The sequence below is a fragment of the Vicia villosa genome, linkage group LG4, assembly GCF_029867415.1.
Source record: "Vicia villosa cultivar HV-30 ecotype Madison, WI linkage group LG4, Vvil1.0, whole genome shotgun sequence".
In the NCBI taxonomy this organism is placed as follows: Eukaryota; Viridiplantae; Streptophyta; class Magnoliopsida; order Fabales; family Fabaceae; genus Vicia; species Vicia villosa.
Window position 1 is genome coordinate 191,777,674 of NC_081183.1, and position 60,948 is coordinate 191,838,621.

A 60,948-nucleotide genomic window follows, 5' to 3' on the forward strand; every position below is an offset into this window, starting at 1 on the left:
AAAATATTTCAGATAGTTCTTCCCTTTTAACATGCTTCTCACCTTGTTCATAATCAATTGATTCTTCCTCTCGACAACACCATTTTTCTGCGGTGTATAGGGTGGTACTACCTCGTGCAATATCCCCTCTTCATCATAAAACTTCCCTAAGTCATTTGAGACATACTCGCCTCAACCATTCATTTTGAGAACTTTAAGCTTGTGACTGCTTTGCCGGTAAACCATGGACTTGAACTTCTTAAGCAGTTCAAACACCTCACCGTTTCTTTTGATTAGGTATATCCATAGCTTCCTACTAAAATCATCGATAAAAGTGACAAAATACATATTGCTACCACACAAGTTAACTTGCATCGACCCACATACATCAGAATACACCATCACATGGTGATGCTTGATTCTATAACCTGCATCCTTGCTGAATTTACTCTTGTGTTACCTCCATTTCACACACTCTTCACAAATCTTAGCTAGAATGTTGATGGATGACAACCCGGTTACCATTCTGTTCATTTGCAACACGTTGAGATCTCGAAAATTGAGATGCCTAAGACGCTAGTGCCACAACCATTTATCTCGACTTGCCGATATAGCAAGACACCTATGCTCCATCACCCTCAACTCAATCTTGAAAGTTCTACTGACAACTATAGGAGCTTTAAGGACCAAAACCCCATTTGCATCTCTAATACGCAAAGTCTTCTCTTCCATGCGAATCTTGTAACTCTTCTCAAGCAATTGACCAATACTTAGAAGGTTATATTTGATTCCAGGAATATAAAATACATATTTGATCAAGGAATGTCTATCATCTCTTCTCATGAACAAAACATCACTGATCCCATCGACTCCTAAAGTGGTGTCATCCGCGAATTACACTTTATTCTTCGTGGCATTGATTGATTTTGACAAACCAATCCTTTATACTTGTCATATACGTGGAACAACCAAAATCCAAGTACCATTCTTCGCTGCATTAGACTCCTCGCACAGTCACCATAAAATTTTCTTCCGCAAACGTTTCTGCTGCTTTCTCTGAACTGTTGAAACTACTACCCGGCAGCCTACTATTGTTGCATTTTCCTTGTGTGATTATGTCTAATAGTGTATTCTCATGATCCACCTTTTGTCTAGCAACCTTAGGTTTATCTCCTTGAGATTCCCTCTATTTCGCATTGCAATCTCTTGCAAAATGACCAAGAATTTGACAATTAAAACATTGTACCTTACTCTTGTTAAACTTCTTGTCATCTCTAAAGTTACTTTTACCACCATTTTTTATTGCAGCTGCGATCACCCCTTTGACATGTCAAACTCTTTGAATTTTGGGACTTTTTTCCACCAAAATTCTTAAAATTCCCCTTACTCTTCATGGGCCATTTTCCTTTTAACTTTTTGCTCTTCTCATTGGATCGTGCTTGCAAAGCAATCTCTTCCTTCGCGTTATCGTTACTCCTCTCATCCATCCTTCTCTCATGAGCCTCAAGAGAGATTTGAAGCTCATCTTTGTTTAACGTTGGAAGATCCTTCGACTCTTCAATTGCCACTATGATGTTGTCAAATCTTGTTGTTAAAGAATGCAAGATCTTCGACACAACATTCTGCTCATAAACAATCTCTCCACCATACTTGATTTGGTTCACCAATTGCATAATTTATGTTACGTGATAGTTTATTGCCTCCTTTACCTCCATTTGAATCAATTCAAATTGTCGTTTGTGAGTTTTTAACCTCACAACCTTTGCCTTATCAATCCTTGCATAAGCCTTTTCCAAGATTTCCCACGCTTTCTTTGTTGACCCGCAATCGCCAACTTTCTCAAAGTTGTCACCATCAACACATTGATGGATAAAAAACATTATTTTGTAATCTTTCTTCTTTTCTTCCTTGAGCGCAGCCTTTTGTGCATCTGTTGCACTTTCTACAAGGAGATTCACCCCATTATTGATCAATTCAAAAACATCTTGGTATCCAAAGAACACATTCATTTGCTTCCATCATTTGTCATAATTCTTCGCTTTAAGGAGAGGTAGGTTTGTAGGAACTTTATCATTGGAGACAGTATTCATGTTTGCATAACAGATTATGGATAAGAACCAAGGTTCTTGATGCCAAATGTTAGAATATACAATCACACAATTGGTGAACAATGGAGGTTTATGGTATGGGGAGAAGAAGATAGTGAGAGAGAAAAAAAAAGAATTAGGGTGAGAGAGAGAATTGAGGGTGAGAATCATAAATTTTATTAACTTTGAGATGAGACGTCTCCAAGACATTTATACAAATGATGTACAAAACAAAACCTTAAAGCACAAGAAAAAGTCAAAATTTGAGCACGTAACCGATTAACACAACTTGTTAACCGGTTACCACTAAACAACAGAAAACTATAGAAAACAGCTATAACCCGTTAATGCGTTTGCATAACCGGTTATCATAACTCAAAACAATTTTTAAAAATCTTTCGAAGTGTTTTTTCTCTCGCTGTAACCGAATCTTGTCCATTATCATTTATAATATCATCAAATAATCATAAGAAAATATTTTAAAAATTTCAATTTAAATTTTAAAAATTATTTATTTCATAGATTAATTAAACAATAATTAATCAATTTAAGTTATTGTTTTAATATGGAACGGTATATCACGATATTTAAAACATATTACATTATCACTCTTTCTTTAACAAATACACGTGGGGATCAAAATTAGAATGGAAGATCAATTTTATCATGAACGGTGAAAATAGATGATCAAAAGTATAATTAAGAGTGAAAGTCCATTTTACATCCTTACAAAAATCGCAGAGGTCAGATTAGTTCTTGAGAAAAAAAATTTCTATTAATCTCTTACAAAATTTAACCGAGACATGTTAATTCTTCTACTAATATTTTTTTTTCAAACTGGTTTTTTCTTTCTTTTGAACAGTGACAGAACTGTCACTGAAGACCCATTTTAGTCCCTCGCAAAAAAGGGAGAGTGCAAATTAGTCCCTGAGAAAAAAGTTCTTATTTAATCCCTTACAAAATTTAACTGAGTTATGTTAGTTCCTCTTTTAATATTTTTTTCAAACGTTTTTTTTCCTATTTTCAAACCATGTCTGAACTTAACAAGATAGATCTGCTTTCAGAAATTAAGTATGAGTCAAAGGTTGAGTTCCTTTGCACATGGTCTTCAGAGTCTGAGTTTCCACCAAAAGGTGAGTTACCTAGTTATGAGACATCATAATCTTATCATTCAACATTTGAGTCGTCAGATTCTGATCTTTCATAATCTGAAGCTTCTCTTCATATGTTCATCAGAGCCAGAACCTAGTAAATTCTTTGACTAATGATTCTGCACACTTGAACATATGTTAGTATACCTAATTGTTCGTTAAATACATTGTTATCATCACAACCTAAGGGAAATAGTATAAACCAATTTTCTTCCAATATACCATGTGTATTATTTTCGCCACAAGTATTATTTACAAAAGTAAAGAATTATCCTAAACCACTTTAGTAGCATAACTAAACATTCCTAAAAGATCATTAACAACTGAAATAATAACAACACCTAATACACAAGAATACATAACAAGAAAAACCATAGTCACCCACCCATAAGCCTACTAATAAACCCAACAAATAAAAAACATTGTGATATCGCAATGATTTATCTACAATCCCCCTTCATAAATAATTTCAAATCAACCGTCATAAAATAAAATAAGAATCCATTCACAATTTAAAAGTAAGAAAAAAATATTAAAAGAGGGCCTAACATGGCTTGATTAAATTTTGTAAGATCTCCCTTTTTTGTGAAGGACTAAAATGAGTCTTCACTGGCAGTCCAGTCATGGTTCAAATTAAAAAAAAGTTAACAAAATATTAGTATAGGGACTAACACGACTCGGTTAAATTTTATAAGAAATCTAATAGAGAGTTTTTTTCAGGACTAATCTGATCTCTGCAGTTTTTGTGAGGGACTAAATGGGCCTTCACTCTATAATTAAATTTAAAATTTAAATGTTATTAAATATGTCTCACAAAAGCTCGAAAAAATGGAAGGAAACAAGGCATATATATAGTTAAGGTAGGAGTCTAAAACTTTGTTTCATCCTGCAAAAAGATGTAGAAAGGATAGAGAATGCCTGCGGATTTTGCACCTTTTAAATTTAAAATGTAAAATTTTATGTAAATGTCCGTGGTTGCGGAAACCCAAAAATAATGAGATGAGACGGAATAAACATATTAGAGATTGCAAGTTTAAAATCTTGGGTCACCTTGAAAAAAATACAGACAAAACGAACATAAATGTAGTTGATTTTGATTAATATTCTCTTAATTAATACAATATTTATTGACATTATTAATTTTAGATAAAATTTTATTAAATCTTAAAAATAGAAGAAATTGAGATATTTTTATAAAAAAAATATTTTTAAAATTTTATAAGGCATAAGTTAATTGATAGTCTTCGCGGTCTTAAAGTTCGACGGTGGACCAAATTAATTTGACTTTTTAGTAAGTAAATTGAATTGATATTATGAAAATTATTTTAAAAAATTATGGATATTGTTTTTTTACTAAAAATTATATTGTGAAAAATTTGTTGAACCCTATCTCATACAAGAGTTGAGGGAAATTAAAAGTAAAAATACAAAAGAAAGAAAGGGGTCACATGAATATAAAAATGTGAAGTGGATGGTAAAGAAAATGGTGCTTGGCGTGAAGGCAATGGAAACACAATATTAGAGAAGTGAGGTTGGTTCTCTTTTTTATGCAATGAGACTCTTACGCTACCTTTAAAAAAAATTATAATAATAAAAATGTAACTTTTATTTTAGTGACACTTTAATATTATTTACACTAATAATTAAAACATGACTTGTGACATTATATAATAATAATCATACAATTTTTGAACCAAAAAAACTAACATATAATCATACAATTTTTTTACTCATATAATCATACATTTAAAATTTAAAATAACATAATTGAATTCAATATCTTCATCAAAGAATAATTATAATTGATTCAATACAATTAACTATTTTTACTAAGTTCATATATTTTTTGACCAAGAGTTAAGAATGATATATATTTTTTAAAAATAATACAATTCATTAAGAAATTGATACATCACAAAAATTGCACACACCAATACATAATTTGAAATATTAGACCATTAATATCTTTAAAATGAATCTGACCAAATATTTAAAGTATCATTTTTGATATTATGTTGGCCAAAATATATAAACACTCAATGCTACCATAACATTTTTCTCTTTATAAAAAAAATATAAAATCGCAATTTTACTCAATATTAAATTGCCTTAAATAATAATAATAATACAAGGCCATTTTCTAAATACAAAATACTAGGCTAGAATATATATTTTTTATTTGACTAGAATACTAGGCCAGCTATATTTTTGTTTACTTAGAGATATACATCAAAGAAAATTCAATTTTTATTTTATTTTAATTTAATAAAAGAAGAACCTACCATATAAAATAAATAAATAATTTTAAAAAAAGAAAAAGAAAGAACCATACAAAATACAAACATCACATATTTGGTAAGCTGCCAAACAAGGGCACAGAGCAGGCACCCTTTATGCCTTTAGTCAGATTACCAATTTCAAAGCAATAAATATTAATAATAATATTTTTCCTAATACTGATAATAAATAAAAAGTTCTAGTACTATGAACTAAATTATTAAAAAGAATTTATTAAATTTTGGTATAAATAAATATTAATTAATATGTTCACATGTAATATTATTATTTTAAGAATATTAAATTAATTTTTTAGTAATTTGATAAATGACCACTAAATTTCTTATAAAAAAGAGAAAATAGAAAAGAGAAATGGCCATTATATTTAGAAGAAAAATAAACACCTAACTTTGTCCTTATAAAGTGTAAAAATAATCCTTTTTTCTTAATACAAATGAATCTAGAAGAAGTATTATAATATATTACTTTTTATAAAAAGAAGAAATCCTATAATTTAATTCACATAATCAATTTATAATGAAAATAAATAAAAGGCCCCTAAAGTTTTATCTAGATGGTCTATAGATAAAATACATTTGATTTTCAAAATTTCTATTTTCACATAAATTAAAAAATATATAAATAACTAAGAATAATAAATTTACTAATCCACCCTTATTATATATTACTTTATTTTTCTTTATCATAAATACAAAGTATAATATATTAAATCAAAAGTTATATAAATAATAAATAATATTAATTAAATTATATATTTTAATTCTTTATATCATAAAATATCTTAATAAAATATAAATATTCTAAACATATCAAATTTTAAATACATAAATATTATTTTTAATATTTCAAATTCAATAATTTATAATAAAAATTAGATATTTTTTGCGCATATCTTTAAAAGGTTAATTTCGCAAAATAGATAAAATCATAAGAAATAGTATATTGTATAATATTTTAGTAAAAATAATTATTCAAAATGCATCTAGTCTTAATCACAAATATATATATTATATTTGTAAATTTGATTAAAATATTATTACTTTCAAATTAGGGTAAATATATATCATTCACATCTTTTGTTGCAAGGGAAGCTGCTTGTGTTGTGTCTTGTGTGTGTCCACCTCCCTCCCTCTAAAGCTATGACTTTTGAACACACTTTCTCTCTCTAACCTCTCTCTCTCTCTCTCTCTCTCTCTCTCTCTCTCTACAATTGGGTTGTTTTTATAAATTGAAAATTACTACCCTCTTTAATTTCTCCTAATATTTTTCATTTTTCATATCTCAATTTTATTTTTGAGATATATCATTCTTCCTCCACCAACACCATCATCAACAACACCTCCACCACCACCCTCTCTTTTTCCTCTTCATGTTTGGAAAAGGAACAACACAAGAAACCATCCTCAAAACCAACATGGCTTTGCCTTCTTTCCTTGTTTTTTCAGTTACTCATCCCATGATTTTCTCATAGATCTACCATCTTTCATTTTCATCTGGTCAGTTTCCTATACTTTTTCTTCCTTTATCTCTTTCTTCTGATCACTCTGTGCTTTGCTTAGATTCAAAACCTTTCAAAGTTTTGATTTTTACATGTTTTTTATTTTCATTTTTCATTTTTCATTTCTGGGTTTGGTTGAAAAAAAAAACATTCACCTTTTTTTCTCCCAAAAAACAATTTAGGGATTTTATTTGTTTTTGCAATTATTTCAACATGATTGTTGATGATGAAGTATGGTTTTTTTTGTTGGGTCTAGAAATGTTTAATCCTGCCTGGTTTATACCCAATTTGGGGTTGCTATAGAACTTCTGGTTTTGGCAAAAATCCTGGTTTTTGTCTTTGTTTTGTTCATTACTGTAAAAAGGAGTTGACTTTATGTTTTATTCTTTGTTGGTACTTTTTATTCTTGTGGTTTTTGAGCAAATTGTTTTTGATACTTATGGATTGGCATTGCTGCATAAGTGGGTTTTTGTAAAGGATTCTATTTGATTGACTGGTAATGGTGATTGAGGTTTCGAAATTCTTTCGTATTTGATATCATGATGAACTTTGTGCCTATGATGAAGCTTAGCTACATTGATTTTTTTTTTTGTATCACTATGCTAATATTGAATTGAAGTATGTTGATTTTGTTATCTCGTGTCGTGTTGTCGAAGTAGAATTTGTGCTGACAATGCAAGCTACTTTGTTCTTGATTACTTTGGCATTCTCATGTTGTTTTGACTTTCATTTTTACTATCAAAATGTGTCTTGAGTTGAGAAAAGTATTGTATGTTATTGTATAATGGTTCCTTACTTTTGATTGTTGCCTTTGTAACTCGTTCTTGAAAGGATTATTATGAATCGTGTTTCTCCGATGATAACAATTTTATGTGACATGAAGTGTTTTAGATGATGGTGAATTGAATTCTTTAATTTGTGTCGAGTTTCAATCTTACTGATCATTGTTGTGTTTTTTGTTGGACAGATCAACTAAGCTCAGCATTGTTTTATTGAGGGAATCGTTTTCGGATATTTAACTGTATTTATATTTATACATTTCTCAATGCAAGGGCAGAGAGGCACAATTGGTTCCTCGTCTGAAACCTTCGAGTTTGATTGTGGGTCGACATCAAGTAATGCTGCAGTTGATCAGCATATTTTCTGGAATAATATGCGGACTCCGGCTGAGAATCGGATACCTGAATTTATACTTTCTCCAAGTGATATGAACCCGTCTCACGGGAATGTTGTAAACCATGAATGGCAGAACTTGAGTGGTTGGAGCTTAGGCGAGCCGAGTTCCAGTAATACACAAAACGAAGTTAACAACAATGAGCTGAAGAGGGAATTGCGGTTATCACCTCCGATAAACAGTGGTGCTGTAGTTGGTCCAAGACTCGAAGAGAGGCACTTCGAACCATCCAATACCTTTTCGTTGGATAATGTCAATGCAGGTCCTATGTATATGTGTGGCTCTAATCCTCATTTGGTGCCGCAAAATCTCAACTTAAATGCTGCTTTAGCAGATAATGTCGGAGATAATAGCTATCATGTGGAAGTCGGTCATTCTAACGCGGCCAAATCGAGTGGTCAGCTGAACGAGCACATTCCACCGACTATTGGTTCTGGTTCTTTTTTGCTTCCTTCTGGTGGACGCAACAGCGTTTTTGTCGGGGAGACTGATGGTAGGCAAGGTTGTTCTCTAGACCCAAACCGTCGTGTATCTTGTAAAAGAAAGGCGGGTGAAGGAATTGGCGGACAATCTTCTGACGGTGGAAGTTCTAGCTATAGTCAGCATACCGATGGCAGTGCTTGGAATACTCTTCCTACTCAGGATTATGCAATGAACAACTTCAACCGATCATCACCGGCAGAACAGGTGAATGCAAGACTTGGCCTAAGTGTTGGAGACGGATCTTCTGAAACAATACCAGAGTCAACTGTTGCTGGAAGCTCAGAAGGCTTCCACAGAAATTTTCGCTTGAGGGTAAACCCTGCAAGCCAACAAATTTCTCTCCCTCAACCCACATTCTCAAATGGGAGTGTGATCAGGAATTCTACTGTTCCTTCATCTTCTCCAATGTTGCCGAGGTTTCACCCTATTGATAATTCTCTGGACTTGAGGTCAGTACCACCGGTAGATGCCCTGCTTCCTCAAAGCCATCCGCATTTAAGTCATGTTCCTGCTTTACCGAGGAGTTTACAATCCGTCAGGTGGAATGGTGGTTCTAGCTCAACCAATAACCATTCGTCAAGTTCAGTTTTGGATCATCCGGTGTTTGTACCTGCAAATTTAAGAAATGCTGTTCGAAATGCATCTCGACCTTCGAGTACTGCAAATTTAAGTGTTCCTGGAAATGTTGCTTCCTCATCACGGACTGCTCCAAATCCTCCTGCTTTGAATCCGTCATCTGCCTCGGCGTGGGTTTCTCGTCCCAATCCTCAGCAGTATCCACGCAGGTTATCTGAATATGTTCGCCGGTCCTTGTTTACTCCTGGTTCTGAAGGTGGAAGTTCAAGCAATACCTATTCTACATTGCGCGGTCCTTCTACTCCATCAGAATCAAGAGGACCACCATCGGCGACGAACCCTGGATCATCTCCATGGTTGGAGAGGTCAGCTGATACTGAATTTGGAATTCCCTATTCCTTACGATCCTTGGCTGCTTCTTCTGGTGAAGGAAGTAGTAGACTTGTATCTGAGGTATGTATTCAATTCTCTATTCCCTTTTATGATAATACTATTGTAACACTAACTTTTAATTTTCATTATGTTATCTGTTATGAATAACTGTGCTCTTGGAGTTGACATTCTTTATATTTTGTGCAGCTGCGCAATGTGTTGGGACTTATGCGTAGGGGTGGGAACCTGCGGTTTGAGGTTAGTTTTCTTTCATATTAATGGTGTATGTTGACCGATGCACTGGTATCTAGTAAAACTTTCTTGGAAATTTTGTTTTTAGTTTGTCTAAATGCTAGAGTGTCTTAGGAATGGTTCAATTCTTATTCAGTTATAAAGTAATCAATATGTTTACTTGACATGTTTAGCTGTTAGTGTAAAATTGTTAAGTTGGCCATACCTGTCCTCCATTGTTAGTTAGAGGTAAGCCCTAAATAGAGCTTACAGTCTTACAGAGCCGAGACACACTTCATCTTATAAGCCAAAATATGTTCTTTCTTTTTTCTTTGTTCGCTATGGCTCTTCCCTTTTTGATGCAACTGTGATGTACCATTTTACTTGTATTTTGTATTGTTTTTATTTTTGGAATGGAAAATGTTAGTAGGTTAGTATATGTTAGTATTATGTTGTGAGTGGTGATAGAAGTCTAAACCATTTGTTTACTCCCCCACCCTAACCACCAAGCCAATGTTATATCCTTTTTTGTTATCTTCCATAGTTTTGTTCTGTTCTCATCTAACCTGTTGATCAAATGTTACCTAAGACTATTGTTGAGAGTTCCACATTGAATGTGGTATGGCTTACATGTGTGTTTATGCGAGGGAGTTAGTCCTCTCTTTACAAGTCTGTTTTGTAGGGGTGAGTAAGTCCTCCTCTTTACAAGTCTGTTTTGTAGGGGTGAGTTAGTCCTAACCCAAATTTAAGATGTTGTCATAGTTTTCCAAAATCCTTTGGGTCATCTGCTACCAAACCTCCAGGGTCATGTTCTATATGTCTAGTCCCAACCTGGGTGTTAAAGTTGTGTGTTGAGCTTGAGAGTCCCACGTTAGATGAGATATGACCTAAACGTTTTTATAAGGGGACATTCCTTTCCTTACAAGCCAGTTTTGTAGGGGTGAGTTAGTCCTAACCCAAAATTTAGATGTTATCAAAGTTTATTCAAGATCTGTTGGGTCATCTGCTACTTGACCACTTGGGTCATGCTCTATATGTCTAGTCCCAACCTGGGTTTGAAAGTGGTGTGTTGAGAGTCCCACACCAAATTTGTGTTCAAAAGGTCATGGTTATATAGGAATTCTAACTAATATAAAAAATAGATTCTTGAATAGAATCAAGAAATTTATTAGTCTTTTGATGAGATGTCAAATCTCATTGATCATTGTATATGGGATGTGGGTATTGTTCATCTTTATATTTTTTTAACGCACTTGTGTTAGCATGCTTCTTGGAGTCCATGAAATGTTTGGATATTAAACTAATATTTTGAGGGAATTCAAGACCCCTTACCGACCATTTCTTTGCATGCTTTGCCTTTATCTGCTTTTCTCGACCCCATTTGTCAGTTTGAGTGTCAGGGTATTAGCTTGGAGCCATAGGCGTTCGATTACCGTGGCTGGGAGCATATTGTTCTTACAATTTCTGCTACTATCATTATTTATAGTTTGTAATATTACATTTTCCCTTGTTTTAAAGCGTTCGGACGATTAGCTTTTCCGTGGTTGAAAACTCAATGAATTGTTGTGTTTATCATCTCATTGAGGCTGTGTGAGCTATTTGACTTGTTATATTTGTACAAACTCTTGTTTTAAGACTTGTGTTTTGATTGTGTAGGATGTTATGATTCTTGACCATTCAATGTTTTCTGGAATTGCTGATATTCATGACCGACACAGGGATATGCGGCTTGATGTCGATAACATGTCTTATGAGGTAAAAAAACTAGTTTCTACATTTCAAAATGTTTAACACTCCTCTTGTTTTGTATTTAAAAGCCCCTTATTTTGCTACACTTGTGAATCAAATAGGAGTTACTGGCCCTTGAAGAACGCATTGGTAACGTGAGTACTGGATTGAACGAGGAAACCATCATGAGGCATTTGAAACAGAAGAAATATTCAGTTGATGAATCAGGTTCTCAGAGTGATGCAGAACCCTGCTCTGTTTGTCAGGTAAAACATAATTTTACTGTTTTCTTTGTCATTTGCATGCATGTGATTTCCTATTGCTATGCACATGGTTTTGTTGTACTTAGTACTTACCATATGAATTCTGTGATATGTATAGGAGGAGTATAAAAATGAAGATGATATCGGATCGTTGGACTGCGGGCATGATTACCATATCGACTGTATCAAACAGTGGCTAATGCACAAGAATCTGTGTCCCATTTGTAAGACAACAGGCTTAGCAACATGAAAGAGATATTCGTGTCTCGAATATTTTATTTTATCTTATAAGATAAGATGAATGAACACATAGGGGTCAAGAAAACCGGCACAATTAGTCAGGAAAATTCTGCTTAATTGAAGTTGAAGTTTCTGGTGCCATTGTTACTTATTAAATGGCCATTTAAGAATTTAGCCAAAATTTCTTTATTATCATTTTTTGTTTATTTTCGGGAAACCGATTATCTCCCGGTTAAGGTGAAACATGAGATGATTGGTGTTGGATGGATGAATATTTTTCTTAAACTCTAGCTGATAAAGGTTGTTATACATTTGGTTAATTATTTTTGCATTGCTCATATTGGATTCATGCTTGATATGATTGATGATATGTATATTATTGGATAACCAGGATGATTCTTCCTGCAGTGTATTTTGATGGGTTAGATTATATAGGAGGTGAATTGAGAATTGTTTTTTGTTTGAAGAGAAACTCTCTTAAGAATGGCTAAATGTGGCTTGAAAATTTAAACGGGCCTAAGGATTTAAGCCTGCAGTATATCATATTGATAAGGAGTTGGTTTGTTGGTGAAATGTTTGAATTCTGAGAGTGTTCCGCGGGTGTGTTCCTCGCGGGTGTGTTCCTCTCTAGGTCTTATATTTAAATTTTGTTGAGAGTATTCTGTGGGTGTGTTCCTCTCAAGTTCTTAGTTTTAAATTTGCTAAAATTGTTAGTGTACTGGACCAAGTTTATAGAGTTTTGTTGTGACTCTAAATTGAGCTCTTGCAAGTAGGTGGTGCAATTGTGGTGGAATTGGTCTCCTTTAGATTAGTTGGTTAGATTAGTTGGATATTTAACTTTAAAAAAATATATTGATTGAACTATGGGAGCGGAAAATAGAGAGAGAAATGGGAGGGAGGAAGAGAGGGAGAGAGAGAGAGAGGGACTTTGAAGTACACATAACAATTCTTAGAGAAAAAAGAACATGATTTAGGAAATGAAGAATTGGAGAGGGTGAAGGAAATTTGATAGTGGTGTGTTTGAACTCATTGTGAATACATGATCGACATACAACCATAATTGAGTTAGTCATATGATGTGGAAGTGAGGCATGGTCACATTTGGCTCTTGGAAAGTCCTTGAAGTGCATGGTTTTTACAATTTTATGATTGAGGTAAATATAACAACATTTTGTTGGTTATTGTTGGAAATTTTATGTTGATTACTTAGAGATATGAGGGAGCATATAAGGGAGCATATATGTTGAGTGCTTTCCTCCTGACTCATTAGTGATATTAGAGCTGATGGTTTGAATGAGGGAGTATATAAGCGTGTGAATGAAAGAATTTTTGCTTGATGAGAGCATAAAAGTGAGGGATGAACTCTGACTTGAGAGGAAGATTGTTGAGATACAAGTGTGGGTTGGAAATTCTACATTTCTTGAAAAAGTGGAGGTTAAACATTTTATAAATGAGATGATTCATATACTCAATGCTTTAATATTTTGGTGAATATGTGATGTCTCTCTCACTTGTATGATTACACTCTTAATCTAACGCGGATGTTCCTTTTACGACCCATCACTTATAAGTTGGTTTCATATGATTGAGTTAAGTCCAATTCATATTTTATGATGATATTAAGGTCTATTCAAGATATGTTGTTGAGTTTTTTGAACAGTGCACAATTTAGGTTTATTGCAATTTGCTGCCAGTTGCCTAATTGCGGCTTTTGACTTGTCTTTATTGCATCCTACAATATCTTCATTTTGTTGGGTTTGAAGAGGTGGATTTATTCTGTCAACAACATTTTCATCGTGTTAGGTTTGAATGGATGAATTTAGTCGGCCTCTAACACCTTCATTATATTGAGTTTGAATGAACGAAATAAGAGATTTCACTTGAATTGAGTTATGTCTAGTACAAATTATTATTAGTCTAACCAAATTACAAGTTTTACCATAAGGTGCACCTCCCATAGGGATGTCAACGAAGTAGAAAATGTTCGAAGGATGCTTCTCCGCTCTTTGTTTCATTCTCAAATTTTTTCCTATCCCCAATCTTTGTGACAGGAGAATATTTTCCTCCATCCCCATTTCCACGGAGATCCATGGAGATAGAATTTAAAGAAAATTTATTTACTTTTTGATCAAAACTATGACACTAGTATTTTGTTATTTTATCCTTTAAAAAAAACACATATTTTGCATTTTTGGTCCAACGCAAGTAGGGGTGCTCGCGGTGCGGTTTTGACGGTTTTGACGAAAAAAATCATCCGAACCGCAAGAGAAAAAATAGTGCGGTTTGGTTTGGTTCGGTTGGCTTTTAAAAAAATCCGAACCAAACCAAACCAAACTAATGCGGTTTGGTTCGGTTCGGTCTGTTCGGTTTTTTACAAATATTTTATTGAGCCATACATACACATATAGATGATAACATAATTTTGTATTTATACATTCATACACTATCAAATAACAACAAAACTCGTTATATTTTGACAACAATTTTCCATTTAATATGTAAAAATTAAATTAGACAAAAGTGGAATATTAAACATAAAATAATAGCATAAAACAATATAAAAATTATTATAACGAAACAAAAAAAATAGAAGAGACGAAAGATTAGTGAAAGTGAATAAGAAAAAAAGTGTTGAGAGATTAGAGAAGAAGATATGCGATAAAAACGAAACTGAAATACGATACATTTACATAAAAATAAGAAGGTGAAAAAGAAAGAATATAAGAGAGTAGAGATTATAGAAGAGGGAAGATATATGTGGCAAAGAAGGTGCGATAATGTTATTAGAGATTTTAGAAGATCGGGACTGAAATTATATGTGTAAGGATGAGAAAATTGTTCGTAATCATAATGCTAATGTATAATAAGTTTAAGTTTGGGTTGGATATGAGTTAGTAAAATTTAGGTTGTAACATAGTGCGGTTTGATTCGGTTTGGTTCGGTTTACAAAATACAAACCGCAAACCGAACCGAACCGTGCGATTTTGTAAAAACTGACTCAAACTAATCCGAACCAAATGCGGTTTTTTGCGGTTTCGGTTTGGTTTGGTTTGCGGTTTTCTATTGGGTTGGTTTGGTTTTGATCACCCCTAAACGCAAGTGGTTGATTATGTGTGAGTGTGACAAATTCATACTACTAATTTATTAATTAAATAAAAAACATGTTACTAATAGAAGTAAAGTGAATTCAAAGAGTAGTTACCATAAGCACAATGAATAAAAGAGAGTGATTATTGTGATGATGAAGAGAACGAAGAAGATGATGAATGACGGAAAAAAATATAATTGAGAAAAAAAAGGAGGAGACGGTGAGTACATTCTATGTATTAGGTGCACTTTCAAGGGTTGGATACTTGGGTAGTGAAATAATACATTATACAATAAATCAAAAAAAATAAAATGATCCACTAATTACTCTTCATGCTCTAATACATTAATATTGAGTCGGAGAATGCACGAGGCGGAGGGTACTTTTCCACAAGATCTCCATTAACAGACGCAATTGATAATCATAATCTCGTATCTCATAGCATTTCCCTGCCATATAGTGCGGAGGATATATACCATAATATTTTTCAAATAACTATTTTTATATTTAACATAGTAGCCGGAAGAGAAACTTTTTTTTTTCAAATTATAAATTTAATAGAGTTTTTGTTTTAAAGCCATTATATCCAAGCACAAAATTTAAAGAAAATCTTATATTAAACTACTATAAATTTGGAAAATAAATGTTATATAATTAGAGAATAATTGACGTTCTCATGAATTCAAGTAAATCAAGCTCACAATCTTAATGGAAAACATTTAATATCAATCATTTAAAGAAGTATTGTAGTTCTCATAAATTGTTATACTAACATCAGATTTTTTGGTTGAAATTCTAACATGATATGTGGATTTAATCATGAAATGAAAAAGATTCTTTTCACTCTCAATGAATATGGAAAAATACTAAAGTATTTTTTTAATCAATTAAGTAAAAAAAGTTCATTCAATAAAATTTTCAACTCTTCTCCCTGTGTGACAAAAATTTCAAAACTTCTACAAGAGAGCAGGTGAATGAGGAGACCCATGGTAAGAGGGGTGGGAATAGGCCAGGCCGGCCTACAGGGGCCTATGGCCTAGCCTACTTAAGGCCAGGTCAGGTCAGACCTATTTAATAAAAAGGTCAGACTTGGGCTTTTTTAAAAGCCTATTTAATAAAATAGGTCAGGCCTAGGCTATTAAAAAAGTCTATAAAGCTTTGTAGGCCGGCCTATATTTTCATATATATTAAAATTAGTCTAAATAGGTTGACCTATATATGCATATATATTAGAAAAAGTGTTAAATAAATTGGTCTATATATGCATATATATTAGAAAAAATGCTAAATAGGTTGGTCTAAATGTTCATTTATATGTGACTTATAAGGCTTCTTAAGTAATATGAATGGATTGAAAACATTAACAAGAAAGAGACTTTTAAATAGGCTTTCAGGCCAGGCCAGGCTTTTAAAAAGGGTAGGCCAGACTGAAAAAATGAGCCTATAGTAGGCCATAGGCCAGGCTCAGGCCTTGAAAGTTTATCGTAGGCCAGACCCAGGCCTTATAAAGCTTAGCCTAATCTAGCCTATTCCCATCCCTACCCATGGTCATGTGTATGTGAGCATACACACATTAGGGTATTGGTATGATCCTAGAAGTCCAACCTAAAATATGTCATTCATTTTTTATTTCCAATTTACATTCGAATATGTTACTTTGGATTTACCTGCAGAATTTTTAATGTTTTGACTGCAGATAAATCTACAAATAACAATAATTCCGCAGGTGAATCTATAGGTAGGTAACTGAAAAATAAAAATTTCGTATTTTTTTGAAATATTGAACATTATGGAAAAATGTTGGTTAGTTTGGTATTAAAATTAAAAAATTTAGTTATTTGAAAAAATTCAAAATATTTGATAGATTAAACAAAAATTTGATATGCATTTTTATTAATATTTTAGAAAAATCAGACGCGCAACAAAAATTAATTATTTTTTTTAAATTCGATAAAAGAATTAACTTTTTTTAACGATGCATAAAATTCATATAATCTATAATGCAGAGAAAAATCTATAGGTAATTGATTTCTACAGTAAATTCTACAACAAATTTCTTAGGTAAGAAACAAACACTTAAAATTTTATTTAAAAATGATTTTGTACGGGACTTTATTAAAAATTTGATAAAAAAATGCATTATCATTATTAGATATTATGAAAAAATCGATAAAAATGTATAAGATATTGGTCTATTAAAAATCTAAAAAAAAAAGAAGCATAAAATCCAAAATCTACAAGTAATATATTTTTGCAGTTAAAATATTATTTAAAAAAACTTTTTACCATATTTTTTTTAAAGATCTAGCACCTCCCACATATATTATCGAATATTTTAAAAAATTTGATAAAAATCGGCACCGATCTTTTAAAAGCTTAGAAAAATGCATATAATCTAAAATTTGTAGAAAAATCTACAGGTAACGTATTTCCGCAGCAAATTCCGTCGACAATATTTAAATATTATAAAAAATATATTTCTTTTACCACGCCATATATATATATATATATATATATATATATATATATATATATATATATATATATATATATATATATATATATATATATATATATATATATATAATTGAATATTTTGAAAATTTTGATAAGTTCTTTAAATCAAAGAGTATTATATTCAAATCAAAGTTATGTGGGGTGTCAGGACCAATAAAATGGTGTCTGGTAAAATTCTCTACGAAAATTCACATTTCAGAGCATAAAACATATTCAATAGTGTGTAGGGGTGCTCGCGGTGCGGTTTGGGCGGTTTTGACAAAAAAAATCATCCGAACCGCAAGAGAAAAAATAGTGCGGTTTGGTTTGGTTCGGTTGGCTTTTAAAAAAAATCCGAACCAAACCAAACCAAACTAATGCGGTTTGGTTCGGTTTTTTACAAATATTTTATTGAGCCATACACATATAGATAATAACATAATTTTGTATTTATACATTCATACACTATCAAATAACAACAAAACTCGTCATATTTTGACAACAATTTTCCATTTAATATGTAAAAATTAAATTAGACAAAAGTGGAATATTAAACATAAAATAATAGTATAAAACAATATAAAAATTATTATAACGAAACAAAAAAATAGAAGAGACGAAAGATTAGTGAAAGTGAAAAAGAAGAAAAGTGTTGAGAGATTAGAGAAGAAGATATGCGATAAAAACGAAACTGAAATACGAAACATTTACATAAAAATGAGAAGGTGAAAAAGAAAGAATATAAGAGAGTAGAGATTATAGAAGAAGAGGGGAGATGTATGTGGCAAAGAAGGTGCGATAATGTTATTAGAGATTTTATAAGATCGGGACTGAAATTATATGTGTAAGGATGAGAAAATTGTTCGTAATCATAATGCTAATGTATAATAAGTTTAAGTTTGGGTTGGATGTGAGTTAGTAAAATTTAGGTTGTAACATAGTGCGGTTTGATTCGGTTTGGTTCGATTTACCAAATACAAACCGCAAACCGAACCAAACCGTGCGGTTTTGTAAAAACTGACCCAAACTAATCCGAACCAAATGCGGTTTTTTGCGGTTTCGGTTTGGTTTGGTTTGGTTTGCGGTTTTCTATTGGGTTGGTTTGGTTTTGATCACCCCTAATAGTGTGACCCAGAGTTATTAGCTAAGATGCCCCCCTCCGCAATATAAGATTACACAATGCAATATGTCATCCTCGAGGTCATCCCTGTTAACTAAAACATCAATTATCTAGATATCTAAAAGCACCTATGTGTTAATATAATTCAAAACTACATGGAGCATATTTAGGCTGGACATGTTCAACCATGTAATGCGGTAAAGTGGCAAGTAATAAAATTTTTGGAAATATTTATCTAAAAAATTATCGTTTCCACAGGGACTAGTGCATTGAATCGTTGTTCAACAATTTCCAAAGTTATGAGTTTGAATTGAATTATTTAAAATATAAAAACATAAAAGTAAATATCAACACAAAAAGAATTCATTTTTAAGAGAGAAGAGACTTATCAAGCATTGCATATAATATACTTCACGGAAACTTAAACTTATCGACCAATTATTCTCAACCTACAATACTCATCAATATCATCAAGCATCGCTCACACCCTAAGCCATTTCTAATCCAAAGTAGAGAGAACTAATATATCATTTTGATGATAATCTCTTAGCAAACCTCAACAACACAACAGACATCCATATCATTTGTACCGATGATCTCTCAACTGACACAAGAAACACGGAAGCATTAAGCTTCGACACCCATAAAGTTTGTTAGCTCTAAATCTATCTCTAAAATCTAGGAACTAACAGATAATCATCCTAGATAAGGATTCGAGCAGTATATGTCTATAACAACTCAAACCCTGAGCACAGAGCAAAAATCTAAGACAACACAATCAGCACAAATTTTTAAAGAGATTAAATATAACGTCATGGGCAAAAAATATACATGAGTTCAAAGTAAAATACATACAAACCCAACAAATGAAGAATACACAAAGAAAAAGAGAGCTAAACCTAAAATATCCCGGTTTATCAACTCCGATTGATGAGTAATCCACTCCGGATCATCCCTATGCAAGCTCCAATGTTGTTTCTAAGTCTCAATCTACTAAAGAAATGTTGATGGTGTTGGGACTCAAAAATACCCAATCCATAACCTAAAAATCTGATTTTCCCCCTTTGAACGTATCTCCGTCCTGCCAGATTCGTCGGATGAGCCTGGTTTCGCCGGCCGAACTACACCAGTAGCAACAGTAGAAAATTCTGCATTGTTTCAGCCATAACTTGAGAATCATAACTCCGATTTGCGTTCGGTTTGAAGCATTGGAAAGATTATTGAATTTCCTATCTAAAAAAGACTAAATATCAACAAAATTGGTGACTTTTCTGATATTTGTTTTGAGCCTTATTCGTTGTCGAATTGCTTAAAATCGCGCGTTTGAAGAAGTGTCTTCGACAGGATATGAGGGGCACCTGTACCAAAGGGTTTTAAACCTCCCTCCTTTGCCAAGATTGATGGGTCCAACAACCCCTATGAGCATATTGTCTCCATCAATATACAGATGGTCATCTAAGAGCTGCCGACTCTCTAAAATATAAGATGTTATCTAGAACTTTCAGAGAAGTCTCTCTCAGATGGTAAATGGGTTAACCCCATTCTTCTATCAACAGTTGCCAGGAACTAGTAAAGAAATTGGTTTACTAGTTTGTCTCCTGCCCCCACAGGAAGATGTCCACTACCAATATATTTAACATACATGAGGGTCTATCAGAGTTGTCCCACTAAACCAGAAAATGTTTTTGAGGGCATTCCATAATGGACTTAATGCGAGACACTTCAAACAATTTCTCACCCAGAAGCCAATGTTGTCATTGGCAGAAGTGATTACCAGATTTGAGTGCTACATAAGGGTGAGGAAAGCGATACCAAAGAGAAGACACGCGACATCCAGAAGCGCATTCCCAACATTGAAGGCTCCCACCATAAAAGGAAGAGAAACTATAGCTCCCCCATTAAGGATAAATCAGTGTTTAATAGGGTAGGCAAGACAACAGAGAACTTCACACCTTTGAGCACTCACCATGAGAAAATCTTGTGTAAGGTACTCCACCCTTTGGTATATATGTATAGATAGTGGAAACTAAACAATCTGCAAAGTCGAGAGAACAGAAAGTACGACCAACGATACAAATCTGACCTCGAACCTACAAAGACACTCAAGTATTCTAATGAGAGCTCCTCTAATCTAGAAGCATAGGACCATATGGAGTGTTCACAATGCAAACCATTTTGGTTATAAGCCTAACTTTAATGTGTGTGTGTGTGTTCCTAAGGTTACTAGCTCGGTTGCTCCCACGAAACATGTCTATTGGCCCCTCCTTTAATAGAGGAACATGCATGGATACTTCGACGCATTAAGAAAGAACGATATTGAGGTCGATCTTAATGCTTCTTTCACAATCATAGCTTCATACCTAGAAGCAATGACTCAAGGGGAACTTTTCTATGCTGACCAAAGACCCAATAAGACCAGCCCATTATAACGAGGCCTAACCCAGTATACTCTTGTATCAAATTGATGAACAAATGGACTCTCGCCAGGAGGGCGCACACTAAAATCAAGTCGCTTGCTCATTTTAAATCGTTGGATTCAATCATATGATGCCCCAAAACCCACACCACACTCACTGATGTCGTTTTTAACCATCAACCATATATAAGTTTGACTATGTGACATAACATGTACAATTTCCTACATTGTAGCAATGTTACACTTCTCTGACATTACTAACTTAGACGTTGAAGTGCTAATCTTGCAGACCCAACCCAACCCCACTCCATTGTACCAAATACTTGCATCATCGTATTAAACATTTTCATATCAACATGTCATTAATCTTTTATTTTGTATTGGAATAATTCTCAACTCAACAGTGTGATTGATTTAATTCGCCTTTGTGTATAAAGTTATTGAAAAGTGTAACTATGTTAATGTTAATATCCAATGGCAAAAACTCTGGATTCATTAAAAAAATCAAAGAATATAATTTTAACTTTCAAAAGTTCGGTTCCAAATCATAGGTAAAAAAACTTGTAAAATGAAATATTTATTATTAAATATTTTACTTTAAAAATTTTGAAATTATTTTTTTTTTGTTTTGAAAATTTAATCTAAGTTCTAAGAATTTAGAATAGTCACAATAAAAGATTTACTTTTTTTTTTAAAGTCAAAATAGTAAAATAAAATTACTCTTATAATTAAAATAGGAAATTTCTTAACCCACCCCACCCATAGGTATGAGACGCACCACCGAATTAATAAAACTGTCATCGTGCTTTCGTAGGTGCATCTTTGGAAACATTTTTTTTTGTTTAACGTTGTTTTGTTCCGTAGATACACCTACGGAACACTCTATTTTCACCACATTTCGTTGATGCATCTACGGAAGTATTGCTAAACTGAAAATAAGGTGAAATTAACTGTGTTTTTTTTTATACGCTTCTGTAGATGTATCTTCGGAAGGAATTAAATTTTTAAAAAAATATAAAGTACTTCTGGATATGCATCTACGGGAAAAAAATGAAATTCCGTATGATGTTTAAGAGGTCATGGAATTAATAGATTCTTAAAATAAATATGTAACACTTATAATTAATAGATTCTTAGTAGAAAATTTATTGGCAGTCGAAATTAATTAAGGTCATGTGATATTTGTTGTGGATCTTAACCCATATCCTAAGAGCTAGGTTACCTAACCAAAGTTGGTAGTTATGAGCTCTAGGAAATTGACCCCAAAAGAAGGAACTCTAGCAAAGAAAGACAGAGGTTAGGTGTTTTATTTTCTACGGAAATTTAAGAGCAGCACGATACCAAACGTAGCCTCGGGAATGTCACATTTTGGCTCTATAATAAATTTCTTTTGCTTGGATAACATTGTGATGATTACTATGACGTCTTTGACTTTTTTGTTCTTTTTATTTTGTTTTTTCGAATAGGATTTGTAGGCTTAATCATTTTTATATATAAAAAAATTTTAGTTTGGATGACCTGTGTTTTAAGGTACTACTAGTATTTATTTGTAAATGAACTAAAAAGACTAAAAGAGTTTTTGATTGAAAAGATAAATGGTTAAATTTTCAAAAAAAGGCTAATGACACTACTAAAACAATTCAAGAATATGTTTTGGTAAAATTCGAAATCACATGAAATTCTCTCTATAGAAATGAAATATTAGTATGTTTTGTTTTTATGGTAGAATATGTCTTGGTTAAGTTTGATCAATCAGTTGATAAAGAAAGAGTTATTTCAGAATGACCATGGATGTTATTAAACCACTGTTTTGTGGTCTCCCATTCGACAGAAGAGTTTTATTCATCCAATACGAAGGTGGATAGAACTATCGTTTGAATATGACTCTCAATCTCTCATGCTTAAATAAGGTTTACTATGATGAGAGCTTTTTGCTTTCTATGACATTAGATGTTGGAAAACCAATCAAAGTGGATAATGACATGTTGAGAGTGGAGCGAGGAAGCTTTTTCAGAGTATGTGTAGAAGTTGATTTCACCCTTTCAATAATTGGAAAATTTTAGGTCAATGACCATTGGTAAAAATCACAATATGAAGGACTGCATATCGTTTGTATTTGTTATGGATGTTATGGACATCTGAGTCAAAATTATATTAGACAAACTAATACACAAAATAAAATTCATGTTCCCTGGAATTATCAAATCGAAAAAATAACCCAGCAAGATCCAAAAACGTCTTTCGAAGCCTTAAACGGGCGTTCCACTTATTCGCATGAGCCGACAAGAGCCTCGAAGCTAAAAAACAAATAATGTCTGCTAATTCTCTATTTTATATGGTTGGCATTATGTTTGGTAAAACTAACTTATGGGAACATGTTGAACAAGATGTTCTATTCGCTTCAACTAAAGAGATATGTCGAGTAAGATGTCCTATGCAGGATCATCCGACATCGTGACTGTTAGGTATGACTGGATCTGTTGAAGTCTGTTTTAAGTTACAGTTGCAGAATATTTTGGAATATTGTACACTCCTATGTGGCGCTTGATTAAGAGATAAGAGATTTTCTCTATTTTCAAGATGTATGGTTAATTTCTAAATATGGAGAAATTTAGGAAATTAATGATTGAAGCCTTATCTTCATGGAGAAGATTTTAGAGTATTTTCTGCAGTGCCCTACTGTGATTTGAAGGCTCAATCCAGTCCAGAAGATTGTTTTAAATAGACAGACTTACTTGTGGCGTGGAAATTACATTGTAGTTTGTGTAGTCTTGTGAGCCTCTCTAATATCATTCTTGATAGAAGAGTTGGACGTTTTCATTGAGTTGTAAGTTATCTGATCATTCATAAGCTTTTAAGCATTTAGTGACTGTGTCTTTGAAGTGTGTCTTCTAAGTTGTTGAAACTGTTTATCACGGTTGTGATTAAGGGGGATTGAGAAGGGTCTCATACCTAGGTGAGTCTTAGGTAGAAGTATAGCATGAGTAGTGATTAGGCGAGAAGGCTATAAACTGGAGGTTGTTTACGTGTGAACCAGAGGTTTTTTGCATAGTATTTCAAACTGATACTATCATAGTGGACTTATCCCTGGCTTGGTAGCCCCCAAAGTAGGTATTGTTATATACCTAACCAGGTGAATAATTTCTTGTGTTCATTTAAGTTTATGCACTGTTTCATTGTATACCTTGTCATTGTGTGTTGTTTAGAGATCATTATCTTGACATCTATTTGGACATTTGTGATCTAAACGCCACAATTACATTGCCATAAAGCCATCTTTAATTAGTCATCAAAATTCTGCTTTGACCAAAATAGACAGAAATAATAATCGAAAGAACAAACTTTTTTGGACCATACCCTAAAATAGAAAAAAAGCAAACTGATTTTTTTCTCCATGTCATAATAGTAAAAATCAGTTTGACTTTTCCTCTCCCTTCCAAAACTTTAAAAACAGGTTCTACATTGCCAATATCAACAAATCTCATTTTCACTCCTTTGATGGCACATCCTCAAAAGGTAAAAGACATAGGTATGATGCTGAAGAGTTATCTTTTATTAGTCTTTTTGCTATTCCTCATTTAAATAATAATATTCAGGATAATATCAAGCACCACACCCCATTCTATTTCTACATTACCTCTTGTGAACTCTACACCCCATACCTATTCTCTGAGTATGCTAACTCGTGCCAATGGCAAAATTGGCCTTTGAAATAATGATAAACTTAAAGATATTTCTATCCATGAATGTCAAGATGAGGATAAAAGAGCAACGAGGATATGGGCGAATATGCACGACGTGAAAATTCTATAAAATGAGTAAAATGCATTTAATTTTTGTTTTTTATTTAATAGATATAATGATTATTTTATAATGAAATTGCAGGGGTGTTCAAGGAAGAAATTTTGATAAAGCACTTAAAATACTGTAATCTGTTTAAAGTGAATATGATTGCTCTTTAAGAAACTAGATGTAGTGGTGTTAAGGTCAATGATACTATTAAGAAACTTGGGTTTTGGAATAATGTGAGGATAAAGGCTCGTGGGTTTGCATAAGGTATTAGGTTGATGTGGAACAAGGGCGACTTACATACAATACATGTTTAGGAACATTTTCTCATTGTTAAGATTAGTGATGGTAATAATCAAAACTGGTTGTTAATGGTGGTTTATGTTTGTCTTAAAGAAATTGAGATACATGATATATGGCAAGATATTAAGCAAATGTATGATAATATCTCATCACGTTGGTCGATGCGCGGGCATTTTAATGAGATTATAGGACCAAATAAGAAAATATGGGAAGCGCGAGTCAATCTTTTTAGGTGTATAGAGTTTAGGAATTTGATTAATGATTGTCACATGATGGAAGTGGCCATTGTTAGTTTTAAGTTCACTTAGAAAAAACCTTGGTGGGAGGGAAGATAATATATTTTAAAAAAGCTTGATCGGGCTCTTTGCAATGTTAAGTGGAGTTTCTACTTCCAAAAGGGTTTGCTAGAGTTTAACTTCGTATCTAGTCATACCATCATCCCATTATTACTCTGTTACAAGGGGAGCTTTCACACCCTTCCAATCACCCTTTTTGATTCAAAGCGGCTTGACTTACGCATGGTAATTTTGGGTCTTGGATGCATGAAAAATTGACTTATAGGGGGAGTTAGTCTCAGTGTTAGATGGTATGACTACTTTTATTAAGAAGTTGAACAAAGGAATTTTTGAAAATATCTTCAAACTTAAGAAAAAATGATTGCTAGGTTGAATGACATACAAAATAATTATCACTAAGGTTATAGTAGTTATCGCGAGACTTTGAAGTGTGATATTTAAGGCAAATTATCTCAAACTCTTTATCAGGAAGAGTGTCTTTGGTTTCAAAAATCAAGAGGTAAGGGGATTACCAATGGAGATCGGAACATTAAATATTACCATTCGAAGAACATTATGCGTAGACTGAGGAATAAAATCACGGCATTTAGATGTGAGAATAAAGATTGGGAATATTCCTCGTAGAAGCTGAAAGAGATGGCAATTCATCGTTTTTCGGAGCATTTTCATGAGGACTAAGAGATAATGAAACCCATAGTTTCCTTTTTGTCTTATCCTACTCTTTTGGAGGATCATCTGGTGAGCTTGCACACTATATCATCTATACTAAAGATCAAGAAGGCTACTTTTTATATGAGTCCCCATAAAGCTGAGGCTAAAGATGGTTTCCCGACTTTTTCTTACCAACATTGTTGAGATATTATGGTGACGTCCTAACTTACTTTCCTATCCAGTATGTTAAATCCCGAACCATTATATGTCATTATTTGGAAAAAAAATTACAAAGAGAATTTATTTGGGGAGAAACAGAGAAACCTCTTTTCTTCAACTTGGCCCAAGATGATCAATTGTATTATGGCTATTTTTTTGCCTCTCCATAAAGTTGGAGTTGATAAGCTAGGGTGAGGGGGATAATAGAGATATGGAGTTTTTTGGGTAATGTCTATAATTATATTTCTTCTTACATGAATGTCGTAGAAACAAATATTGTTTGAAATATCATTTGAAAGTGGAAAGGCCTCCATCAGATCCAAACATTCATTTGTCTTATGCTTTTTGAAATACTTTTGACGAACTCTTGTCACCATAAGTGGAACCCAACTATCTCTACTGATTACGCTGGTGTACAAATACTAAAAAATAGATAAATTTATGTGCTTCAAAATTTCTTTTATGCAACACATATATATACTAGAATTGTTCCTTCTAATAAAATGATTCAACTTTACTCTTTATCTTGCGAGAATTGGATCTCTTACAATCTTGAAGGAAATGACACGAATTTACACAGAGACTACCAAAGGTCAATAGTTATGATATTGTATTGGTATATATGGAAGTGGAAGAACAAAGAATTTTTTGAAGTAGAATTTTCAGCAACCTAATAACCCAACAGAATCTAGAGATCAAGAATGGTAATTGTGCAGAACAATGTTACATTATTAGAGCCAAAGATCAAACATGTTCAATGGTATCACCCATAAGGAAGTTAGATTAAGTTCAATTGTGATGATGCCTACAAGAAGTCTATGTCCAGTGCGAGATGCAAAGGTTTGTTCGGGGATCCCACTGAAAATTAGGTAGGAGAATATGCACGAAAAATTAGTTTACATGATGCTCTTACTATATATATTTGGGGCGGTGTTACATGGGAGTAAGTTAGATTAACTAGATAGAATTGCAAATCTGGTGGTTGAGAGTGACTCTAAAATTCTGATAGACATGATAAATCAAGAGACCGAGAATGATCACAATTTCCCAAACTTAGCTTGAAGAATTAGAATGATGACTCAAAAAAATTTACACAACAAATTAAACTAAGGGTGCAAAATAGGTCCGACCTGCCGGAATGTCCATTTTTTCCACAAATTTTGTGAGAATGACCAAATTTTTAGTCTACACCATTTAAGATGTTCGCTATGTGTTAATTTTTTTTCGAACTTTTAATGACACAGACATTAACATAATTTTACAATATTTATACTTTATAGGTATAGTGATTGCGCATCCCCTTGTCCAACCCTATTTTTTATAGGACAATTAAAATTTTAGATCCGCGTCTTTAACAATGTATGCTCCATCTGCTCCTTTTATTATGCCTTTTTGCAAAATGGTCCTAAAGGAATATACATGCTCGTTTACGAAAGAAATCGTGATAGTATATGTGACTTAATTTTTCAACAACTCCATTGGCTTAACCATTTTTTCTTTCGTTAGTGGTACACTACTACACTCACCTAAATGACTGAATGTTGATGAACACGTCAAGAAACAGAATACAATAAAACAAAACCATATCTGACACTGCAATAAATAATCAGTTTTCTTTAGAAGCAAATTATATCTCATCATAGCAGCCGATCAATAATTTTTTTCTTCAAAGTAAATAGCAATCATATTTTTTCATATATTATATTTTATCTCTTTGCTCAATCATTGAGATCTGTCTTCATATATATTCAATGATGCAGTGTTGTCAAAATTGAAAGTTTAAACAAACTAATTTTATTTATACAAAATGAAGTCGTAAACTCAATTTATAGACTTGTACAAATTGATGTATATTAAAATAATATTTAAAAAGAATGAGAAAAATGGTCAGAAAAAAACAAAATTAACAGAAATGGTGCTTTTTCTTGGCCAAAAAACACAAATGATGCTTGGATCTAGGGGTGGCAAAACGGGTCGGGGTCCGCCGGGCCGCCCGCGCACTCGCCAAAAATTGGCGGGTTGGGTTGAGATTTTAGGCTCGCCGCTCGCTAAAGCCCGCCCCGCCAAAACCCGCCGCCCACCATACCCACCCCGCCAAAGTCCGCCGCTCGCCAAAACCCGCTCCTCCTCCAAAACTCACTCTTTTTTTAGTTAATTCTAATAATTGCAATTCTTGATGGTTTATTTTATAATTTATTTATAAATATATGTAATATTTTTTACAGTAAATTTGTTAAAAAATACTTTTATAAAAAATTGTTTTAAAAAATAAGTGAAAAGTTTAATTAAAAGGTAAAAAAAACATATAAATCTATTAAAAAAATATAAATAAAAATAGGCGGGTAAGTCCGCCGCCCGCCAACCCGCCATCTTGGCGGGGCAGGCATGATTTTGATGCCCATTTTACTTGGCGGGCATGCCCGCCCCGCTCGTTTTTTGACGGACACAAGGCGGGGCGGGCGGCGGGCGGGGCGGGCGGCCCGTTTTGCCACCCCTACTTGGATCTATACATAGCTGAAAGAAAAAGTGCTGAAGTCCTATAGTGGGGCAAACTCGGATCCAATCATCACCAAGGAAAGTATCCATGTGTATTTAATAAAGTTTGAATTTCGGTACAAAAAGTGATTATTTTTTAAGTTAAATAAAAAATCATTAATTTCGGTTCAAAAAGAGATTCTCTTCTTTCTTTCTTTTTTGACAAAGATTCTTTTAAGCCAAATAAAAAACCATTTAAGAGGAGTTTATGTGATGTCAGTGAGCCAGAAATCTTACTATTGTGATTTAAATTTGTTTTTAGAAATTTTACATTGCTTAGAATTTGAACACTTCTAGTGTGGACACTTTAATGATTTAGAGTGTACTTGAATGTGGTGATTGAATTTTTTTTATTAATTTAAAATTTTAAACAATTTAATAATATAATTGAATTTTATTTATTTTAAATTTTTGTTTCTTATAAGATAAATTGTTATTAGATTTTTGAGTCATCTACTTTTAATATAATAAAGTACAAGACATATGAAATTCTTTCAATAACCCTCTAATCTTTCAATTTGAGGGTGATAATCGGGGACACAACGGTAATTGCATATACTTCAATAATTTAATTAAAAATATTTATTCCTTAATCATTGCATTACTTTTCAATTGTCCAATTTCTTTCCATAATTAATATTATTGTCATGCTTTTGTAGATAGTTGTGCAAATCTGCATGGAATACAGCAATACTTAATTAATTTGTAGATTTTTTATATTAATAATTGGACCATTGGTTTTCCCCAAATATTGTTTCACGCGTAAAACAAATTATTTTGGCATTTCATCACTTCCAACACTTCCTTCTCTTTATATAGAAGGACAATCAACAAAACAAAAAAACAAAAAGTAAAAAAATCCTTCGCTCTCTCATTCGGTTCTCCCAAAAAATTTCTCTTCCCCACTGCTGCAAACAATATTCCTTCATCTTCCTCTCAACTCACCGAACCACCTCCACCCACCGTGAATCACCGTAACACCACCCCAAACTCCATCGTAAACCATCCTAAAACCCAGATGAAGATAATCTTCATCTTCAACCTCCCCCCAACCGCGAACCCCCGTAAATCACCCTCCAACAACCCAGAAAGTGCTGCATCCAGATGAAGATCTTCAAGATCTTCATCTTCTACCTTCATCCAACTTTGAACCGAACCCAGAAAACCACATGAACCCTAACCCTACGATGAACCCTAACCCAGAAAGTAAGAACCCTAACCCCAAATAAGAACCCTACCCCTTTGAAAACCCAGACAACAAACAACAACATGCAACCAAACAACCCTAAGCTAAGTTCGATTTAGAAGTTACCTTATATTCTTGAATTATTGGATCGTGTTGGCTCCTCATTCTCCTTCTGATTTCTTTCTGTGTGTGTGATTTGCAGGTATGAAGATGAAGATCGAAAGTTGTGCGTATTCACGGCGGCGCCTCAAATTTTCCAGAAAATTCTCTCTAATTCCTCCGTCCTCTTCTTTAGTTTAGGTCCTTAGTTTATATAGTCTAGGGTTAGAAATTGTTTAGGTTAGATTAGATTCATGATTTGATTTCCAATCTGTTTGTAATTGATTCGAATCTTTCAATAATTTTTTTTTTTTGTTAAATTATGATTTCGTTTCAGTTATTTGATTTGATTGTATTTTATGATTGTGAGTTGATTCAACTTTGGGCTTGGATCTTGATCAGATTAGGGTTTGTGTGGGGCGGCGCCGCTGATGGAGGTGGGGGTTAGGGTTTCGAAGGTTGAAGGAGAGTGAACAGGATCCGGGTCGGTTTGACCCGGTCCACTACTCCTGGAGCGTTTGGCCCAAAAATGGATCCGTGGCCCACTACCTTGATCCGGAATGCATACACAATCTGGCCCACTCTGCTTCATTAGTCTTAATCCCACTTAATATTAATTAACCCAATAACTAATAATAAACACCTGATAATGATACTGATGATGAAAAAAAACACAGTTATTTAGTAATAATACTAATATTAATTAGAATACTGATACAAATTAAATTAATACCAAAATTAACTAAAATGCTAACATTAATTAAATTAATATTAATACTAACTAAGAGGCTAATAATAATTAAATTAATATTAATATTAACTAGAAAATAAAATAAGAAAATCACCGTCCTTGAAATAAAATAAGAGGCTAATAATACCAATGTTAACCACCGTCCTTGAAAAAGTCATTTAATTTTATAAAATAAAATAAGAAAATCAATATTAAAATATTTTTGAATTTATGTTTAAAATATAATGGATTAATATTTCTTATCTAATATAATCATTACTACGATATTCTAAATATTTAATTTCAAGTTTTAATATATTGATTTAATTTTATTTCGTTAACTTTAATTGTTTTTAATCAATATTGATTTTTTTTATGCTTTTGATACTATTATTATCTACTATTATTATTTACTATTTTAATTTAAAAAATTAAATTTGCTTCATCGTTATTACTGCCTTAAACATTTTTTTATATGATCAGGGCAAATAATTATGTCGACAAGTTAAAAAAAATGAAAAACTAAAACCATCATTACATTTATGTCATGATTAATAGTCTGATTTAAGATAGTATATTTAAGATAGTATATTTATTTTCAAAGTAATCATTAAGAGGTAGTAGTAGTACCATGATTACCTATTATAAGTTTTACTAAAAAAAACCTATTATACCTTTTACTAAAAAGCCTATTTTAATAATTTTATTTATTGCAGACCATTCATTAACGTATTGATAAAATCAAATTCATTATGACCTGTCTCCACAATTCCAATATTTAAAAGTAATCATTATGATTAATTAATCCTAAAAAGGTGGAATTCAAATAACTCTCTATACAATATCAACAAATGACATTAATTTTATACAATATTTAATAACTAATGTCAACTGTTTATACAAATTTTTTTATAAACAAGAAATAATTTACTGTTGATACAATTTTTTTTATAAACGGTAATAAATTATAAGTATTTTTCTAAACGGGAAAAAGCCAACTGTTTGTATAATTTTTTTTATAAAACGGGAAAGAGTTGGTATTGAATATCTTATTCTTTAAAAACTTACTCTTTATTATAAAATAACTATCTTATTTGTAAAAAAATTAAGAGAAATAATTATTTAATATAATATTAAATAATTTTTTTAATTATAATATTCATTTCAATTACGTAAATTTTATTTTTTTCCCAAATTCAATTACAAATAAAAATATACTATGTCAACTAATATATTATAGGTAAAATATATAAACAAGCCTATAATATAAAATTTCTTAAATTTTAAGATAGTATATTTATTTTCAAAGTAATCATTAAGAGGTAGTACCATGATTACCTATTATAAGTTTTACTAAAAAAACCTATTATACCTTTTACTAAAAAGCCTATTTTAATAATTTTATTTATTGCAGACAATTCATTAACGTATTGATAAAACCAAATTCATTATGACCTGCCTCCACAACTTCTTGGGAAACCTACACACCTCTTATAATAACATTGTGTATGAACCGTGTGAACGCACGGGTAAATGATTTCTTAATTATTTTCTTTATTTTTCTACTCAAATATACATTTTTCGACGGAACAAAGCTACTTAATGTGTATATATTTTATTTACATTTTTAACCATCATTATATTATATTTATTTACAACTGTGATAGATAAATGCTTAATTATTTCCTTTATTTTTTATATGTACATATTAACCTATAACGGTGGAATTCAAATAACTCTCTATACAATATCAACAAATGACATTAATTTTATACAATATTTAATAACTAATGTCAACTGTTTATACAAATTTTTTTATAAACAAGAAATAATTTACTGTTGATACAATTTTTTTTTATAAACGGTAATAAATTATAAGTATTTTTATAAACGGGAAAAAGCCAACTGTTTATATAATTTTTTTTATAAAACGGGAAAGAGTTGGTATTGAATATCTTATTCTTTAAAAACTTACTCTTTATTATAAAATAACTATCTTATTTGTAAAAAAATTAAGAGAAATAATTATTTAATATAATATTAAATAATTTTTTTAATTATAATATTCATTTCAATTACGTAAATTTTATTTTTTTCCCAAATTCAATTACAAATAAAAATATACTATGTCAACTAATATATTATAGGTAAAATATATAAACAAGCCTATAATATAAAATTTCTTAAATTTTAAGATAGTATATTTATTTTCAAAGTAATCATTAAGAGGTAGTACCATGATTACCTATTATAAGTTTTACTAAAAAAAACCTATTATACCTTTTACTAAAAAGCCTATTTTAATAATTTTATTTATTGCAGACAATTCATTAACGTATTGATAAAACCAAATTCATTATGACCTGCCTCCACAACTTCTTGGGAAACCTACACACCTCTTATAATAACATTGTGTATGAACCGTGTGAACGCACGGGTAAATGATTTCTTAATTATTTTCTTTATTTTTCTACTCAAATATACATTTTTCGACGGGACAAAGCTACTTAATGTGTATATATTTTATTTAAATTTTTAACCATCATTATATTATATTTATTTACAACTGTGATAGATAAATGCTTAATTATTTCCTTTATTTTTTATATGTACATATTAACCTATAACTGATATTTTTGGAAAAATAAATCTATTAAATATATTGAAATTTTTATTTAAAATAAGTAAAAAGATTTCAAATGCTTATAATAATATAGGGGTATGAGTGACAATAAACAAAATTTGGACAAAAAAGTTTGGTACCTGTTACCAAATCAAATAAATATAATCACATATATTATATTTATTTATTATTTATAATATTGTGCAATACGTGCGAACGCACGGGTAGATGACTACTCACGATAGATTATAGCTATATTGTATAATGTGTGCGAACGCACGGGTAGATGACTACTTAATTATTTTATTTATTTTTTCTACTAAACTATATATTTCTAACTAGATTAAATTAATATTTATTTGACAATTATAATTTCAATTGTTTTTTATTTTTAATTTGTGTATCTTTTATATATATATATATTTATTAACCATCGTTATATATTTATTTATTGTTTATATCGACTTTACGTGACCCGTGCGGGCGCACGGGTCCTTTACTAGTTTTTATAAATTTTAAAATTTTAGGGTCAAATTTAAAAATAAAGACTAATTCGCTATTTTTAAAATTTAAGGGAACCACTTTGAAAATTTTGAAAAATAGAATTAGTTTTCAATTTTTTTCAATTTTGAAGGTCATTTTTAAAATTTTGATAAATATAAGGGCAAACTTGTAAAATTTGAAATAAACACATTAATCAATTCGACATTTAAATTTTATGGAGCATGAAAGAAATTTGAAATTCTTGAATTTTAGATATGATTTCAAAACCATACAATTTAACTTAGACAAAATATTTCATAGATATCTATCATTTTAATATTTTTTTCTCCAAACAATAAATTTTGTCAAAATCATTTTAAATTTTATTAAAACATCACATTCCCTCGTTAAAATGACTCATCCAAACACACTCTTAAAGCTTTTAGTGAATATACAATATTTCTATTAACATCCTACAAGTTGAAACATGACACTAACTCAAAGGAAACAGAGGCATTTTCTAGGAAAGTAACTGTAAATTTAAATGTCAAGGGTTGTAAAACCTTTCAAACACTCAATTCATCTTATTTATAAGCAGTGAGAGATGAAAGATTCAGATCAAGTAGAGAGAGAAGTAGCCAAATCAACGACTAAAGTTTTCCTCAGGGATACACTCCAACTTAAGTGCACTGTAAATTGTGACATGCCCTAGCAAGTCACGTCATGACACATGTCAAGAGAAAACGACGAAACGTTTCATTGATGGGATTGCATTTAATGCGCTTGTTCTCCACTACTTTTTCAACTGATTCCAAGAGCTTTAATTATATTTGTATTGGACCATATTTTAGAGGCCAATCGACATTACTTAAGGCTTCCCTGGCTCCTTTAGTTCCCGAAAAAGCCTTGAGGCAATTGTTTTATGCCGACCTAAGACCAAAATGATTAAGGTCCAATTCATTTCAATTCCACTACATTTGACCCTAAGTATAAAATGAGTTCATATGCCAAATGCAAGATACTACACTCATCTTAAATTTTGAATTGATATGGTTGGAGTGCTAACCATGCAGGTCCACCCCATGCCTCTGTAAAAGAAATTTGATCCCTGTTCAAGATCATCATTTATTCAACTCCATCCATTTCTGATTTATGAAAGAAACACATTGTTTTTTGTTTCAATATATAAGTACAAATTTTGAATCTGATTCATCGTCATCACTGTCAATTCAGAAGAAGAAGAACAAATGATGAATTTTTGTTGCATACATATTGCTTTTCAAGTTCAATAGTTTTTGCATGCCGTATAAAATAAAAAATGTTTTTTTATATAAAATAAAAAATGTTTGATAAATGAAATAAATTTTCAGTTACAAGAGATTATTTAAGAACATCAATCTTCACCAAAATTTTCTTTGCTCTTACAATTCATCTTAGAGATTGTTTCCAAGCTTATTTAAGTTTCATTGTTTTAATCCAAATGCTTTCATTATTAATGTTTGAGAAATCCACCGAGGTTATAGATTACTTCTATTGTTAAAAAATAGTGAATGGAAAAAAATTGAAAGTAATATGTATTGTTTTCTTTTTCAATTTTTTTTATCATTTATCAATTTCTTTGTGTGTTGTAATATTCAAACAAAAGATTATATTCGAAAGAGTTTTTGAAGATCGTGTGAGAGAGATTGCAAGAGGTGAAAACAACCACAACAACATCATAATGTGAAAAATATTGCAAGAACCAATAGATTATATATGGTATTTATTTTACAAAATATTAAAATATGGCGCATCCAAAAATTATATCTCAATTATTTATTGATTGAGGTGAAAATTTTAATATAAATATATTATTTATAGTAGTTAAGAGAGAAACAGAGACATGCTTGTAAGAGATGATATTTTAATATAAATATTACATGATGATGTAGACAAATTTTAGGAAAGAATCCAAACTCCAAAAATAATTTCAAAAATTTTTATTTTATAAGTTGTGTGTTAATTTTACCTGATTATAGTAAGATTATCATAATTTAAAAATGAATTATCATGCATACTTTTCAAAACAATATAAATATTAAATTATTATTTTCATTATTTAAAATAGCAACATCTTTTAAATATTTTATTTTCAATGATATATCATCTTTTTACTAATAAGTTAAAATAAAAACATATCATTAAAAATAAAAACATAAGATATTTTGAGAAGTTAGGTTAAATTATAGTTGTAATCCCCTTACTATATCTCTGATTCACAAAATTAATTACTCTATTTTAAATTAAAACAATTTTTATCTTTTTCTCATTTTTTATACTACAAATTGATGAAATTTTAATTTTTAAATTATATTTTTTTATCTATAATGTACAACTAAAAATTCTTATATCATAATTTGTCAAATTTCACAAATAAAACATCATTTAAAAATAAAAAGGACTTATTTTGTAAATGAGACAAAATAGAGAAACAAAACTATAATAAACTATAAATCTTATAACGAATAAATTCCAAATAACTTTATAATTTTTAAATTTTTTTCATAACAATTAATTTTAAAATTTACAACTAAAATAAATTTTCAATATATTCCTATCTATAAAGTTAATAATAAAAAACTCTAAACAAGAGAAAATCTTACCACACCCCTTGAATATCTTACACACCATACGGGTTGCCTAAATGCCTTCCTGTTTTCGTAGATGTGCCTCCAGAAGCACCATTTTTTATTTAATGTTGTTTTGTTACGTAGATGTACATACAGAAGTTTCTGTAGATGCATCTACAAAAGTATTTGATGTTATATTCGCGTTAGAGTCTTCCTCTCCCCATTCTTCACTTTCTCATTTCAAAACTCTCACTTTCTCTCAACCTCAAAAATTAAACTTCCAAACAAGCTGTTTTCTTTCTCTTGAGTTCGACCGATAACGTCAAGATCAACTACCAACACATTCCAACAAGTTCCAAACTCCATTTAATCGGTAAATTTTCGACGTTTCGAGTTATATTAGAGTTTTTGAAATAGAGATTGAATTCGATTATTAGGTGTAGAAATGATTGAGTAGTGTAAGAAATATTGTTTAGAGATAATGTAAGTACTGTTTCAAGTGTAAAGTGGACGATCAATTCATTAAAAAGGGTGTTTTTAACCCTCTGCAACAGTGACCAGACGTCATTGTTGCATTTTGGAGGTTTCAGAATCTTCTATAGATGCATCAACAGAAGAGTGGAATGTTGGATCATTTCGTAGATGCACCTACGGAAGAAACCCATTTTTTAAAATGTAAGATACTTCCGTAGATGCATCTACGGAAGGTTCTGATATTTTTTTCTTTCTTTTTCTTATAATAACTACCTAGTAACTTACTCGATTTTATTAAATCACAATGCAGATATTATGGCCGACCATCCAGATCAAATTATACATGGGAGGATTGCACAACATGCATCCGTGCGGCGTGAACAGATGCGTGTAGTATCACAAGTGACTGATGGAGCTGCTACACCCATTCCAGTCGGACCTTCTCCATCCGTTCGAGTCGACGGGCCTTCTTCGTCCATTCCAGTTGAGAGGCCTACTCTATCTACTACTGTATCACGAAGGCCTCGGGATGATGCCGAGTGTTCCTCACATATGCCCTCCGCTCGCAGACGTCGATGAGACAGTTCTTCTACATATGTGCTTGTGCCAGTGACGAATGCTGCATGATCTTCGGTGCCATCTGCCGAGCTACGCGAGGATGATCCGGCGCCTGAGCCTATCTGGTACCGGAGGGTCCTATAGATGCGTCCTTATTGACAGGGTATGCAGATCATTCGGCTAGGCATATCTGGGAGAGGGAGGTAAATTTTCTTTGTTTATTACTTATTTTTTATTCAGTTTATGACTTTGCTTGAAGGTAACAGTTTTTTTTTTGGAAAATTTTAGGAGAGGGATCCCTAGAGGTTCTAACACCACGGCCGGAAGATTTCCGCTCTCGTGGAGCCTGATGAGCCGTGGTTCCGTGATGCACTTGCAGCTTCTGGTCTTAGGGACCTCTGCATAGTCGGATTCTAGACGATTCATAACGGGATGCTCATGGCATTTGTGGAGAGGTGGCATCCAGAGACCTCGTCCTTTCATATTCCTCACGGTGAGATTACCATCACTTTGTACGAGATTGCATGCCTCATGCATCTACCTATCAGGGGTATCCTCCTTAGTCATGGTAGGCTGACGAATGAAGCGATGGAGATGCTGATTGAGAAGCTAGAGGCTGATCCTGCTGATGCGCTTGAGGAGATGGAGAGGACGCGCGGGGCGCACGTGAGGTTTCACACCTTGCAGCAGATATATGATGAGGAGCTTCTTGCAACACATCAGGCTGCTGGTGACGAGGCTGAAGCTGATATACATAGAGAGTGGGTGCTGAGATGTTACTTACTATATTTAATAGGCACTCAGCTCTTTGTAGACACGAGCTCGACGTACATAGACGTCGTTTACCTGACGTACTTATCGGATATCGCACGTGTCCACGAGTACAACTTGGGAGCGGCTATACTGGCGTACACCTACCACATACTCGGAAAGGGAAGCCTGTGGAAGGCAAGGACTGTGGTTGGAAGTTGTACCCTATTAGTGGTAACGATCTTATATCCTTCTACATTTTTTCAAAATTAATTATATATCTGTGATAGTATGTTTGATCAACGTGTTTTTTTTCAAGGTTGGATATTACAGCAATTCCTTGACATTATTGGCTAGGGAGAGGTGTCGGGTTACACTGAGGACATGTCGCATGCCAGAGTCTTCACCTCCCTCAGAGGGAACCAAATGTCGAATTCTTACAGGCGCTATCTTGACTGCATGGCTGCTGAGGACATCCACTACGAATGCTACGCTGACCATTGTGAGAAGGTTCCGTTTGATGAGATCGCACTATATTCTGGATGGTTGGCTTCCAGTTTGACCATCATTGTTCGTTATCTTCCGGAGCGTGTCATACGTCATGACCCGCCGACAGCTAGATGAGGTCTTTGTAGACTGGGAACACCAGATGGTTTGTGCCGAGGCTCGGGCGACCACATCATAGAGGAACTAGAGTTGCGTCGAGGGGTACATCACCTGGTACTACAGAGTGTCAAACCTATACATGCTTCCCACCGCACGTAGATCACCGCCCAGACTAGCCCACGAGGAGATTTTGCAGACTCAGATGGACCACACTCAGGATGTTCTTCTTCTTCAGTGTCGTGAGATAGCTGACATGGCGCGGGCAGGCATTGTCGTTGGTTTATTCCCTGAGGGGTCTGTTGGCCTTCGTCTAGTGGAGGGTATCATCAGGGTGGCTGAGGAGGCATTTTTGTACTGTAGAAACCGTGTCAGGACAGGTGGGGCACTCGACGGTAGAGGCATAGTATTTAGTAGACGACACGGTGGACGCAAAGGCGGAGGCCGGACCTGAGGCAGCGGAGAGGTGCAGGATGATGTCCGACACACACAGTAATGATGCCTGTGATTTATTTGATAAATGTATTTTGGTTTCATTTATGTACGAGGTTTTGATATATGTATTCGACATTATTGGCTGACGATTTATACGATGTATTTTTTTGTGTGTACTATTTACTATTGCATTTAAATTGAATTACTTTAATTTACTTAATGTAATTGAGTTTTCCATTGTTGTTATAAAATTTGAGTTTTGGAGTCAAATGTATGTCATTTGAAAATATAACAGACTGTTCCGTAGGTGCATCTGCTGAACACTTTGTCTAAACACGTTTTGTAGATGCACCTACGAAAAGAAACAAATTTTTTTTAAAAAAAAACTTTCAGAAATACATCTACGGAAACATGGGACAAAATTGAAATTTCTCCTAATAAAAGATTTAGTCTAATTTAAAATACAAGGAAAAGATTTAAGAACCTAGTAGAAACAAAAGAATACCAATTTAAAACGTTAATCCCGCTTCCACAACACAAACGTCACCTCTTTGTCCTCTTTTCCATTTCTAACCATCTGCTCATCATATATATCAGCACACAATCATCTCTCTCTCTCTCTCTCTCTCTCTCTCTCTCTCTCTCTCTCTCTCTCTCTCTTCAAACTTGTTCAATAAAAATAATGGCTAATTCTTCTGATGATTTGCACCAAACTCTCCCATCACCTTTGGTTCCTCCTGATTCCCAAGATTTCTCCAATTTATTCAACCAACTCATGGATCCTTCTTCTTCTTCTCCCTCTTTCAATTTCTCTCATCCTTTTCCCAACTCTTCCACAACCATCCCTTACCCTCCTAATCATTTCACTTCTTCATCATCACCTCAGGTACATAAACACTTCACCACTTCTTCAAATAATTACCATAATTCACACTTTCTTAATAATACCATACTTTTATATTTTCATGAATATCATAAAAAAATTCACTTTTTTAAATTATTGAATAACTCATATATTTGTTCTATATATTTATTCAAGTGAATTTTTGTTTATAATATAGTTTTGGTTTCATAGCTTAAGAAAACTCAAACAAATTTTTTTAGTAGATCTTATATATGATTTTCCTTTGAAATTCAAAAATATAATTTTTGGATTATTTTTATGTTACTTTTTTGAAATTTAGTTGATGGGTTTTCTTTTTGAGTTTGAAGAATGATGAAGCTTCAGAGTTGCCATCATCAAAAGCTACCCTACCATCACGTTCTTCTTCAAAGAGAAGCAGAGCTGCAGAGTTTCATAATTTGTCTGAAAAGGTTCCATTTTTTTTACCCTCCAATTTTTATTTTTCTATGATTTTTTAATTTTTTATTTATGTTGAATTTTATTGAATGGATTTTATTTTTCTATGAATTTTTTTAATTTTCTTTTGAATTTTATTGAATGGATAGAGAAGGAGGAGTAAGATTAATGAGAAATTGAAAGCTTTGCAGAATTTAATTCCAAATTCTAACAAGGTACTATATGTCTATTTTGTAGCATAGCATCTATCCCTTTTAAATTTTATCTATTATTTTAATTTATCTTACAAAATATTATTTATTTTGTTCTTTTTTCTTCTTCTTGATGATTATTTTTTGTGTTTGTTTTTAATAGACAGACAAAGCTTCAATGCTTGATGAGGCTATAGAATATTTAAAGCAGCTTCAACTTCAAGTGCAAGTGAGTTTTCTTTCTCTTGAGATGAACTATGAAACTCTAAAACATGTTCAATAAGCAACAAATATATATAGTGGGTTCGATTTAAGTTTTTGGAGATTCTGTGTAGGTTTAATACGGTTAGGAACTCTATATTTCATGATTTAAGCAAAAAAAGAATTTTACGAGTCATTGTTTAGTCACAGTTTAAATGTGTCAAACTTTCTGGCTGTGTGGTAGTCGGTCTTGTAAGCCCTCAAATACGGCCTTGCACATATTGTTTTCGGCTTATTTTTATTTCTATAAATTCTCTAACAAACTTGTTACAAGATTCTTCTAATATGTGTTTTCTCTACAAGTTTTCTTGAGAACTTTCAAACCGTCTATTGGTCCATTATTCCATCATGGACTAATTGTTACTTTAGTGTTTGTGATCAATTCTGCAGATGTTAATGATAAGAAACGGTTATAGTTTGCATCCAGTGTCTTTACCAGGAGGATCGCGACCAACGACGTTTCCACAAACTGATTTGTTGAATCTTGATGATAGTAATATTGGATTTCACAATTCTATCAATGCAATCGCCTCTTCTGCAAACGATGAATGTTTTGCGCGGCCTAGTTTTAGTTTTCCAGAACAACGCGACATATCAAATCAAACTGTCGCGGCAAATATTACTAATTTCGATGCCTCATCAAGTTTTCAACCCTCGATTAAGGTTCGTTTTCGATACTTTGTAATTTTCATGAACAATATAATTCATTATTCGTTAGTTTGTTATTGAAGTTAACATCTTTTATTTGCGCAATTTGAAGGGTGTTTTCTGCAACAACATGCCACAGCTGATTTTGGATTCAACAAGGACTGGAAAAACTCCTGATATGTCTTAAACAGATGATCAATTCACCGAAAGATAGAGAATTTTTTCGACTATATATTATTTCGCAAAAGGGCGGTAGCTTTTGTTCAAACTTCATGATCTACTCTTGAACTCGAATTTGATACTACCTTATTATACAATTGGTAACGGTTCGATGGAATCGAAGTGCCGTAGCAACTGCACTAAAATGAAATGTAACAATCTTTCTAAACTTTTATAATTTCATCAATTACAAAGTTAAGATAATGAACATTCTGCATCATGTTACTACTTTCTATGATTAGGCTAAAGATGCACATATAAGAAATATTATGTTTCTGAGGATATGTTTGGGAGCTAACTACATGAGGTTTTAAAATATATAAAGTGATTTTCTTAAATTTTGTTGAGGCCAATTATTATGAAGAGACATGCAAAGGATCTTAGAATATGATATTTGAAAAAGAAAATAAAGGTAGCTAAAAAAATACCAAAAGAAGCGTTTGTTACAATCTCAACCCCAATGGAAGAATTTTTCACTAGTAACAATTTTTTATAATAAAATATTTGAACTACTTAATTTTCATTTATTAGTTAGGAGTTTGAATATTAATATTATATTTGATGAAGTGACTCCTAGCATGAAAGGAGAGAAAGAGATAAATTGTGATATTCAGATTTGAAAAATCGTTTTATAAAAATACTTCGATTTAAAAATGTTTATGTTAAAAGATAGAAATAAATATAGATAAAGCAGGAGAATAATATAAAAGAGAAGAGATCTAGAGATAAGCTTTGAAATAAAGAAAATAAAAAGAGAAGAAGATGGAGAGATCACACTAGAGAATTTTTTTTTTCAACCTAAACAACTTTATCCAACTTATCCTACTTCAGTCCCCCAACAAATCCTCTAGAGATTTTCACTAAAATTATTCATTAAGATGAGATTGTTTATCATCATAAAAATATTAGAATATTGGTAAATCAAGAACGGTTTGAAGAACAATAATTTTTATAAATTTAATTTTGATGATAACATAATGTAAAAGAACAAATTTATTGTGTAACATTTGTTACAAATGTAGAAAATATTTTATATATATTCAAAGTTATATATCATCTAGAAAGTGTAAAGAAGTTCTACAAATGATCCTCTGATTTGGATGAATTTGAAAGATTCTATTTGATACAAGCATCATCAAACATCTTGTACTACGTCCATTAACGCATTCTTTGAGCACACATCATTGAAAATTTGCTATGGTACTTGCTGGTACACGCTATAAACGGTATTATCTGGTCATAGGTACTCAAACGGTCATCAAGTTCCTTTGATCAACTCCAAGCTTAAAATTCAACGATTTGATCCTCTAGAAGAGTTCAAGTTGTCATTCTCTATTAGTTTGTTTATCTAATAACTTTGAGTGAAGCTTATTTTTGAAAATAATAAATTAGACGTTTTTCTCTCAATTCAAATTTAAGACAAACAAGCAATAATACACAAGGTATATTAGTACACGTTATATTTGACAAAAATGTACAATGTCGTGTATGACAAAACCTGTTATGAGCATTGGGACACAAAATAGCTTGTTGAAAATAGTACAAAGATCACAATGACACATTTATCAAAAAAAAAATTAAGATCATCCAATGATCATTAAAAAAATCTATATAAAAACTCAATTTTCACTATTTTATTAATCAAAATGTAAGCTATATAAATGAACTTTTAAAATAATAACATCTAGAGAAGAAACTCAATTGCAAGTGAAGAAGAAAGTGAGCAAAAGATTTAATTGTATACACTTTATGTTAAAAAAGAACATTTATGTGTGTACTTAAAGTTGTTTACATTTTCAATTGAAAGATATTTGTAAGCGCTCTACCATTTATTTGAATGTATTTTTCAAAGGCTTAATGTTAGTTAGTTTCTTTGACACGACCAAGAGATCTTGTTGAGATCAGTTATTTGTATTTGATAAATATAAGATATAAGTCAGCTAGACTAGAAAATATTTTAGCGATCTTGTAATTTGTTTGATTATAGTGAAAATCTATCAACGTGAACAGTCTAAATATAGCTCAAAGTTAAGGAGGTGTATTAGGACAAACTTTGTGTTTTTTATTTCTCTTTTTCATATCTCATTATCACTCAACACTTCTATTTAACTTAAGAATCATTTGAAAGAAAACTAAAAAAAATCAAATCGGTCAACACAATTCAAATTTTCACATTTCTTATGTTTTTCTCACATTCAAGGAGATCCCATGGAAACGAACATCATTCAATAGACTTCAACCATCATGTTAACATCAAAATTCGACTCTATTACGCGGTACTCCAAGATTGACTCATAATCCATAATTTTTTAAAGGTTTATACATTCCTTCTATATAAATCACATTTTTTTAAGGATCAATTCTTCATCCTAATACTTGTTTGTTTGTACCATCACATGTATTTTCCAACTTAGTGAATATTTTGGAAGTTTATTTCCGAAATTGTCAAGCGGAGAATTTAATAAAACACCACCTTACATGTTGTTTTACTCATGATCAAAAACACCATTTCTTCTTCAAACCCTACCAAAACCTTCTATCACACTCAATCAACTTTTCTACTTCAAAACTTCATTTCTCTTTTTTTTTTTTTTTTCAGATCAAAAAGGGGAAAAGAAGCTGAAATTTTAGGTAATGTACACATATTTCCTTCCTTGTTACTTTCATTAAGCTAGTTTTCTATATGGATACCAAAAGTTGCATCCTAAAATACATTTCTAAATTTTTGTTGAATGCCATACAAAATTGTATTTTGTAATTAGTTCAGAGTTAAATTTAGTCAATTTTAAATTATTTTCTATTATGATTGACCTTAGATATGGTGCACCATGATGTTTTCCCCTACCTATTGTGTCTACATATGTCAAATCGGTTGATGTTAAGGTAGATGTTGGCAAATAATTTATAAACGACCAAGAGTTTGTTGTTAGTGATCATATGCATAAATGAATCCGCACAGAGGCAGTCAAATTAGGGATTGACGTTGTTATTGAAAGGTCAGATAATGGTTTTGATATAAGAAAAACATTTGTGACACATAGATGCGAAAGAAGTGACAAGTACATAAATCTTATCTGAAAGTTGAAATGGGATGACACTAGTTCGAGGAAATGTGAGTGTCCTTTTAAGTTGCATGGATACCTTATTGCAAATAAAATACGGAGATTTAATGTGATTTGTGGTATGCATAATCATGATGCGTGTAGTAGATCATCCCATTGTAAGTCTCATTAAGGCTGAAGAGAAGGGAATTGTTTCTTATATGACATTTAACATGGTGCAACAAAAAAAACATACCTTAAACTTTGAAATGTAAAAGACCTCAAAATTTCACAAATATCAAGCAATTAAACAATGTTCGTGCCCAAATTAACAAGTAGATAAGAGGGGATAAAACATAAATGCAACAATTGTTGAAACTTTTGGATGATAACCATTATGTATCAAGGTACAGAGTGTGCAAGGATGGAGAAATTGTTCGAGGTATATGAAATTCAGGCACTTTCAAATAGATGTCAAGGTTGATGTCCTAACATTAAAACAGAATGTCAAAATAGAAGTTAAGTCATCATCTGCTAACAGAAAAACATTTACCAAAACAATAAATTATACAGGAGTAAATTGTAAAAGGTAAAAGACACAATCAGTTGTTAACCCAGTTCGGTGTAACTCACTACTCTAGGGACTATCAAGCCAAGAAGGAAATCCATTGTGATAGTATTGGTTCAAAGCTACACAACCCTAGTTTAAAATTTATCCCCTAATCACTGCCTTATGCAACTTCTACCTAGGACAATCCAATATATGAGAACTCCCTCTCACTTCCTACCAGTCACAAACTAGAGACAAACCCTTAATAATAACCAAAAATATAAAAGACACTCTTCCAAGACAAAATTAATTGTGCTTAAAAGCTTTTGACTGATGAACAATAGTAAACTTGACACACAATCCACTCTTACTTAAAAGCTCATGAGTGATTGACAATGAACAATAAAAACAAATCTTACTTTGATTATCAAAGAGATAATCGAGTGGATCACGATGAATAAAGAACACCCTAAAAAATATAAACCTTTATCTCATCCACAAGGCTTCTCTACACGCGTTTTTAGGTCTTGAAAGTTCTTTAAAATAAACTCTTATAGTATGAGCTTGGACTCTTCACACAAATCCAATCTTCCAGTTCTGAATCTTCTGCAGAATCTTTTCTCCAAAAATAGGAACAAATCTTTAAGATTTCCTAAAAAGCTCCAAGATCCTTTTTATGAAATCAAATCGAATCTGCAATGTTCCTAAAAACCCCTTCCTTATCAGTGACTGTATAAGTACTAAATCCATACATAATCTTCATAAAAACAAAACAAATCTGCTAAGATTTAAAAAAAAAAACTAAATTGTCATGATATTCTGGTATAACATGTTATGACATATGTCTGAACATCTGTTTTCTAAGATGTCTTACTAGCATGTTAAGATGTTGAAACATTCTACTTGATGATGAAATGTATTGCTAGATTTACGTTAAAAGAACGATTATTGATGTATTGTTACATTTTAATGTATGTCATAACAATTATTGATGTTAATCTAGGTTACATTTTTTACATCTGTTTCTAATTTTTAAGAATAACAGTTTCCAAAAATATATCTTAAAATGTATTTTTGTATTTAAGGGTATTTTAGATTTTTAACCAGCTCCCTAAAGAAAAAGTAATCCCCTAAAATATTGTACAATTGACTTGACAATAACTTGTTCTCTTCTAATTTGATTACTTGTTCTCTTCTAATTTTAAATTTTGATGGTCGTATGCTCCTCCCACCTTATATGACGGGTATGATTCATAGAAATTATCAAAGTAATATTTTTGATAGTTTGTATGGTAAGAAATATCCATAGGGGATAATGAAGTAAATTTTTCAAAAAATAAGGAACAATTTCTTTATCCACTTCCCTGAGGTTTGAACCCATGTTTAAAATCCCATAATACTCCTGATTTCTGAGATGCATCTCTGAAGTCATTTTTTTCACTATTTTCTTAAAATTTGGAGATGCATCTCCGAAAACACCAAAAAATAGGTGTTTTCAGAAATGTATCTCCAAAAACACTTATTTTCAATTTAAACGTTGGATTTAAACTGTCAGGTGTTTTTTCGGAGATGCATCTCCGAAAAAATCCTTCATATACCATTTTCCCTCATTCACTATTTCATTCTTTTTCCTGCAAACAAAAACTCAAGCCCTCTCCAAGTGGTTGATCATACCAAAGAGGGCATAGAAAGCTACAATTTGAGGTAAACAATCTCCATTTCATCTTTTATTCCACTACATTGTTGCTGATTTGCAATACCTAGAAAATCGGAAGGTTGTCAAGCTTGAGTACCGCCCACCTTTGCTTAATGACGAGGGAGACGTCCAATTCACCCCGTTTGAAGTCAAGAACGACGAAGATTTAGCGGTTTTGTGAACAACTTTCGACCGATTTTCTTCGAAAGGTCCGATCGAGTTGGATGCGAAACTTCAAAGATCGAGAGCCGACGTTATCCAAATGTTAACCTATCCTCAACTACCCGTGTTTAACAATATGTAACTTTAATTTCATGTTGATCTATCTTTGTAATTTCGATTATTTATGATAAATCGAAGCTTTGTTCATTTGTTTTTAGTTTTCTACATCAGAAATTTTTTCAGAAGTGCATATTCGATAATGGTGTTTTCGGAAGTGCATCTCCAAAATCATCTTATTTTCTGAAAAAAAGATGATTTCGGAGATGCACTTTCGAAAACACCTTATTTTTAGAGAAAATAAGTTTTCAGAAATGCATCTCCGAAATCAGTTTTTTTCAGAAAAAAAATGTTTTCGAAGATGCACTTCCGAAATATAGGGGCGTTTTAAGAATTTCGTGCGGGTTTCTAAGAAGGTTGGGGGTGGATAAAGAAATTTAAAAAAAAAAAAAACACTTGGTTAATACACAAGTTATATTTGGGCCTAGGTTGTCCTAATCTCCAAGTTGGTCCAATCCAAATGAGATATTTTCCATTTCATAAAATAAAATAAAATAAAATAAAATAAAATAAAGACAAAAATGGAAGTAGGGGCAAGTGTGGAAATCATCACACCAAACTTTGTGCATAGTCATCTTCGCCATTCACATTACCATTTCCTCGAGAGACTTCTCTTCTCTCCTCCTCCTCCTTCTTCTTCCTCCTCCATGGCTTTCCTTCAAGACCAGTTTCAACGCCACTACCAACCCCAACCCCAACCACAACCACAACCACAAACCAATTCTTTCAGGTAACTCTTAATCACCCATCTCTCAATATCCCCCAACAATTTTCATTTTTCTACCTTTCACTTTACCGAACATTTTCAATCTATCTCTATAATTTCATCTTGTTATTGACAATTTTCTTACTGATTTTGATTTTTTTGTTTCAGAAATTTAAGAACAATTGATGGTCAGATGTCGCAGCAGATGGCGTTTTACAACCCAACTGATTTGCAAGATCAGTCTCAGCATCCGCCTTACATTCCTCCATGTCTGTAAATTCTTCATCTTTCTTCGATTCATTTCCATGCTTTTCCTTTTTAGCTACACTTCAATTTTATGCCATGGAATTTTTGGGTTTTGAAAAAAAATTTGAACTTTGCAAGGATTTTGGTGACTACCCTTTTGGTCATTTTGAGTCAAAATTATTCCTGGATGATTCAATTGCTTGAAAGTTTAAACCTTTGAAGTTTATTCAGTGTTATTTTCTGCAGCGATTTTTTAGGGTTCTTTTAGATTTAGTTTAAAATTTTAGGGTTTTTTTTAGGTATTTTATGTGTTGTGACTTTTCTGTTTTATTGGGGTTTAGTTCATGTTGTTGGCTTTGCTCCGGGTCCAGTTCTTCCTGCTGATGGAAGTGACGGTGGTGTTGATTTGCATTGGAATTTCGGATTGGAACCGGAGCGGAAGAGACTAAAAGAACAGGATTTTTTGGAGAACAATTCACAGATATCTTCTGTGGATTTTCTGCAACCTCGATCTGTGTCAACGGGATTGGGATTGTCGCTTGATAATACTCGTCTAGCTTCAACCGGAGACTCGGCTTTATTGTCGCTTATTGGGGATGATATTGATCGTGAGTTGCAGCAGCAGGATTTAGAGATGGATAGATTTCTCAAACTGCAGGTTAGTACGGATTTTGATGCCTAGTTTTTTACATCTTATTGGTTTCTTGTTCAAGGTAAACATCGTTTAGTTAAACACAATTTGTTATCGTTGAAATACAAAGTCATTTTGATCGGTACGTGTGGACCGTATTTGTTATGTGCACTTTATATATCTTATAGTGTTCAGATGGTAAGTTGCTTCTTTCTTTAGGGCTTCTTTGGATAACATTTTAACACAAGTGATTAAAATAAGTACTTATGAATAAGCACACATAAGCTATTTTTATAACAAAAGATAAAGTGAATTTAAATTGTTTTTACATATGTTATAAGCTGTTTTGATTAAATCTCAACTAGTATCACAAAACTTATGACAGTAGATAAGCTTAAATAAGCTTATCTCTCCATCCAAACAGGCCCTTAAGTCATTTCTTTTATTTCTTTGAAGTTCAAATGTCTTACTGTGATACATTTATGAAAAAAGAATCTAAATTCTCTCTTTCTTATGTGAATATGCTACATTTATGAAGCACGGACACCAGAAACACGGCACCAATACTGACACCTCTATCAACACTGGTAATGATTTGAAAAAATTGAATAAATTAAATATAATCACTAGTGTTGTTGTCGTATTGGACACCGACACTGACACACCTTTTTTTCAGAGGTGTTAGGGCTAAATTGTGCTATACTGATTAATTTTCTCTCTAACAGGGTGAGCAATTGCGGCAAACCGTTTTAGAAAAAGTTCAAGCAACACAACTTCAGTGTGTTTCAATCATCGAAGACAAGGTCATTCAGAAGCTTCGAGAGAAAGACACCGAGGTAGAAAACATCAACAAACGAAACATGGAGCTTGAAGACCAAATGGACCAATTAAGTGCAGAAGCGGGAGCTTGGCAACAACGTGCCAGATATAACGAAAACATGATAGCTGCTCTCAAGTTCAACCTTCAGCAAGCTTATCTCCAAAGTAGAGACAGTAAAGAAGGATGCGGCGACAGCGAAGTAGACGATACAGCTTCTTGCTGTAACGGACGTTCTCTTGATTTTCATCTCCTCTCGAATGAAAACTCCAATATGAAAGAAGCGATGAAATGTAAGGCATGCAGAGTGAATGAAGTGACGATGGTGTTGTTACCGTGTAAGCATCTTTGCCTCTGTAAAGATTGTGAAAGTAAGCTTAGTTTTTGTCCGCTATGTCAATCCTCAAAATTCATAGGCATGGAGGTCTACATGTAACTGGAAATCTAAATCTCTAATTTTATATTGAAAGTTATGTGTATTGTGTTGTTGTTTATCATAGTCTTTGTTCTACGATTGTAACCAAGTAAGTACATTGACACATTGTAACTAGTTTTAAGATGTATTTTACTGTAATGAAACTTGACAAAACATATTGTTCTTTAGTACACTTTGGATAGCATGTGTAATTTCTTAAAAGTGTAGAGTAGAGAAAGATTCTCCCCTTGCTCTTGATTTTGGGACCATGTATAATCATTATAATCTGGTCCTCATTTCTTTTGGTTGGTTGCTCTTTCCACTTTTAGCCGTAGAGTCATCCTATAAAACCTTAAATTTGTCTTTCACTACTAGTTTGGAAGTATATTGCTGTTTGCATCTCATATATACCACATTTCAGAATCTATAGAAGTATGTATTCTTTTGTAGCAGACCACTTGGCAGCATATACAATTTTCATGCTTGCCATAGATTTTGCTTCCTCACTACTTTGAAGAATTGAAGCTCTTTTTTGCTTGGTGTGAAAGAAAATGAGACTAGTAGATTTTAATGTGATTTCAACTCCTTTTTGGAGGAAAGTTTATCCAAACTTAATCTAGTACCTCCAGATTTTATGCAATTACCATATTAAACTTATGAAATATGAAAATTCATTTCATTATTCTAGTGTAACATTTCTAGTATTTTGAAAAGCTCTTGTGAGTATTAGATTTTACATTTAAACTATCGAATTTATCAGTAGTGAGTATCTAATTTTATTGAAGTTTTATGTTTTTATTGGATTTTTTTGATGCATTTTTACTGTTTTTTTAGAAATGTTCGATTAAAGTTCATGTTTTTCATGCATTTTTATCAAATATTTTGAAAAAATCAGTATAAAATGCATACATTCTTCCGATTTTTTTGGAAAAATTTAGTAAAAATGCATGCATTCTTTTAGATTTTTTGAAAACTCCGATAAAAATGATGGTTTCTGCCGGATATTTTGTTTTAACAGGTAGAAATGCATGTTTTCTACAAGATTTTTTCTTATAAAAAAAATTGTAAAAAATGCATGCGTCTATACCGGTGATTTTGAAAAACTGTAAAAAATGCATGCGTCTATACCGGTGATTTTGAAAATTGAAAAACCCCAGTAGTGAACATTTAGTGTTTGGATAATCGAAAATTTCAAAAAATTTGAGAAAATAATTGAAAATAACTGATCATTTATTCATTGAACAAGGTGATTTTTAAGATGAGTGGAATGTAATGATCTAAGTCCAAGTTATATAAGTGCATGAAGATTAGGGGTGGTGAGTCACTATCCTTTGGAAGGATTTAGATAGTGATAATTAGTTGATTTCAATGTTATAAATAGGTGTTTGGTGAATGTAATTATTATGAATGAAATGATTGAAAAAGTTAGCGAGTAGTTTAGCATTTTTAGTATAATTTTTGGCATTGAAGATTAGGATAAACATTAATCCATATATTTTTATGATCATCATCCACAATCATCCACATGCAAAAACTTCTAATCTAACCTACTCAAGATTAAAGCCTATAGTAAGAATCTCACATCTGCTTCTTGCTTTTGGATTCAAGAAAAGGGTAAGTAGATATAGAGGTTGATCTTTATTTCTTCTCTTCAAACTCTTATTTCTCCAATTGCATGCTTATTTCCTCATTTCTTCAAGAACAAAGGCTTGACTTTTTTTTTTACTAGGTTTTCTCCTTTAGAGAGAGATAAAGAGAGGACATCAATTCTCTCTAATTAAAGAGAGAAAATAAGAAGGATAAGATGAGACAAATTTCTAGTCTCAGGAAAAAACTCTAGTCTCTCCATATATATATATATATATATATATATATATATATATATATATATATATATATATATATATATATATATATATATATATATATATATATATATATATATATATATATATATATATATATATATATATATACACTCCCAATTTCCCCTTGGTGTCTCTACCTCACCTAAATACTAATTGATTTTAAGATATTAAATTAACAAATATATGAGATATTACAATCTTCCCCCTTTTAAATATATTTGGTTCTTAAAATTTTAAAAATTTATCTGAGTAAGTGTGGATAGTTCGATCGCATTTCTGACTCAATTTCACATGTAGTTTTTACATAATGCGACCATTGACATAACACCTTTATCAATGGTATTTCCTTGTTTCTTAGAGATTTCACTGCACAATCCACCACTCGAGTTGGTTGAGGTTGAAAAGTAAGATCTGGGGAAAGCTCCACTGATTCTAGAAAAATGGGTTGCAATGGGCATGGTATAAACTTTGAGAGTTTGAATCCATGGAACACATCATGAATTCTAGATAGAAGAGGTGGTAATGTCAGGTGATAAGTCACCTCTCCTTCCCGTCTTATGATTTGAAAAGGTCCAATTTACCGTGGACTTAATTTCTTTCTCTTGAAGAACCCTTGTAATCCTAACTTACGAGTAACTTTCAAGTATAAATGACCCCTTCTTTGAATTCTAGTGGCCTTTTAAGTTGATAAGCATAGATCTTCTGTCGGATTTGAGTTTTGCTTATCTTATCTAGTATTGGCTTTATCTTTTTGGTATTTTCCTTTGTCCAACATAACGGTGTCCTACATATCCTACCATAGTGAGCCGCATATGGTGTCATTCTAATACTAGAATGATAATTATTATCGAATGCAAACTCAATTAACAGTAGTGTTGCTTCCAATTTCCCTCGTCTTCTAAGATGCAAACTCGTAATTTATCTTCCTTTATGTGAATTTTTCTTTATATCTGACTGTATGATTGTGGGTGGTTTGATGTATTTAAATTAAACCTTGTCTCCATAGCCTGCTGAAAAACCCCCCAAAATTTGGAGGTGGAATTCTAGCCGTAATCGAATACAATACTTATCAGTATTTCATGCAATTAGGGGTGGAAAATAGGCATGCCCTCCCCGTTTAAGTCCTCCCTGCAAAAGCCCGAAAAAAAATAGTGTGGGGCAGGGTAGACATAGTTAACGGTGCAGTTCAAAAACCATAGTCCGCCTAGGAAAAAAATTTGGATGGGGCAGGGCTTGCTTGCGGTTACTACATTTTTTAAACCTAAAAATGCAAAAAATTATGTTAATGCACACTTCCACTAAAGCCCTAAAAAAACAGGATGGGCATGCACATTAGAGGGTGCGGGCCTAAAACCATGGTCTGCTCGCAAAAACTACTGGCAAAACAGGCTTGCCTGACGGGTCGGGCCCGTTTATCCATCCCTACATGCAATTTTACTGTCTCCACGATAAAAAGTCTAGAAAATTGAAAGACCTTGTTACTAATCCTAAATGATAACAAGTGAGCTGATTTAATTAACTTGTCCACTATCACCCAAATTGAGTAGCATTCACTCGGTGTACGAGGTAGTCCTACTATAAAATCCATGAAAATATTTTCCTTCATATACACTAGTATTTCTAGAGGTTGCAACATACCACCGGTTCTTTGATTCACATGTTGACATATCGTACATTGACCTATAAATCTTGCTATTTATCCTTTTTAAACCAGTATAATCTGTGACACACATCCTTCCTTGAAACAAGATGACCCCATCTACTACTTGGGTGAGTCCTGGTTGTTCATTTGGCTCAGTAAGAATCCTTCATGAGTCCAAATGAATTCTAAGTCAAGTTCTTTAAATTTCTCTAGCAAATTGTATTTTGGAACCATCAGCTTTGCCATATGCAACTATTTCCTACTCAAAGCATATGTCACCCTATTGGCCTTTCCGGGATGGTAATTCAACTCAAAATCATAATCTTTTATAAAAGCCATTCATCTTTTTATTGCATATTGAGTTCTTTTTTATCAAACAAGTACTTCAATCTCTTATGATCACTAAACATATCAAATTGTACTTCATAGAGGTATTGCCTCCACATCTTAAGTGAAAAAGTGATTGTGGATAGCTCCAAATCATGAGTTGGATAGTTTTCTTCATGTGATTTCAATTGTTAGAATGTATAAGCCACCATTTGACCATTATGCATTAAGACGCATCCTAGTCTCTTCTTTGAAGTGTTGTAGTAAACTTCGTATTTATGAGTTAGGTGTAGAATGATTAAGACAAGAGCAGTGGTTAAGTTCTTCTTTCGCCTCTAGAAATTCTATTCACAATATGCGTCCTACTTGAATTGGACGTCACTGCGTATGAGACATGTGAAAGGTAGTGTTAATTGAAAAAACTACATGATGAATCTCCTGTAATACCCATTGAGTCCTAAAAAGCTCCTAACTTAGGAAGCATTCTTAGGTCTATCCTAATTCGACCCTGTTTCCATCTTTAGAAGGATCGAATGATACTATTCCTTGTGAGATTATATGTCTAAGAAGTTTTACTTTGGACATCCATAATTCGCATTTATTGAATTTGGAAAAGAGATTCTTTTCTCGGACGGTTGACAATACAATCCTAAGATGTTATTTGTACTCTTGTGGAGTCGGAGAGTAAATCATGATATCGTCAATGAAAGTCACCACAAATAAATTGTGGTATGGTTGTAATACCTGATTCATGTAGTCCATGAAAATAGTCGGAGCATTTGTCACATTGAACGACATCACTCGGAACTCATAGTGCCCGTATCGGTTTTGAATGCGGTCTTTGGCGAGTCACAACTTTTCACCCGGATCTGGTGGTACCTTGAAGATAGATCAATTTTTGAGAACAATGTCGCTCCTTTTAATTGGTGAAGTAAATCCTAGATCCAACGTAACAACAACTTATTCTTAATGGTGATTTTGTTGAGTTGATGGTAGTTGATGCACAATCTAATTCCACTGTCCTTTTTCTTTACCAATAGCACAAGGGTACCAACGAGATTCATGGTCGAATAAATTATTTTTTCAATAATTCTTCTAACCGCATCTTCAATTCTTTTAATTCGATTGAGACATTCTATACTGGAAAATAGAAATTGGTCCAGCTCATGGGACTAGGTCTATGTAAACTTCACTTCTGTCTCAGGAGGTAGAAAAGCAACCTCTTCCGAAAATACATATAGAAATTCCCTTACCACAAGAATAGAGGAAATCTTCTCTCCCGTGTCAATCTCTGCGATGAGCATGAGGAAGCTGGTTTCATCCTTGTCATGCATAGAGATTGCGAATCATATTAACAGTACGTTTCAAGAGTGCAGAAATTAGTTCACCTTGTGACATTATGGCTGGGGGTATAAATATAGTCTTCTCTTTGCAACCGATGTATACCAAATTATCGGAGAATCAAACCATTCTCAACACTACATATATCTTCTTGAAAGACAAACATATCAAGTCAATTGAGAATTTGGACTTTAACGCTAATACGACAATCTTTACACACCCCGTTGTTCTCTACACAATCTCGTTGGGGTGCCCTTTTGCTGTTGGTAAAGAAAAAGTATAAAGAGTGGTTGTTTATGTATATAAAACTTTTAAAATGTTTTAAAATATTTTTAAAAAAAATGATTTTCAACTAAATATCAATGGCGTTTTCTCATAAAAGATCTCTTAAATTTTGTGCATGCTACCTATCTTCTTCTTTCTTATTAGTATTTACCTAATCTTTTCAGTCTCTTTCTATTCATTTTCAACTTTACATGTATTATTTTGTGGTGGCTCTATGATCTTTCCACGAAATTTTCAAGTACAGTTACTGCGACTTCAACGATGTTGTATTAAAGTTGTTAGGTTTTAATAAATATTAGCAGCTGAAGATTATGAAGAAAAATAACTCATGCCATATATGTTTGACCTGCTTGTTATATGAGTATCCATGTAGATTAGCGTGCATCATTACACATGTGATCACGTACCCTTTTAGTTAGTTACAGTTAGTTGTATATAGTTGAAGCTTTGTAACTAACTTGCTGATTCATTGAATCTTGAATACTACATTGCACTCTTTTCCCTCTTGTACTTTTCTCTTCTCTTTCTACGTGTAAACTGTGTTACACCCTTCTCCATCTACAATGGAGGTTTGCACTTACTTAGATGGTATCAGAGCAGGTTAATCCTGTTCTGTTTCCGCTGCAATCGTCACGCAAGCTTCAGTTCTTGCTCCTTCTTGTTCCATCATTCGATTTGTATCGATTGATTTGTTCGTTGTTCTTGATTCTTTGATTCGTCATCGTCACCATCGCGATGGCTGGGAAAAAGAGTGGCAATAATCAAATGCAGGATCAACTTGATCCATATTACATCCATCCTTCTGAAAATCCTTCAACGGTGGTTGTTACTCCAGCTTTATCAGGAGAAAACTACCATGCTTGGTCTATGAAGATGAGGAGAGCCCTAGCAATGAAGAATAAGTTTCAGTTTGTTGATGGATCGATCGAGATTCCTGATAGCAGTGATCTCAATTACGTTGCATGGCAAAGATGCAACAATCTTGTCCACACGTGGATTGTTAATTCAATAACACCTTCTATCGCTCAAAGTGTGGTGTTCATTGAAAACGTTGTAGACGTATGGAACGATCTTAAGGATCGATTTATGAGAGGCGATAAGATTCGTGTTGCACAATTGTATCAAGAGATTTCTAATCTGAAGCAAGGAAGCAAAAAGATCTCTGATTACTTCATAGAATTGAGAAGCTTATGGGAGGAGCTGGATCAATATAGGCCAATGCCTAATTGCATGTGCCCTGTGACCTGTGCATGTGTTGCCATGAGAAATAGTAGGAGTTTTAGAGCTGAAGATCGCATCATACAGTTCTTAATTGGTCTGAATGAAGAGTTCCATGGAGTAGTTTCTCAGGTGCTGCTCATGGATCCTTTACCACAAATAAATAAAGTGTTTTCCATGGTGCTTCAACAAGAACGAAAGATATGTGGAGCAGGAGTTACATTGACTGGGAACACTGAAGATGGCACTGGAATGGTTAATGTAGTTGATAGTTCTAAACAAGCTGGAAAAGGAAGAGGTAATGGTGGATCAGGCAGAGGATCGAATAGTGGAATTGGCAATGGTAGAGGTAAAGGTAACTTCAAAGTGTGAACTCACTGTGGCAAAAGTGGACATATAATTGACAATTGCTACAAGAAGCATGGATATCCTCCAAATTTTGGCCGAGGAACCTCAGTACACATCAATTAAGTTGAAGCAAGTGGCAATGCAGGAGCTGGTTCTTACAATGAGGATGGCAACATGACTTTAACAAAAGAGCAATACAACAATTTGATGATGCTTCTTGAAAAGAATACACCTTCAGCCTCAGTGAATATGGCAAAGGGAGGTAAACCTTACATTGCTAGTTTCAATGCTATTAGTGGTATTAGATGGATATTGGATACAGGTGCAACACACCATATTTGTAACAATCTGACTTGGTTTTCCAAACATAGTAAGATTGATCCTGTTATAGTGAATCTTCCAAATGGAAGTTCTATAACAACATCTATTTGTGGAGACATTAAAATTTCTGAAGATCTTGTCATAAGAGGAGTCCTTTTTTTGCCTAAGTTTGAAGTGAATTTGATTTCTGTTTCGAAGCTTTGTAAAGAGCAAGACTGCACTTTGTTTTTTGAAACTAATAGGTGCATTATACAGGCAAAGAGGGATTTGAAGAAGATTGGTTCAGCTAATGAGCTAGATGGATTATACTACTTGGGATTGGAGATGGATCACAAACATAGCAGCAGCAAAGAAGAATTTGTATCGAGCACTTTCACAGGCAAAAGACATTTAGACACTGCACCTGCCATCCTTTGGCATTTGAGATTAGGGCATCTATCTCATGATAGAATGCAATGTATTAGCACAAAGTATAGCTATATTCCTAGTAGTATTCACAAAGCCTGTGATGTGTGTCAACAAGCTAGACAAAAACATTTACCTTTTCCTATTAGCAATAACAATGCCTGTAATGTTTTTGATCTAATTCATATTGATGTTTGGGGCCCTTTCAGTACTGCTTCTATCCATGGTTTTAAGTACTTTCTTACTATATTGGATGATTATAGTAGGCATGTCTGGGTTGTGATGTTAAAATCCAAAGTTGAAGTTGGCACAAGGATAATGGAGTATGTTAACATGGTTGAAACTCAATTCAGCAAAAAGGTCAAGGTCATTAGGAGTGACAATGGTCCTGAACTAATGTTGCCAAAGTTTTATGCCTCAAAAGGAATAGTGCATCAAAGAAGCCGTGTGTACACACCTCAGCAAAATGGGAGAGTTGAGAGGCGACATCAGCATATTCTTAACATAAGTCGTGCCCTTATGTTCCAATCAAACTTGCCAAAACAGTTTTGGTCATATGCAGTTGTTCATGCAGTGTATCTCATGAACAGAATTCCAACAAAATTGCTGAGTAACAAATCTTCCCTTGAGCTTCTATATGGGACTGTTCCTGATTTGAGCACCTTGAGAGTTTTTGGCTGCCTTAGTTATGCCTCCACACTTCCAAATAATAGGCATAAATTTGATCCAAGGGCAAGGAAATGCGTTTTCTTGGGATTCAAGGCAGGTATGAAAGGTTTCACTCTTCTGGACATTGGCACACATGATATTTTTGTATCTAGAAATGTTAAGTTTTTTGACATGACATTCCCTTTTTCTTGAGTCATCTGAGTCCCATATTCATACAAACATATATCTTGATAACTCATTGGGTAGTAGCAACAGTAAAGAGTCCATTAGAGTCACTTCACCTGATTCAATTCAAGTATCCACATCTGGTTTCATTCCTGAAATAATTTCAGATTCAGCTGATGACTCCCTTGTTGCTTCTGATCATATTACCTCAGACATTCCCATAGTACCTGATTCTGAGACTGCCCCTCATGTTTTGCCCGATACTTCCCTTGAACCTGTTTCTCATAATTTGCCCGATACTTCCCTTGAACCTGTTTCTCATAATTTTCCCGATGCTTCTTTTTCATCCAATAATCCTAATCCCATTGAGTCTACTAGAAAGTCTAGCAGAGCTACAAAAACACCTTCACATCTTAGGGATTATGTGTGTGACTCCAATAATGTCCAGTGTCATTATCCCATTGAAGAGTGCCTTTCTTATTCCAATATTTCACCTAAGCATCAAGCCTATATTATGTCTCTTTCATCTGATATTGAACCTCCAAATTACTTGGATGCTTCCAAAGATCCTAGGTGGGTTCAGGCAATGCACACAGAGATTGAGGCCCTTAACAACAATCATACATGGGAATTTGTAGATCTTCCTCAAGATGCATCCACCATTGGGAGCAAATGGGTCTATAAAGTTAAGAGGCATGCTGATGGTACAATTGAAAGTTTCAAAGCACGGCTTGTAGCTCAAGGTTTCAATCAAACTGAAGGTTTGGATTACCTTGAAACCTTCTCTCCAGTTGCAAAAATGACTACAGTCCGAGTTCTTTTGGCCCTAGCTGCTATACATGGTTGGCATCTACACCAATTAGATGTCAACAATGCGTTTTTGCATGGAGACTTACATGAATCCGTCTATATGCGTGTTCCACAAGGTGTTATGCCTCCAAAGCCTGGCCAAGTATGCAAGCTGACCAAGTCTCTTTATGGATTGAAGCAGGCAAGTAGGCAGTGGTTTGAGAAACTCACCACTTTCCTTATGTCACAAGGTTTTAAACATGCAGCAGCTGACCATACGCTTTTTATAAAATCCTGCCCTACTTCTTTCACTGCACTGCTTGTTTACGTAGATGATATCATTCTAGCTGGCACTTCTTTGGACACTTTCAAAGAATTAAAACAAGCTTTGCACAGTACTTTTTGCATTAAAGACCTGGGGACTTTAAAATTCTTTTTAGGGCTCGAGGTTGCTCGTTCATCTTCAGGTATTACCCTTTGTCAGCGAAAATATTGTTTGGATCTCCTTCAAGATGCTGGTCTTACAGGGTGTAAACCTGTTTCTACTCCTTTAGATGCCTCTGTCCGTCTTCACCAAGACAAGGGTTCTACTTTTTCAGACATCACGGCATATCGCAGGCTTGTTGGTCGTTTGATTTACCTCACCATAACACGTCCAGATATTGCATTTGCCACCCAACAACTTAGCCAATTCATGAGTGCTCCTACTGAGGCACATTATCGAGCTGCTTTACGGGTTCTTCGTTACCTTAAACGCTCACCTGCACGTGGTGTGTTCCTCTCTTCTTCCTCCACTTTACAAATCCTTGGCTTCAGCGATGCTGACTGGGGAGGATGTATTGAAACGCGTAGATCTATTTCTGGATATTGCTTCTTCATTGGCAATTCATTGGTCTCTTGGAAATCAAAGAAGCAACCCACCGTTAGCTTCTCCTCCACTGAAGCTGAGTATCGTGCACTTGCATATGCCACTCGTGAGCTTCAGTGGATGTGCTTCTTGCTACATGATCTTCTCCAACATCCATCT

At 33.0% G+C, this 60,948-nt stretch overlaps 4 protein-coding genes across 4 annotated transcripts; all 4 read left to right on the forward strand.

The window, feature by feature from the left end:
• Positions 1–6,676: 6,676 nt before the first annotated feature.
• On the forward strand, positions 6,677–12,400 carry LOC131596507 (probable E3 ubiquitin-protein ligase RHG1A). Its single transcript, XM_058869168.1, has 6 exons — positions 6,677–7,011; positions 7,981–9,699; positions 9,826–9,876; positions 11,506–11,604; positions 11,700–11,843; positions 11,959–12,400. Exons 2-6 carry the CDS (start codon positions 8,059–8,061, stop codon positions 12,088–12,090), a joined length of 2,067 nt encoding a protein of 688 aa, XP_058725151.1. The 5' UTR covers positions 6,677–7,011; positions 7,981–8,058; the 3' UTR covers positions 12,091–12,400.
• A 25,793-nt stretch (positions 12,401–38,193) lies between these two features.
• Positions 38,194–39,129, forward strand: LOC131598596 (protein MAIN-LIKE 1-like). Its single transcript, XM_058871178.1, has 2 exons — positions 38,194–38,739; positions 38,863–39,129. Exons 1-2 carry the CDS (start codon positions 38,194–38,196, stop codon positions 39,127–39,129), a joined length of 813 nt encoding a protein of 270 aa, XP_058727161.1.
• A 1,044-nt stretch (positions 39,130–40,173) lies between these two features.
• Positions 40,174–42,382, forward strand: LOC131594151 (transcription factor ALC-like). The gene is made up of 6 exons (XM_058866246.1): positions 40,174–40,429; positions 40,756–40,857; positions 40,993–41,058; positions 41,198–41,263; positions 41,686–41,958; positions 42,056–42,382. The coding sequence occupies exons 1-6, from the start codon at positions 40,226–40,228 to the stop codon at positions 42,128–42,130; spliced, it is 786 nt and encodes a 261-aa protein (XP_058722229.1). The 5' UTR covers positions 40,174–40,225; the 3' UTR covers positions 42,131–42,382.
• Positions 42,383–48,264: 5,882 nt separating this feature from the next.
• LOC131594152 (probable BOI-related E3 ubiquitin-protein ligase 3) lies at positions 48,265–50,729 on the forward strand. The gene is made up of 4 exons (XM_058866247.1): positions 48,265–48,458; positions 48,603–48,703; positions 49,022–49,338; positions 50,037–50,729. Exons 1-4 carry the CDS (start codon positions 48,376–48,378, stop codon positions 50,562–50,564), a joined length of 1,029 nt encoding a protein of 342 aa, XP_058722230.1. The 5' UTR covers positions 48,265–48,375; the 3' UTR covers positions 50,565–50,729.
• Positions 50,730–60,948: the final 10,219 nt, after the last annotated feature.

Excerpts from the sequence above, each read along its gene's own strand:
- LOC131594151 (XM_058866246.1), top strand. The coding sequence starts at position 40,226 with ATGGCTAATTCTTCTGATGATTTGCACCAAACTCTCCCATCACCTTTG. Across the intron at positions 40,858-40,992 it reads TTCATAATTTGTCTGAAAAG|AGAAGGAGGAGTAAGATTAA; the intron begins GTTCCATTTTTT and ends TTGAATGGATAG. Across the intron at positions 41,059-41,197 it reads TAATTCCAAATTCTAACAAG|ACAGACAAAGCTTCAATGCT; the intron begins GTACTATATGTC and ends TGTTTTTAATAG.
- LOC131598596 (XM_058871178.1), top strand. The coding sequence starts at position 38,194 with ATGGCATTTGTGGAGAGGTGGCATCCAGAGACCTCGTCCTTTCATATT. Across the intron at positions 38,740-38,862 it reads GAAGTTGTACCCTATTAGTG|GGAGAGGTGTCGGGTTACAC; the intron begins GTAACGATCTTA and ends ATTATTGGCTAG.
- LOC131596507 (XM_058869168.1), top strand. The coding sequence starts at position 8,059 with ATGCAAGGGCAGAGAGGCACAATTGGTTCCTCGTCTGAAACCTTCGAG. Across the intron at positions 9,700-9,825 it reads GTAGTAGACTTGTATCTGAG|CTGCGCAATGTGTTGGGACT; the intron begins GTATGTATTCAA and ends TATTTTGTGCAG. Across the intron at positions 9,877-11,505 it reads GTGGGAACCTGCGGTTTGAG|GATGTTATGATTCTTGACCA; the intron begins GTTAGTTTTCTT and ends TTGATTGTGTAG.
- LOC131594152 (XM_058866247.1), top strand. The coding sequence starts at position 48,376 with ATGGCTTTCCTTCAAGACCAGTTTCAACGCCACTACCAACCCCAACCC. Across the intron at positions 48,459-48,602 it reads CCACAAACCAATTCTTTCAG|AAATTTAAGAACAATTGATG; the intron begins GTAACTCTTAAT and ends TTTTTGTTTCAG. Across the intron at positions 48,704-49,021 it reads TCCGCCTTACATTCCTCCAT|TTCATGTTGTTGGCTTTGCT; the intron begins GTCTGTAAATTC and ends ATTGGGGTTTAG.